General features: G+C 47.8%; 4 protein-coding genes across 4 annotated transcripts; 1 reads left to right on the top strand and 3 right to left on the bottom strand.

Moving 5' to 3' along the window:
- Window positions 1-33,640: 33,640 nt before the first annotated feature.
- On the bottom strand, window positions 33,641-34,009 carry LOC147663892 (histone H4). Its single transcript, XM_086950081.1, has one exon. It carries the CDS (start codon window positions 33,990-33,992, stop codon window positions 33,681-33,683), a length of 312 nt encoding a protein of 103 aa, XP_086806207.1. The 5' UTR covers window positions 33,993-34,009; the 3' UTR covers window positions 33,641-33,680.
- Window positions 34,010-35,988: 1,979 nt separating this feature from the next.
- LOC147663891 (histone H2B 1.2-like) lies at window positions 35,989-36,475 on the top strand. Its single transcript, XM_086950059.1, has 2 exons — window positions 35,989-36,224; window positions 36,278-36,475. Exons 1-2 carry the CDS (start codon window positions 35,989-35,991, stop codon window positions 36,420-36,422), a joined length of 381 nt encoding a protein of 126 aa, XP_086806185.1. The 3' UTR covers window positions 36,423-36,475.
- An 869-nt stretch (window positions 36,476-37,344) lies between these two features.
- On the bottom strand, window positions 37,345-37,770 carry LOC147663890 (histone H3). The gene has a single exon (XM_086950082.1). It carries the CDS (start codon window positions 37,753-37,755, stop codon window positions 37,345-37,347), a length of 411 nt encoding a protein of 136 aa, XP_086806208.1. The 5' UTR covers window positions 37,756-37,770.
- Window positions 37,771-38,567: 797 nt separating this feature from the next.
- Window positions 38,568-39,329, bottom strand: LOC147663889 (histone H1.01-like). The gene has a single exon (XM_086950062.1). It carries the CDS (start codon window positions 39,301-39,303, stop codon window positions 38,656-38,658), a length of 648 nt encoding a protein of 215 aa, XP_086806188.1. The 5' UTR covers window positions 39,304-39,329; the 3' UTR covers window positions 38,568-38,655.
- Between the last annotated feature and the right edge of the window lie 31,380 nt (window positions 39,330-70,709).

Raw genomic sequence — 70,709 nt, 5'->3', positions numbered from 1 at the left:
ATTGCAGACCTTTCCTTGTAACTGTAAAGGGGTTAAATACACTTTGTGGTGTCAGGAATGTGTTGGTTATTCACACATCCAGCTAGGGGTGACATCTGAAATCTTACCCTGCGCGGAGCTCCATAACCCTGGGTAGAAGGGACAACTTCATCCCCTTGAAGCTTAACACCTCCAAATGTCACAAGATTCATCAAAACTGGTGCCTGGATGCTGGAAGTAGGCCCAAGGCCTTGCAGGCCTTTTCCTGGACCTGCAAAGGAGATAAATACACTGTGCTGAGTATGTAAAGTGCTTTATTTTCAAACGTGCAGCTAAGGGTAAAATCTGGAATCTTACCCGGTGCGGAGCTCCATAACTCTGGGTAGAAGGTACAACTTCATCCCCTTGAAGCTTAACACCTCCAAATGTCACAAGATTCATTAAAACTGCTGCCTGGAGGCTTGAGGTAGGCCCAAGGCCTTGCAGACCTTTCCCTCTAACTGTAAAGGGGTTAAATAAACTTTGTGTTGTCTGAGATGTGTTGGTTATTCACACATCCAGGCAGGGGTGATACCTAAAATCTTACCCTGCGCGGAGCTCCATAACCCTGGGTAGAAGGTACAACTTCATACCCTTTGAAGGTTAACACCTCCAAATGTCACAAGTATCAGTACAACTGGTGCCTGGATGCTGGAAGTAGGCCCAAGGCCTTGCAGGCCTTTTCCTGTTACTCTAAATGAGTTAAATACACTTTGCTGAGTATGTAAAGTTCTTTCTTTTCAAACGTGCAGCTAGGGGTGAAATCTGGAATCTTACCCTGCGCGGAGCTCCATAACCCTGGGTAGAAGGTACAACTTCATCCCCTTGAAGCTTAACACCTCCAAATGTCACAAGATTCATTAAAACTGCTGCCTGGAGGCTGGGGGTAGGCCCAAGGCCTTGCAGACCTTTCCCTGTAACTGTAAAGGGGTTAAATACACTTTGTGGTGTCTGTAATGTGTTGGTTATTCACAAATCCAGCTAGGGGTGACATCTGAAATCTTACCCTGCGCGGAGCTCCATAACCCTGGGTAGAAGGTACAACTTCATCCCCTTGATGCTTAACACCTCCAAATGTCACAAGATTCATCAAAACTGGTGCCTGGATGCTGGAAGTAGGCCCAAGGCCTTGCAGGCCTTTTCCTGGAACCGCAAAAGAGAAAAATACACTGTGCTGAGTATGTAAAGTGCTATCTTTTCAAACGTGCAGTAGGGGGGAAATCTGGAATCTTACCCGGCGCGGAGCTCCATAACTCTGGGTAGAAGGTACAACTTCATACCCTTTGAAAGTTAACACCTCCAAATGTCACAAGTATCAGTAAAACTGGTGCCTGGATGCTGTAAGTAGGCCCAAGGCCTTGCAGGCCTTTTCCAGGAACTGCAGAGGAGTTAAATACACTTTGCTGAGTATATGAAGTGCTTTGTTTTCAAACCTCCAGCTAGGGGTGTAATCTGGAATCTTACCCTGCGCGGAGCTCCACAACCCTGGGTAGAAGGTACAACTTCATCCCCTTGAAGCTTAACACCTCCAAATGTCACAAGATTCATTAAAACTGCTGCCTGGAGGCTGGAGGTAGGCCCAAGGCCTTGCAGACCTTTCCCTGTAACTGTAAAGGGGTTAAATACACTTTGTGGTGTCTGTAATGTGTTGGTTATTCACACATCCAGCTAGGGGTGACATCTGAAATCTTACCCTGCGCGGAGCTCCATAACCCTGGGTAGAAGGTACAACTTCATCCCCTTGAAGCTTAACACCTCCAAATGTCACAAGATTCATCAAAACTGGTGCCTGGATGCTGTAAGTAGGCCCAAGGCCTGGCAGGCCTTTTCCTGTAACTGCAAAGTAGTTAAATACACTTTGCTGAGTGTGTGAAGTGCTTTGTTTTCAAACCTCCAGCTAGGGGTGTAATCTAGAATCTTACCCTGCGCGGAGCTCCATAACCCTGGGTAGAAGGTACAACTTCATCCCCTTGAAGCTTAACACCTCCAAATGTCACAAGATTCATCAAAACTGGTGCCTGGTTGCTGGAAGTAGGCCCAAGGCCTTGCAGGCCTTTTCCTGTAACTGCAAAGTAGTTAAATACACTTTGCTGAGTGTGTGAAGTGCTTTGTTTTCAAACATCCAGCTAGGGGTGAAATCTGGAATCTTACCCTGCGCGGAGCTCCAAAACCCTGGGTAGAAGGGACAACTTCATCCCCTTGAAGCTTAACACCTCCAAATGTCACAAGATTCATCAAAACTGGTGCCTGGTTGCTGGAAGTAGGCCCAAGGCCTTGCAGGCCTTTTCCTGTAACTGCAAAGTAGTTAAATACACTTTGCTGAGTGTGTGAAGTGCTTTGTTTTCAAACATCCAGCTATGGGTGAAATCTGGAATCTTACCCTGCGCAGAGCTCCATAACCCTGGGTAGAAGGTACAACTTTATCCCCTTGAAGCTTAACATCTCCAAATGTCACAAGATTCATTAAAACTGCTGCCTGGAGGCTGGAGGTAGGCCCAAGGCCTTGTAGACCTTTCCCTGTAACTGTACAGGGGTTAAATACACCTTGTGGTGTCTGTAATGTGTTGGTTATTCACGCATCCAGCTAGGGGTGACATCTGAAATCTTACCCTGCGCGGAGCTCCATAACTCTGGGTAGAAGGGACAACTTTATCCCCTTGAAGCTTAACTCCTCCAAATGTCACAAGATTCATCAAAACTGGTGCCTGGTTGCTGGAAGTAGGCCCAAGGCCTTGCAGGCCTTTTCCTGTAACTGCAAAGTAGTTAAATACACTTTGCTGAGTATGTGAAGTGCTTTGTTTTCAAACATCCAGCTAGGGGTGAAATCTGGAATCTTACCCTGCGCGGAGCTCCATAACCCTGGGTAGAAGGTACAACCTCATCCCCTTGAAGCTTAACACCTCCAAATGTCACAAGATTCATTAAAACTGCTGCCTGGAGGCTGGAGGTATGCCCAGGGCCTTGCAGACCTTTCCCTGTAACTGTAAAGGGGTTAAATACACTTTGTGGTGTCTGTAATGTGTTGGTTATTCACACATCCAGCTAGGGGTGACATCTGAAATCTTACCCTGCGCGGAGCTCCATAACCCTGGGTAGAAGGGACAACTTCATCCCCTTGAAGCTTAACACCTCCAAATGTCACAAGATTCATCAAAACTGGTGCCTGGATGCTGTAAGTAGGCCCAAGGCCTGGCAGGCCTTTTCCTGGGACTGCAAAGGAGTTCAATACACTTTGCCGAGTTTGTTAAGTGTTTTGTTTCAACACCTCCAGCTAGGGGTGACATCTGAAATCTTACCCTGCGCGGAGCTCCATAACCCTGGGTAGAAGGTACAACTTCATACCCTTTGAAGGTTAACACCTCCTAATGTCACAAGTATCAGTAAAACTGGTGCCTGGATGCTGGAGGTGGGCCCAAGGCCTTGCAGGCCTTTTCCTGGAACTGCAAAGGAGTTAAATACACTTTGTGGTGTCTGTAATGTGTTGGTTATTCACACATCCAGCTAGGGGTGACATCTGAAATCTTACCCTGCGCGGAGCTCCATAACCCTGGGTAGAAGGTACAACTTCATCCCCTTGAAGCTTAACACCTCCAAATGTCACAAGATTCATCAAAACTGGTGCCTGGTTGCTGGAAGTAGGCCCAAGGCCTTGCAGGACTTTTCCTGTAACTGCAAAGTAGTTAAATACACTTTGCTGAGTATTTGAAGTGCTTTGTTTTCAAACATCCAGCTATGGGTGAAATCTGGAATCTTACCCTGCGCAGAGCTCCATAACCCTGGGCAAAAGGTACAACTTCATCCCCTTGAAGCTTAACACCTCCAAATGTCACAAGATTCATTAAAACTGCTGCCTGGAGGCTAGAGGTAAGCCCAAGGCCTTGCAGACCTTTCCCTGTAACTGTAAAGGGGATAAATACACTTTGTGGTGTCAGTAATGTGTTGGTTATTCACACATCCAGCTAGAGGTGACATCTGAAATCTTACCCTGCGCGGAGCTCCATAACCCTGGGTAGAAGGTACAACTTCATCCCCTTGAAGCTTAACACCTCCAAATGTCACAAGATTCATCAAAACTGGTGCCTGGATGCTGGAAGTAGTCCCAATGCCTTGCAGGACTTTTCCTGTAACTGCAAAGTAGTTAAATACACTTTGCTGAGTATATGAAGTGCTTTGTTTTCAAACCTCCAGCTAGGGGTGTAATCTGGAATCTTACCCTGCGCGGAGCTCCACAACCCTGGGTAGAAGGTACAACTTCATCCCCTTGAAGCTTAACACCTCCAAATGTCGCAAGATTCACTAAAACTGCTGCCTGGAGACTAGAGGTAGGCCCAAGGCCTTGCAGACCTTTCCCTGTAACTGTAAAGGGGTTAAATACACTCTGTGGTGTCTGAGATGTGTTGGTTATTCACACATCCAGGCAGGGGTGATACCTGAAATCTTACCCTGCGCGGAGCTCCATAACCCTGGGTAGAAGGTACAACTTCATACCCTTTGAAAGTTAACACCTCCAAATGTCACAAGTATCAGTAAAACTGGTGCCTGGATGCTGTAAGTAGGCCCAAGGCCTTGCAGGCCTTTTCCTGGAACTGCAGATGAGTTAATTACACTTTGCTGAGTATATGAAGTGCTTGGTTTTCAAACCTCCAGCTAGGGGTGTAATCTGGAATCTTACCCTGCGCGGAGCTCCACAACCCTGGGTAGAAGGTACAACTTCATCCCCTTGAAGCTTAACACCTCCAAATGTCTCAAGATTCATCAAAACTGGTGCCTGGATGCTGGAAGTAGTCCCAATGCCTTGCAGGACTTTTCCTGTAACTGTAAAGGGGTTAAATACACTTTGTGGTGTCTGTAATGTGTTGGTTATTCACACATCCAGCTAGGAGTGACATCTGAAATCTTACCCTGCGCGGAGCTCCATAACCCTGGGTAGAAGGTACAACTTCATCCCCTTGAAGCTTAACACCTCCAAATGTCACAAGATTCATCAAAACTGGTGCCTGGATGCTGTAAGTAGGCCCAAGGCCTGGCAGGCCTTTTCCTGGGACTGCAAAGGAGTTCAATACACTTTGCCGAGTTTGTTAAGTGTTTTGTTTCAACACCTCCAGCTAGGGGTGACATCTGAAATCTTACCCTGCGCGGAGCTCCATAACCCTGGGTAGAAGGTACAACTTCATACCCTTTGAAGGTTAACACCTCCAAATGTCACAAGTATCAGTAAAACTGGTGCCTGGATGCTGGAGGTGGGCCCAAGGCCTTGCAGGCCTTTTCCTGGAACTGCAAAGGAGTTAAATACACTTTGTGGTGTCTGTAATGTGTTGGTTATTCACACATCCAGCTAGGGGTGACATCTGAAATCTTACCCTGCGCGGAGCTCCATAACCCTGGGTAGAAGGGACAACTTCATCCCCTTGAAGCTAATCACCTCCAAATGTCACAAGATTCATCAAAACTGGTGCCTGGATGCTGGAAGTAGGCCCAAGGCCTTGCAGGCCTTTTCCTGTAACTGCAAAGTAGTTAAATACACTTTGCTGAGTATTTGAGGTGCTTTGTTTTCAAACCTCCAGCTAGGGGTGTAATCTGGAATCTTACCCTGCGCGGAGCTCCATAACCCTGGGTAGAAGGTACAACTTCATCCCCTTGAAGCTTAACACCTCCAAATGTCACAAGATCCATCAAAACTGGAGCCTGGATGCTGGAAGTAGTCCCAATACCTTGCAGGACTTTTCCTGTAACTGTAAAGGGGTTAAATACACTTTGTGGTGTCTGTAATGTGTTGGTTATTCACACATCCAGCTAGGGGTGACATCTGAAATCTTACCCTGCGCGGAGCTCCAAAACCCTGGGTAGAAGGGACAACTTCATCCCCTTGAAGCTTAACACCTCCAAATGTCACAAGATTCATCAAAACTGGTGCCTGGTTGCTGGAAGTAGGCCCAAGGCCTTGCAGGCCTTTTCCTGTAACTGCAAAGTAGTTAAATACACTTTGCTGAGTGTGTGAAGTGCTTTGTTTTCAAACATCCAGCTATGGGTGAAATCTGAAATCTTACCCTGCGCGGAGCTCCACAACCCTGGGTAGAAGGTACAACTTCATCCCCTTGAAGCTTAACACCTCCAAATGTCACAAGATTCATTAAAACTGCTGCCTGGAGGCTGGAGGTAGGCCCAAGGCCTCGTAGACCTTTCCCTGTAACTGTACAGGGGTTAAATACACTTTGTGGTGTCTGTAATGTGTTGGTTATTCACACATCCAGCTAGGGGTGACATCTGAAATCTTACCCTGCGCGGAGCTCCATAACCCTGGGTAGAAGGGACAACTTCATCCCCTTGAAGATTAACACCTCCAAATGTCACAAGATTCATTAAAACTGCTGCCTGGAGGCTGGAGGTAGGCCCAAGGCCTTGCAGACCTTTCCCTGTAACTGTAAAGGGGTTAAATACACTCTGTGGTGTCTGAGATGTGTTGGTTATTCACACATCCAGGCAGGGGTGATACCTGAAATCTTACCCTGCGCGGAGCTCCATAACCCTGGGTAGAAGGGACAACTTCATCCCCTTGTAGCTTAACACCTCCAAATGTCACAAGATTCATCAAAACTGGTGCCTGGTTGCTGGAAGTAGGCCCAAGGCCTTGCAGGACTTTTCCTGTAACTGCAAAGTAGTTAAATACACTTTGCTGAGTATTTGAAGTGCTTTGTTTTCAGACCTCCAGCTAGGGGGTGTAATCTGGAATCTTACCCTGCGCGGAGCTCCACAACCCTGGGTAGAAGGTACAACTTCTTCCCCTTGAAGCTTAACACCTCCAAATGTCGCAAGATTCACTAAAACTGCTGCCTGGAGACTAGAGGTAGGCCCAAGGCCTTGCAGACCTTTCCCTGTAACTGTAAAGGGGTTAAATACACTCTGTGGTGTCTGAGATGTGTTGGTTATTCACACATCCAGGCAGGGGTGATACCTGAAATCTTACCCTGCGCGGAGATCCATAACCCTGGGTAGAAGGTACAACTTCATCCCCTTGAAGCTTAACACCTCCAAATGTCACAAGATTCATCAGAACTGGTGCCTGGATGCTGTAAGTAGGCCCAAAGCCTCGCAGACCTTTTCCTGAAACTGCAGAGGAGTTAAATACACTTTGCTGAGTATATGAAGTGCTTTGTTTTCAAACCTCCAGCTAGGGGTGTAATCTGGAATCTTACCCTGCGCGGAGCTCCACAACCCTGGGTAGAAGGTACAACTTCATCCCCTTGAAGCTTAACACCTCCAAATGTCACAAGATTCATTAAAACTGCTGCCTGGAGGCTGGAGGTAGGCCCAAGGCCTCGTAGACCTTTCCCTGTAACTGTACAGGGGTTAAATACACTTTGTGGTGTCTGTAATGTGTTGGTTATTCACACATCCAGCTAGGGGTGACATCTGAAATCTTACCCTGCGCGGAGCTCCATAACCCTGGGTAGAAGGGACAACTTCATCCCCTTGAAGATTAACACCTCCAAATGTCACAAGATTCATTAAAACTGCTGCCTGGAGGCTGGAGGTAGGCCCAAGGCCTTGCAGACCTTTCCCTGTAACTGTAAAGGGGTTAAATACACTCTGTGGTGTCTGAGATGTGTTGGTTATTCACACATCCAGGCAGGGGTGATACCTGAAATCTTACTCTGCGCGGAGCTCCATAACCCTGGGTAGAAGGGACAACTTCATCCCCTTGAAGCTTAACACCTCCAAATGTCACAAGATTCATTAAAACTGCTGCCTGGAGGCTGGGGGTAGGCCCAAGGCCTTGCAGACCTTTCCCTGTAACTGTAAAGGGGTTAAATACACTTTGTGGTGTCTGTAATGTGTTGGTTATTCACACATCCAGCTAGGGGTGACATCTGAAATCTTACCCTGCGCGGAGCTCCATAACCCTGGGTAGAAGGGACAACTTCATCCCCTTGAAGCTTAACACCTCCAAATGTCACAAGATTCATCAAAACTGGTGCCTGGATGCTGGAAGTAGGCCCAAGGCCTTGCAGGCCTTTTCCTGGACCTGCAAAGGAGATAAATACACTGTGCTGAGTATGTAAAGTGCTTTATTTTCAAACGTGCAGCTAAGGGTAAAATCTGGAATCTTACCCGGTGCGGAGCTCCATAACTCTGGGTAGAAGGTACAACTTCATCCCCTTGAAGCTTAACACCTCCAAATGTCACAAGATTCATTAAAACTGCTGCCTGGAGGCTTGAGGTAGGCCCAAGGCCTTGCAGACCTTTCCCTCTAACTGTAAAGGGGTTAAATAAACTTTGTGTTGTCTGAGATGTGTTGGTTATTCACACATCCAGGCAGGGGTGATACCTAAAATCTTACCCTGCGCGGAGCTCCACAACCCTGGGTAGAAGGTACAACTTCATCCCCTTGAAGCTTAACACCTCCAAATGTCACAAGATTCATTAAAACTGCTGCCTGGAGGCTGGAGGTAGGCCCAAGGCCTTGCAGACCTTTCCCTGTAACTGTAAAGGGGTTAAATACACTTTGTGGTGTCTGTAATGTGTTGGTTATTCACACATCCAGCTAGGGGTGACATCTGAAATCTTACCCTGCGCGGAGCTCCATAACCCTGGGTAGAAGGGACAACTTCATCCCCTTGAAGCTTAACATCTCCAAATGTCACAAGATTCATCAAAACTGGTGCCTGGTTGCTGGAAGTAGGCCCAAGGCCTTGCAGGCCTTTTCCTGTAACTGCAAAGTAGTTAAATACACTTTGCTGAGTGTGTGAAGTGCTTTGTTTTCAAACCTCCAGCTAGGGGTGTAATCTAGAATCTTACCCTGCGTGGAGCTCCATAACCCTGGGTAGAAGGTACAACTTCATCCCCTTGAAGCTTAACACCTCCAAATGTCACAAGATTCATCAAAACTGGTGCCTGGATGCTGGAAGTAGTCCCAATGCCTTGCAGGACTTTTCCTGTAACTGCAAAGTAGTTAAATACACTTTGCTGAGTATATGAAGTGCTTTGTTTTCAAACCTCCAGCTAGGGGTGTAATATGGAATCTTAATCTGCGCGGAGCTCCATAACCCTGGGTAGAAGGTACAACTTCATCCCCTTGAAGCTTAACACCTCCAAATGTCCCAAGTTTCAGTAAAACTGGTGCCTGGATGCTGTAAGTAGGCCCAAGGCCTTGCAGGCCTTTTCCTGGAACTGCAGAGGAGTTAAATACACTTTGTTGAGTATATGAAGTGCTTTGTTTTCAAACCTCCAGCTAGGGGTGTAATCTGGAATCTTACCCTGCGCGGAGCTCCACAACCCTGGGTAGAAGGTACAACTTCATCCCCTTGAAGCTTAACACCTCAAAATGTCACAAGATTCATTAAAACTGCTGCTTGGAGGTAGGCCCATGGCCTTGTAGACCTTTCCCTGTAACTGTACAGGGGTTAAATACACTTTGTGGTGTCTGTAATGTGTTGGTTATTCACACATCCAGCTAGGGGTGACATCTGAAATCTTACCCTGCGCGGAGCTCCATAACCCTGGGTAGAAGGTACAACTTCATCCCCTTGATGCTTAACACCTCCAAATGTCACAAGATTCATCAAAACTGGTGCCTGGATGCTGGAAGTAGGCCCAAGGCCTTGCAGGCCTTTTCCTGGAACTGCAGAGGAGTTAAATACACTTTGTTGAGTATATGAAGTGCTTTGTTTTCAAACCTCCAGCTAGGGGTGTAATCTGGAATCTTACCCTGCGCGGAGCTCCACAACCCTGGGTAGAAGGTACAACTTCATCCCCTTGATGCTTAACACCTCCAAATGTCACAAGATTCATCAAAACTGGTGCCTGGATGCTGGAAGTAGGCCCAAGGCCTTGCAGGCCTTTTCCTGGACCTGCAAAGGAGATAAATACACTGTGCTGAGTATGTAAAGTGCTTTATTTTCAAACGTGCAGCTAAGGGTAAAATCTGGAATCTTACCCGGTGCGGAGCTCCATAACTCTGGGTAGAAGGTACAACTTCATCCCCTTGAAGCTTAACACCTCCAAATGTCACAAGATTCATTAAAACTGCTGCCTGGAGGCTTGAGGTAGGCCCAAGGCCTTGCAGACCTTTCCCTCTAACTGTAAAGGGGTTAAATAAACTTTGTGTTGTCTGAGATGTGTTGGTTATTCACACATCCAGGCAGGGGTGATACCTAAAATCTTACCCTGCGCGGAGCTCCATAACCCTGGGTAGAAGGTACAACTTCATACCCTTTGAAGGTTAACACCTCCAAATGTCACAAGTATCAGTACAACTGGTGCCTGGATGCTGGAAGTAGGCCCAAGGCCTTGCAGGCCTTTTCCTGTTACTCTAAATGAGTTAAATACACTTTGCTGAGTATGTAAAGTTCTTTCTTTTCAAACGTGCAGCTAGGGGTGAAATCTGGAATCTTACCCTGCGCGGAGCTCCATAACCCTGGGTAGAAGGTACAACTTCATCCCCTTGAAGCTTAACACCTCCAAATGTCACAAGATTCATTAAAACTGCTGCCTGGAGGCTGGGGGTAGGCCCAAGGCCTTGCAGACCTTTCCCTGTAACTGTAAAGGGGTTAAATACACTTTGTGGTGTCTGTAATGTGTTGGTTATTCACAAATCCAGCTAGGGGTGACATCTGAAATCTTACCCTGCGCGGAGCTCCATAACCCTGGGTAGAAGGTACAACTTCATCCCCTTGATGCTTAACACCTCCAAATGTCACAAGATTCATCAAAACTGGTGCCTGGATGCTGGAAGTAGGCCCAAGGCCTTGCAGGCCTTTTCCTGGAACCGCAAAAGAGAAAAATACACTGTGCTGAGTATGTAAAGTGCTTTCTTTTCAAACGTGCAGTAGGGGGGAAATCTGGAATCTTACCCGGCGCGGAGCTCCATAACTCTGGGTAGAAGGTACAACTTCATACCCTTTGAAAGTTAACACCTCCAAATGTCACAAGTATCAGTAAAACTGGTGCCTGGATGCTGTAAGTAGGCCCAAGGCCTTGCAGGCCTTTTCCAGGAACTGCAGAGGAGTTAAATACACTTTGCTGAGTATATGAAGTGCTTTGTTTTCAAACCTCCAGCTAGGGGTGTAATCTGGAATCTTACCCTGCGCGGAGCTCCACAACCCTGGGTAGAAGGTACAACTTCATCCCCTTGAAGCTTAACACCTCCAAATGTCACAAGATTCATTAAAACTGCTGCCTGGAGGCTGGAGGTAGGCCCAAGGCCTTGCAGACCTTTCCCTGTAACTGTAAAGGGGTTAAATACACTTTGTGGTGTCTGTAATGTGTTGGTTATTCACACATCCAGCTAGGGGTGACATCTGAAATCTTACCCTGCGCGGAGCTCCATAACCCTGGGTAGAAGGGACAACTTCATCCCCTTGAAGCTTAACATCTCCAAATGTCACAAGATTCATCAAAACTGGTGCCTGGTTGCTGGAAGTAGGCCCAAGGCCTTGCAGGCCTTTTCCTGTAACTGCAAAGTAGTTAAATACACTTTGCTGAGTGTGTGAAGTGCTTTGTTTTCAAACCTCCAGCTAGGGGTGTAATCTAGAATCTTACCCTGCGCGGAGCTCCATAACCCTGGGTAGAAGGTACAACTTCATCCCCTTGAAGCTTAACACCTCCAAATGTCACAAGATTCATCAAAACTGGTGCCTGGATGCTGGAAGTAGTCCCAATGCCTTGCAGGACTTTTCCTGTAACTGCAAAGTAGTTAAATACACTTTGCTGAGTATATGAAGTGCTTTGTTTTCAAACCTCCAGCTAGGGGTGTAATATGGAATCTTAATCTGCGCGGAGCTCCATAACCCTGGGTAGAAGGTACAACTTCATCCCCTTGAAGCTTAACACCTCCAAATGTCCCAAGTTTCAGTAAAACTGGTGCCTGGATGCTGTAAGTAGGCCCAAGGCCTTGCAGGCCTTTTCCTGGAACTGCAGAGGAGTTAAATACACTTTGTTGAGTATATGAAGTGCTTTGTTTTCAAACCTCCAGCTAGGGGTGTAATCTGGAATCTTACCCTGCGCGGAGCTCCACAACCCTGGGTAGAAGGTACAACTTCTTCCCCTTGAAGCTTAACACCTCCAAATGTCGCAAGATTCACTAAAACTGCTGCCTGGAGACTAGAGGTAGGCCCAAGGCCTTGCAGACCTTTCCCTGTAACTGTAAAGGGGTTAAATACACTCTGTGGTGTCTGAGATGTGTTGGTTATTCACACATCCAGGCAGGGGTGATACCTGAAATCTTACCCTGCGCGGAGATCCATAACCCTGGGTAGAAGGTACAACTTCATCCCCTTGAAGCTTAACACCTCCAAATGTCACAAGATTCATCAGAACTGGTGCCTGGATGCTGTAAGTAGGCCCACAGCCTTGCAGACCTTTTCCTGAAACTGCAGAGGAGTTAAATACACTTTGCTGAGTATATGAAGTGCTTTGTTTTCAAACCTCCAGCTAGGGGTGTAATCTGGAATCTTACCCTGCGCGGAGCTCCACAACCCTGGGTAGAAGGTACAACTTCATCCCCTTGAAGCTTAACACCTCCAAATGTCACAAGATTCATTAAAACTGCTGCCTGGAGGCTGGAGGTAGGCCCAAGGCCTCGTAGACCTTTCCCTGTAACTGTACAGGGGTTAAATACACTTTGTGGTGTCTGTAATGTGTTGGTTATTCACACATCCAGCTAGGGGTGACATCTGAAATCTTACCCTGCGCGGAGCTCCATAACCCTGGGTAGAAGGGACAACTTCATCCCCTTGAAGATTAACACCTCCAAATGTCACAAGATTCATTAAAACTGCTGCCTGGAGGCTGGGGGTAGGCCCAAGGCCTTGCAGACCTTTCCCTGTAACTGTAAAGGGGTTAAATACACTTTGTGGTGTCTGTAATGTGTTGGTTATTCACACATCCAGCTAGGGGTGACATCTGAAATCTTACCCTGCGCGGAGCTCCATAACCCTGGGTAGAAGGGACAACTTCATCCCCTTGAAGCTTAACACCTCCAAATGTCACAAGATTCATCAAAACTGGTGCCTGGATGCTGGAAGTAGGCCCAAGGCCTTGCAGGCCTTTTCCTGGACCTGCAAAGGAGATAAATACACTGTGCTGAGTATGTAAAGTGCTTTATTTTCAAACGTGCAGCTAAGGGTAAAATCTGGAATCTTACCCGGTGCGGAGCTCCATAACTCTGGGTAGAAGGTACAACTTCATCCCCTTGAAGCTTAACACCTCCAAATGTCACAAGATTCATTAAAACTGCTGCCTGGAGGCTTGAGGTAGGCCCAAGGCCTTGCAGAGCTTTCCCTCTAACTGTAAAGGGGTTAAATAAACTTTGTGTTGTCTGAGATGTGTTGGTTATTCACACATCCAGGCAGGGGTGATACCTAAAATCTTACCCTGCGCGGAGCTCCACAACCCTGGGTAGAAGGTACAACTTCATCCCCTTGAAGCTTAACACCTCCAAATGTCACAAGATTCATTAAAACTGCTGCCTGGAGGCTGGAGGTAGGCCCAAGGCCTTGCAGACCTTTCCCTGTAACTGTAAAGGGGTTAAATACACTTTGGTGTCTGTAATGTGTTGGTTATTCACACATCCAGCTAGGGGTGACATCTGAAATCTTACCCTGCGCGGAGCTCCATAACCCTGGGTAGAAGGGACAACTTCATCCCCTTGAAGCTTAACATCTCCAAATGTCACAAGATTCATCAAAACTGGTGCCTGGTTGCTGGAAGTAGGCCCAAGGCCTTGCAGGCCTTTTCCTGTAACTGCAAAGTAGTTAAATACACTTTGCTGAGTGTGTGAAGTGCTTTGTTTTCAAACCTCCAGCTAGGGGTGTAATCTAGAATCTTACCCTGCGTGGAGCTCCATAACCCTGGGTAGAAGGTACAACTTCATCCCCTTGAAGCTTAACACCTCCAAATGTCACAAGATTCATCAAAACTGGTGCCTGGATGCTGGAAGTAGTCCCAATGCCTTGCAGGACTTTTCCTGTAACTGCAAAGTAGTTAAATACACTTTGCTGAGTATATGAAGTGCTTTGTTTTCAAACCTCCAGCTAGGGGTGTAATATGGAATCTTAATCTGCGCGGAGCTCCATAACCCTGGGTAGAAGGTACAACTTCATCCCCTTGAAGCTTAACACCTCCAAATGTCCCAAGTTTCAGTAAAACTGGTGCCTGGATGCTGTAAGTAGGCCCAAGGCCTTGCAGGCCTTTTCCTGGAACTGCAGAGGAGTTAAATACACTTTGTTGAGTATATGAAGTGCTTTGTTTTCAAACCTCCAGCTAGGGGTGTAATCTGGAATCTTACCCTGCGCGGAGCTCCACAACCCTGGGTAGAAGGTACAACTTCATCCCCTTGAAGCTTAACACCTCAAAATGTCACAAGATTCATTAAAACTGCTGCTTGGAGGTAGGCCCATGGCCTTGTAGACCTTTCCCTGTAACTGTACAGGGGTTAAATACACTTTTTGGTGTCTGTAATGTGTTGGTTATTCACACATCCAGCTAGGGGTGACATCTGAAATCTTACCCTGCGCGGAGCTCCATAACCCTGGGTAGAAGGTACAACTTCATCCCCTTGATGCTTAACACCTCCAAATGTCACAAGATTCATCAAAACTGGTGCCTGGATGCTGGAAGTAGGCCCAAGGCCTTGCAGGCCTTTTCCTGGAACTGCAGAGGAGTTAAATACACTTTGTTGAGTATATGAAGTGCTTTGTTTTCAAACCTCCAGCTAGGGGTGTAATCTGGAATCTTACCCTGCGCGGAGCTCCACAACCCTGGGTAGAAGGTACAACTTCTTCCCCTTGAAGCTTAACACCTCCAAATGTCGCAAGATTCACTAAAACTGCTGCCTGGAGACTAGAGGTAGGCCCAAGGCCTTGCAGACCTTTCCCTGTAACTGTAAAGGGGTTAAATACACTCTGTGGTGTCTGAGATGTGTTGGTTATTCACACATCCAGGCAGGGGTGATACCTGAACTCTTACCCTGCGCGGAGCTCCATAACCCTGGGTAGAAGGTACAACTTCATACCCTTTGAAAGTTAACACCTCCAAATGTCACAAGTATCAGTAAAACTGGTGCCTGGATGCTGTAAGTAGGCCCAAGGCCTTGCAGGCCTTTTCCTGGAACTGCAGAGGAGTTAAATACACTTTGCTGAGTATATGAAGTGCTTTGTTTTCAAACCTCCAGCTAGGGGTGTAATCTGGAATCTTACCCTGCGCGGAGCTCCATAACCCTGGGTAGAAGGTACAACTTCATCCCCTTGAAGCTTAACACCTCAAAATGTCACAAGATTCATTAAAACTGCTGCCTGGAGGCTAGCGGTAGGCCCAAGGCATTGCAGACCTTTCCTTGTAACTGTAAAGGGGTTAAATACACTTTGTGGTGTCAGGAATGTGTTGGTTATTCACACATCCAGCTAGGGGTGACATCTGAAATCTTACCCTGCGCGGAGCTCCATAACCCTGGGTAGAAGGGACAACTTCATCCCCTTGAAGCTTAACACCTCCAAATGTCACAAGATTCATCAAAACTGGTGCCTGGATGCTGGAAGTAGGCCCAAGGCCTTGCAGGCCTTTTCCTGGACCTGCAAAGGAGATAAATACACTGTGCTGAGTATGTAAAGTGCTTTATTTTCAAACGTGCAGCTAAGGGTAAAATCTGGAATCTTACCCGGTGCGGAGCTCCATAACTCTGGGTAGAAGGTACAACTTCATCCCCTTGAAGCTTAACACCTCCAAATGTCACAAGATTCATTAAAACTGCTGCCTGGAGGCTTGAGGTAGGCCCAAGGCCTTGCAGACCTTTCCCTCTAACTGTAAAGGGGTTAAATAAACTTTGTGTTGTCTGAGATGTGTTGGTTATTCACACATCCAGGCAGGGGTGATACCTAAAATCTTACCCTGCGCGGAGCTCCATAACCCTGGGTAGAAGGTACAACTTCATACCCTTTGAAGGTTAACACCTCCAAATGTCACAAGTATCAGTACAACTGGTGCCTGGATGCTGGAAGTAGGCCCAAGGCCTTGCAGGCCTTTTCCTGTTACTCTAAATGAGTTAAATACACTTTGCTGAGTATGTAAAGTTCTTTCTTTTCAAACGTGCAGCTAGGGGTGAAATCTGGAATCTTACCCTGCGCGGAGCTCCATAACCCTGGGTAGAAGGTACAACTTCATCCCCTTGAAGCTTAACACCTCCAAATGTCACAAGATTCATTAAAACTGCTGCCTGGAGGCTGGGGGTAGGCCCAAGGCCTTGCAGACCTTTCCCTGTAACTGTAAAGGGGTTAAATACACTTTGTGGTGTCTGTAATGTGTTGGTTATTCACAAATCCAGCTAGGGGTGACATCTGAAATCTTACCCTGCGCGGAGCTCCATAACCCTGGGTAGAAGGTACAACTTCATCCCCTTGATGCTTAACACCTCCAAATGTCACAAGATTCATCAAAACTGGTGCCTGGATGCTGGAAGTAGGCCCAAGGCCTTGCAGGCCTTTTCCTGGAACCGCAAAAGAGAAAAATACACTGTGCTGAGTATGTAAAGTGCTTTCTTTTCAAACGTGCAGTAGGGGGGAAATCTGGAATCTTACCCGGCGCGGAGCTCCATAACTCTGGGTAGAAGGTACAACTTCATACCCTTTGAAAGTTAACACCTCCAAATGTCACAAGTATCAGTAAAACTGGTGCCTGGATGCTGTAAGTAGGCCCAAGGCCTTGCAGGCCTTTTCCAGGAACTGCAGAGGAGTTAAATACACTTTGCTGAGTATATGAAGTGCTTTGTTTTCAAACCTCCAGCTAGGGGTGTAATCTGGAATCTTACCCTGCGCGGAGCTCCACAACCCTGGGTAGAAGGTACAACTTCATCCCCTTGAAGCTTAACACCTCCAAATGTCACAAGATTCATTAAAACTGCTGCCTGGAGGCTGGAGGTAGGCCCAAGGCCTTGCAGACCTTTCCCTGTAACTGTAAAGGGGTTAAATACACTTTGTGGTGTCTGTAATGTGTTGGTTATTCACACATCCAGCTAGGGGTGACATCTGAAATCTTACCCTGCGCGGAGCTCCATAACCCTGGGTAGAAGGGACAACTTCATCCCCTTGAAGCTTAACATCTCCAAATGTCACAAGATTCATCAAAACTGGTGCCTGGTTGCTGGAAGTAGGCCCAAGGCCTTGCAGGCCTTTTCCTGTAACTGCAAAGTAGTTAAATACACTTTGCTGAGTGTGTGAAGTGCTTTGTTTTCAAACCTCCAGCTAGGGGTGTAATCTAGAATCTTACCCTGCGCGGAGCTCCATAACCCTGGGTAGAAGGTACAACTTCATCCCCTTGAAGCTTAACACCTCCAAATGTCACAAGATTCATCAAAACTGGTGCCTGGATGCTGGAAGTAGTCCCAATGCCTTGCAGGACTTTTCCTGTAACTGCAAAGTAGTTAAATACACTTTGCTGAGTATATGAAGTGCTTTGTTTTCAAACCTCCAGCTAGGGGTGTAATATGGAATCTTAATCTGCGCGGAGCTCCATAACCCTGGGTAGAAGGTACAACTTCATCCCCTTGAAGCTTAACACCTCCAAATGTCCCAAGTTTCAGTAAAACTGGTGCCTGGATGCTGTAAGTAGGCCCAAGGCCTTGCAGGCCTTTTCCTGGAACTGCAGAGGAGTTAAATACACTTTGTTGAGTATATGAAGTGCTTTGTTTTCAAACCTCCAGCTAGGGGTGTAATCTGGAATCTTACCCTGCGCGGAGCTCCACAACCCTGGGTAGAAGGTACAACTTCATCCCCTTGAAGCTTAACACCTCAAAATGTCACAAGATTCATTAAAACTGCTGCTTGGAGGTAGGCCCATGGCCTTGTAGACCTTTCCCTGTAACTGTACAGGGGTTAAATACACTTTGTGGTGTCTGTAATGTGTTGGTTATTCACACATCCAGCTAGGGGTGACATCTGAAATCTTACCCTGCGCGGAGCTCCATAACCCTGGGTAGAAGGTACAACTTCATACCCTTTGAAGGTTAACAGCTCCAAATGTCACAAGTATCAGTACAGCTGGTGCCTGGATGCTGGAAGTAGGCCCAAGGCCTTGCAGGCCTTTTCCTGTTACTCTAAATGAGTTAAATACACTTTGCTGAGTATGTAAAGTGCTTTCTTTTCAAACGTGCAGCTAGGGGTGAAATCTGGAATCTTACCCTGCGCGGAGCTCCATAACCCTGGGTAGAAGGTACAACTTCATCCCCTTGCAGCTTAACACCTCCAAATGTCACAAGATTCATTAAAACTGCTGCCTGGAGGCTGGGGGTAGGCCCAAGGCCTTGCAGACCTTTCCCTGTAACTGTAAAGGGGTTAAATACACTTTGTGGTGTCTGTAATGTGTTGGTTATTCACACATCCAGCTAGGGGTGACATCTGAAATCTTACCATGCGCGGAGCTCCATAACCCTGGGTAGAAGGTACAACTTCATCCCCTTAAGGCTTAACACCTCCAAATGTCCCAAGTTTCAGTAAAACTGGTGCCTGGATGCTGTAAGTAGGCCCAAGGCCTTGCAGGCCTTTTCCTGGAACTGCAGAGGAGTTAAATACACTTTGTTGAGTATATGAAGTGCTTTGTTTTCAAACCTCCAGCTAGGGGTGAAATCTGGAATCTTACCCTGCGCGGAGCTCCATAACCCTGGGTAGAAGGTACAACTTCATACCCTTTGAAAGTTAACACCTCCAAATGTCACAAGTATCAGTAAAACTGGTGCCTGGATGCTGTAAGTAGGCCCAAGGCCTTGCAGGCCTTTTCCTGGAACTGCAGAGGAGTTAAATACACTTTGCTGAGTATATGAAGTGCTTTGTTTTCAAACCTCCAGCTAGGGGTGTAATCTCGAATCTTACCCTGCGCGGAGCTCCATAACCCTGGGTAGAAGGTAGAACTTCATCCCCTTGAAGCTTAACACCTCCAAATGTCACAAGATTCATTAAAACTGCTGCCTGGAGGCTGGAGGTAGGCCCAAGGCCTTGCAAACCTTTCCCTGTAACTGTAAAAGGGTTAAATACACTTTGTGGTGTCTGTAATGTGTTGGTTATTCACACATCCAGCTAGGGGTGACATCTGAAATCTTACCCTGCGCGGAGCTCCATAACCCTGCTTAGAAGGTACAACTTCATCCCCTTGATGCTTAACACCTCCAATTGTCACAAGATTCATTAAAACTGCTGCCTGGAGGCTGGAGGTAGACCCAAGGCCTTGCAGGCCTTTTCCTGGAACTGCAAAGGATATAAATACACTGTGCTGAGTATGTAAAGTGTTTTCTTTTCAAACGTGCAGCTAGGGGTGAAATCTGAAATCTTACCAGGTGCGGAGCTCCATAACTCTGGGAAGAAGGGACAACTTCATCCCCTTGAAGCTTAACACCTCCAAATGTCACAAGATTCATTAAAACTGCTGCCTGGATGCTGGAAGTAGTCCCAATGCCTTGCAGGACTTTTCCTGTAACTGCAAAGTAGTTAAATACACTTTGCTGAGTATGTGAAGTGCTTTGTTTTCAAACATCCAGCTATGGGTGAAATCTGGAATCTTACCCTGCGCGGAGCTCCATAACCCTGGGTAGAAGGTACAACTTCATCCCCTTGAAGCTTAACACCTCCAAATGTCACAAGATTCATTAAAACTGCTGCCTGGAGGCTAGCGGTAGGCAAAAGGCCTTGCAGACCTTTCCTTGTAACTGTAAAAGGGGTTAAATACACTTTGTGGTGTCAGGAATGTGTTGGTTATTCACACATCCAGCTAGGGGTGACATCTGAAATCTTACCCTGCGCGGAGCTCCATAACCCTGGGTAGAAGGGACAACTTCATCCCCTTGAAGCTTAACACCTCCAAATGTCACAAGATTCATCAAAACTGGTGCCTGGATGCTGGAAGTAGGCCCAAGGCCTTGCAGGCCTTTTCCTGGACCTGCAAAGGAGATAAATACACTGTGCTGAGTATGTAAAGTGCTTTATTTTCAAACGTGCAGCTAAGGGTAAAATCTGGAATCTTACCCGGTGCGGAGCTCCATAACTCTGGGTAGAAGGTACAACTTCATCCCCTTGAAGCTTAACACCTCCAAATGTCACAAGATTCATTAAAACTGCTGCCTGGAGGCTTGAGGTAGGCCCAAGGCCTTGCAGACCTTTCCCTCTAACTGTAAAGGGGTTAAATAAACTTTGTGTTGTCTGAGATGTGTTGGTTATTCACACATCCAGGCAGGGGTGATACCTAAAATCTTACCCTGCGCGGAGCTCCATAACCCTGGGTAGAAGGTACAACTTCATACCCTTTGAAGGTTAACACCTCCAAATGTCACAAGTATCAGTACAGCTGGTGCCTGGATGCTGGAAGTAGGCCCAAGGCCTTGCCGGCCTTTTCCTGTTACTCTAAATGAGTTAAATACACTTTGCTGAGTATGTAAAGTGCTTTCTTTTCAAACGTGCAGCTAGGGGTGAAATCTGGAATCTTACCCTGCGCGGAGCTCCATAACCCTGGGTAGAAGGTACAACTTCATCCCCTTGAAGCTTAACACCTCCAAATGTCACAAGATTCATTAAAACTGCTGCCTGGAGGCTGGGGGTAGGCCCAAGGCCTTGCAGACCTTTCCCTGTAACTGTAAAGGGGTTAAATACACTTTGTGGTGTCTGTAATGTGTTGGTTATTCACACATCCAGCTAGGGGTGACATCTGAAATCTTACCCTGCGCGGAGCTCCATAACCCTGGGTAGAAGGTACAACTTCATCCCCTTGAAGCTTAACACCTCCAAATGTCCCAAGTTTCAGTAAAACTGGTGCCTGGATGCTGTAAGTAGGCCCAAGGCCTTGCAGGCCTTTTCCTGGAACTGCAGAGGAGTTAAATACACTTTGTTGAGTATATGAAGTGCTTTGTTTTCAAACCTCCAGCTAGGGGTGTAATCTGGAATCTTACCCTGCGCGGAGCTCCACAACCCTGGGTAGAAGGTACAACTTCTTCCCCTTGAAGCTTAACACCTCCAAATGTCTCAAGATTCATCAAAACTGGTGCCTGGATGCTGGAAGTAGTCCCAATGCCTTGCAGGACTTTTCCTGTAACTGCAAAGTAGTTAAATACACTTTGCTGAGTATATGAAGTGCTTTGTTTTCAAACCTCCAGCTAGGGGTGTAATCTCGAATCTTACCCTGCGCGGAGCTCCATAACCCTGGGTAGAAGGTACAACTTCATCCCCTTGAAGCTTAACACCTCCAAATGTCACAAGATTCATTAAGACTGCTGCCTGGAGGCTGGAGGTAGGCCCAAGGCCTTGCAGACCTTTCCCTGTAACTGTAAAGGGGTTAAATACACTTTGTGGTGTCTGAGATGGGTTGGTTATTCACACATGCAGGCAGGGGTGATACCTGAAATCTTACCCTGCGCGGAGCTCCATAACCCTGGGTAGAAGGTACAACTTCATCCCCTTGAAGCTTAACACCTCCAAATGTCCCAAGTTTCAGTAAAACTGGTGCCTGGATGCTGTAAGTAGGCCCAAGGCCTTGCAGGCCTTTTCCTGGAATTGCAGAGGAGTTAAATACACTTTGTTGAGTATATGAAGTGCTTTGTTTTCAAACCTCCAGCTAGGGGTGTAATCTGGAATCTTACCCTGCGCGGAGCTCCACAACCCTGGGTAGAAGGTACAACTTCTTCCCCTTGAAGCTTAACACCTCCAAATGTCGCAAGATTCACTAAAACTGCTGCCTGGAGACTAGAGGTAGGCCCAAGGCCTTGCAGACCTTTCCCTGTAACTGTAAAGGGGTTAAATACACTTTGTGGTGTCTGAGATGGGTTGGTTATTCACACATGCAGGCAGGGGTGATACCTGAAATCTTACCCTGCGCGGAGCTCCATAACCCTGGGTAGAAGGTACAACTTCATACCCTTTGAAAGTTAACACCTCCAAATGTCACAAGAATCAGTAAAACTGGTGCCTGGATGCTGTAAGTAGGCCCAAGGCCTTGCAGGCCTTTTCCTGGAACTGCAGAGGAGTTAAATACACTTTGCTGAGTATATGAAGTGCTTTGTTTTCAAACCTCCAGCTAGGGGTGTAATCTGGAATCTTACCCTGCGCGGAGCTCCACAACCCTGGGTAGAAGGTACAACTTCATCCCCTTGAAGCTTAACACCTCCAAATGTCACAAGATTCATTAAAACTGCTGCCTGGAGGCTGGAGGTAGGCCCAAGGCCTTGCAGACCTTTCCCTGTAACTGTAAAGGGGTTAAATACACTTTGTGGTGTCTGTAATGTGTTGGTTATTCACACATCCAGCTAGGGGTGACATCTGAAATCTTACCCTGCGCGGAGCTCCATAACCCTGGGTAGAAGGGACAACTTCATCCCCTTGAAGCTTAACATCTCCAAATGTCACAAGATTCATCAAAACTGGTGCCTGGTTGCTAGAAGTAGGCCCAAGGCCTTGCAGGCCTTTTCCTGTAACTGCAAAGTAGTTAAATACACTTTGCTGAGTGTGTGAAGTGCTTTGTTTTCAAACCTCCAGCTAGGGGTGTAATCTAGAATCTTACCCTGCGCGGAGCTCCATAACCCTGGGTAGAAGGTACAACTTCATCCCCTTGAAGCTTAACACCTCCAAATGTCACAAGATTCATCAAAACTGGTGCCTGGATGCTGTAAGTAGGCCCAAGGCCTTGCAGGCCTTTTCCTGGAACTGCAGAGGAGTTAAATACACTTTGTTGAGTATATGAAGTGCTTTGTTTTCAAACCTCCAGCTAGGGGTGTAATCTGGAATCTTACCCTGCGCGGAGCTCCACAACCCTGGGTAGAAGGTACAACTTCTTCCCCTTGAAGCTTAACACCTCCAAATGTCGCAAGATTCACTAAAACTGCTGCCTGGAGACTAGAGGTAGGCCCAAGGCCTTGCAGACCTTTCCCTGTAACTGTAAAGGGGTTAAATACACTCTGTGGTGTCTGAGATGTGTTGGTTATTCACACATCCAGGCAGGGGTGATACCTGAACTCTTACCCTGCGCGGAGCTCCATAACCCTGGGTAGAAGGTACAACTTCATACCCTTTGAAAGTTAACACCTCCAAATGTCACAAGTATCAGTAAAACTGGTGCCTGGATGCTGTAAGTAGGCCCAAGGCCTTGCAGGCCTTTTCCTGGAACTGCAGAGGAGTTAAATACACTTTGATGAGTATATGAAGTGCTTTGTTTTCAAACCTCCAGCTAGGTGTGTAATCTGGAATCTTACCCTGCGCGGAGCTCCATAACCCTGGGTAGAAGGTACAACTTCATCCCCTTGAAGCTTAACACCTCAAAATGTCACAAGATTCATTAAAACTGCTGCCTGGAGGCTAGCGGTAGGCCCAAGGCATTGCAGACCTTTCCTTGTAACTGTAAAGGGGTTAAATACACTTTGTGGTGTCAGGAATGTGTTGGTTATTCACACATCCAGCTAGGGGTGACATCTGAAATCTTACCCTGCGCGGAGCTCCATAACCCTGGGTAGAAGGGACAACTTCATCCCCTTGAAGCTTAACACCTCCAAATGTCACAAGATTCATCAAAACTGGTGCCTGGATGCTGGAAGTAGGCCCAAGGCCTTGCAGGCCTTTTCCTGGACCTGCAAAGGAGATAAATACACTGTGCTGAGTATGTAAAGTGCTTTATTTTCAAACGTGCAGCTAAGGGTAAAATCTGGAATCTTACCCGGTGCGGAGCTCCATAACTCTGGGTAGAAGGTACAACTTCATCCCCTTGAAGCTTAACACCTCCAAATGTCACAAGATTCATTAAAACTGCTGCCTGGAGGCTTGAGGTAGGCCCAAGGCCTTGCAGACCTTTCCCTCTAACTGTAAAGGTGTTAAATAAACTTTGTGTTGTCTGAGATGTGTTGGTTATTCACACATCCAGGCAGGGGTGATACCTAAAATCTTACCCTGCGCGGAGCTCCATAACCCTGGGTAGAAGGTACAACTTCATACCCTTTGAAGGTTAACACCTCCAAATGTCACAAGTATCAGTACAACTGGTGCCTGGATGCTGGAAGTAGGCCCAAGGCCTTGCAGGCCTTTTCCTGTTACTCTAAATGAGTTAAATACACTTTGCTGAGTATGTAAAGTGCTTTCTTTTCAAACGTGCAGCTAGGGGTGAAATCTGGAATCTTACCCTGCGCGGAGCTCCATAACCCTGGGTAGAAGGTACAACTTCATCCCCTTGAAGCTTAACACCTCCAAATGTCACAAGATTCATTAAAACTGCTGCCTGGAGGCTGGGGGTAGGCCCAAGGCCTTGCAGACCTTTCCCTGTAACTGTAAAGGGGTTAAATACACTTTGTGGTGTCTGTAATGTGTTGGTTATTCACACATCCAGCTAGGGGTGACATCTGAAATCTTACCCTGCGCGGAGCTCCATAACCCTGGGTAGAAGGTACAACTTCATCCCCTTGATGCTTAACACCTCCAAATGTCACAAGATTCATCAAAACTGGTGCCTGGATGCTGGAAGTAGGCCCAAGGCCTTGCAGGCCTTTTCCTGGAACCGCAAAAGAGAAAAATACACTGTGCTGAGTATGTAAAGTGCTTTCTTTTCAAACGTGCAGTAGGGGGGAAATCTGGAATCTTACCCGGCGCGGAGCTCCATAACTCTGGGTAGAAGGTACAACTTCATCCCCTTGAAGCTTAACACCTCCAAATGTCCCAAGTTTCAGTAAAACTGGTGCCTGGATGCTGTAAGTAGGCCCAAGGCCTTGCAGGCCTTTTCCTGGAACTGCAGAGGAGTTAAATACACTTTGTTGAGTATATGAAGTGCTTTGTTTTCAAACCTCCAGCTAGGGGTGTAATCTGGAATCTTACCCTGCGCGGAGCTCCACAACCCTGGGTAGAAGGTACAACTTCTTCCCCTTGAAGCTTAACACCTCCAAATGTCGCAAGATTCACTAAAACTGCTGCCTGGAGACTAGAGGTAGGCCCAAGGCCTTGCAGACCTTTCCCTGTAACTGTAAAGGGGTTAAATACACTCTGTGGTGTCTGAGATGTGTTGGTTATTCACACATCCAGGCAGGGGTGATACCTGAAATCTTACCCTGCGCGGAGCTCCATAACCCTGGGTAGAAGGTACAACTTCATACCCTTTGAAAGTTAACACCTCCAAATGTCACAAGTATCAGTAAAACTGGTGCCTGGGTGCTGTAAGTAGGCCCAAGGCCTTGCAGGCCTTTTCCTGGAACTGCAGAGGAGTTAAATACACTTTGCTGAGTATATGAAGTGCTTTGTTTTCAAACCTCCAGCTAGGGGTGTAATCTGGAATCTTACCCTGCGCGGAGCTCCATAACCCTGGGTAGAATGTAAAACTTCATCCCCTTGAAGCTTAACACCTCCAAATGTCTCAAGATTCATCAAAACTGGTGCCTGGATGCTGGAAGTAGTCCCAATGCCTTGCAGGACTTTTCCTGTAACTGCATACTAGTTAAATACACTTTGCTGAGTATATGAAGTGCTTTGTTTTCAAACCTCCAGCTAGGGGTGTAATCTCGAATCTTACCCTGCGCGGAGCTCCATAACCCTGGGTAGAAGGTACAACTTCATCCCCTTGAAGCTTAACACCTCCAAATGTCACAAGATTCATTAAAACTGCTGCCTGGAGGCTGGAGGTAGGCCCAAGGCCTTGCAGACCTTTCCCTGTAACTGTAAAGGGGTTAAATACACTTTGTGGTGTCTGAGATGGGTTGGTTATTCACACATGCAGGCAGGGGTGATACCTGAAATCTTACCCTGCGCGGAGCTCCATAACCCTGGGTAGAAGGTACAACTTCATACCCTTTGAAAGTTAACACCTCCAAATGTCACAAGAATCAGTAAAACTGGTGCCTGGATGCTGTAAGTAGTCCCAATGCCTTGCAGGACTTTTCCTGTAACTGCAAAGCAGTTAAATACACTTTGCTGAGTATATGAAGTGCTTTGTTTTCAAACCTCCAGCTAGGGGTGTAATATGGAATCTTAATCTGCGCGGAGCTCCATAACCCTGGGTAGAAGGTACAACTTCATCCCCTTGAAGCTTAACACCTCCAAATGTCCCAAGTTTCAGTAAAACTGGTGCCTGGATGCTGTAAGTAGGCCCAAGGCCTTGCAGGCCTTTTCCTGGAACTGCAGAGGAGTTAAATACACTTTGTTGAGTATATGAAGTGCTTTGTTTTCAAACCTCCAGCTAGGGGTGTAATCTGGAATCTTACCCTGCGCGGAGCTCCACAACCCTGGGTAGAAGGTACAACTTCTTCCCCTTGAAGCTTAACACCTCCAAATGTCGCAAGATTCACTAAAACTGCTGCCTGGAGACTAGAGGTAGGCCCAAGGCCTTGCAGACCTTTCCCTGTAACTGTAAAGGGGTTAAATACACTCTGTGGTGTCTGAGATGTGTTGGTTATTCACACATCCAGGCAGGGGTGATACCTGAAATCTTACCCTGCGCGGAGCTCCATAACCCTGGGTAGAAGGTACAACTTCATCCCCTTTGAAAGTTAACACCTCCAAATGTCACAAGTATCAGTAAAACTGGTGCCTGGATGCTGTAAGTAGGCCCAAGGCCTTGCAGGCCTTTTCCAGGAACTGCAGAGGAGTTAAATACACTTTGCTGAGTATATGAAGTGCTTTGTTTTCAAACCTCCAGCTAGGGGTGTAATCTGGAATCTTACCCTGCGCGGAGCTCCACAACCCTGGGTAGAAGGTACAACTTCATCCCCTTGAAGCTTAACACCTCCAAATGTCACAAGATTCATTAAAACTGCTGCCTGGAGGCTGGAGGTAGGCCCAAGGCCTTGCAGACCTTTCCCTGTAACTGTAAAGGGGTTAAATACACTTTGTGGTGTCTGTAATGTGTTGGTTATTCACACATCCAGCTAGGGGTGACATCTGAAATCTTACCCTGCGCGGAGCTCCATAACCCTGGGTAGAAGGGACAACTTCATCCCCTTGAAGCTTAACATCTCCAAATGTCACAAGATTCATCAAAACTGGTGCCTGGTTGCTGGAAGTAGGCCCAAGTCCTTGCAGGCCTTTTCCTGTAACTGCAAAGTAGTTAAATACACTTTGCTGAGTGTGTGAAGTGCTTTGTTTTCAAACCTCCAGCTAGGGGTGTAATCTAGAATCTTACCCTGCGCGGAGCTCCATAACCCTGGGTAGAAGGTACAACTTCATCCCCTTGAAGCTTAACACCTCCAAATGTCACAAGATTCATCAAAACTGGTGCCTGGATGCTGTAAGTAGGCCCAAGGCCTTGCAGGCCTTTTCCTGGAACTGCAGAGGAGTTAAATACACTTTGTTGAGTATATGAAGTGCTTTGTTTTCAAACCTCCAGCTAGGGGTGTAATCTGGAATCTTACCCTGCGCGGAGCTCCACAACCCTGGGTAGAAGGTACAACTTCTTCCCCTTGAAGCTTAACACCTCCAAATGTCGCAAGATTCACTAAAACTGCTGCCTGGAGACTAGAGGTAGGCCCAAGGCCTTGCAGACCTTTCCCTGTAACTGTAAAGGGGTTAAATACACTCTGTGGTGTCTGAGATGTGTTGGTTATTCACACATCCAGGCAGGGGTGATACCTGAACTCTTACCCTGCGCGGAGCTCCATAACCCTGGGTAGAAGGTACAACTTCATACCCTTTGAAAGTTAACACCTCCAAATGTCACAAGTATCAGTAAAACTGGTGCCTGGATGCTGTAAGTAGGCCCAAGGCCTTGCAGGCCTTTTCCTGGAACTGCAGAGGAGTTAAATACACTTTGATGAGTATATGAAGTGCTTTGTTTTCAAACCTCCAGCTAGGGGTGTAATTTGGAATCTTACCCTGCGCGGAGCTCCATAACCCTGGGTAGAAGGTACAACTTCATCCCCTTGAAGCTTAACACCTCAAAATGTCACAAGATTCATTAAAACTGCTGCCTGGAGGCTAGCGGTAGGCCCAAGGCATTGCAGACCTTTCCTTGTAACTGTAAAGGGGTTAAATACACTTTGTGGTGTCAGGAATGTGTTGGTTATTCACACATCCAGCTAGGGGTGACATCTGAAATCTTACCCTGCGCGGAGCTCCATAACCCTGGGTAGAAGGGACAACTTCATCCCCTTGAAGCTTAACACCTCCAAATGTCACAAGATTCATCAAAACTGGTGCCTGGATACTGGAAGTAGGCCCAAGGCCTTGCAGGCCTTTTCCTGGACCTGCAAAGGAGATAAATACACTGTGCTGAGTATGTAAAGTGCTTTATTTTCAAACGTGCAGCTAAGGGTAAAATCTGGAATCTTACCCGGTGCGGAGCTCCATAACTCTGGGTAGAAGGTACAACTTCATCCCCTTGAAGCTTAACACCTCCAAATGTCACAAGATTCATTAAAACTGCTGCCTGGAGGCTTGAGGTAGGCCCAAGGCCTTGCAGACCTTTCCCTCTAACTGTAAAGGTGTTAAATAAACTTTGTGTTGTCTGAGATGTGTTGGTTATTCACACATCCAGGCAGGGGTGATACCTAAAATCTTACCCTGCGCGGAGCTCCATAACCCTGGGTAGAAGGTACAACTTCATACCCTTTGAAGGTTAACACCTCCAAATGTCACAAGTATCAGTACAACTGGTGCCTGGATGCTGGAAGTAGGCCCAAGGCCTTGCAGGCCTTTTCCTGTTACTCTAAATGAGTTAAATACACTTTGCTGAGTATGTAAAGTGCTTTCTTTTCAAACGTGCAGCTAGGGGTGAAATCTGGAATCTTACCCTGCGCGGAGCTCCATAACCCTGGGTAGAAGGTACAACTTCATCCCCTTGAAGCTTAACACCTCCAAATGTCACAAGATTCATTAAAACTGCTGCCTGGAGGCTGGGGGTAGGCCCAAGGCCTTGCAGACCTTTCCCTGTAACTGTAAAGGGGTTAAATACACTTTGTGGTGTCTGTAATGTGTTGGTTATTCACACATCCAGCTAGGGGTGACATCTGAAATCTTACCCTGCGCGGAGCTCCATAACCCTGGGTAGAAGGTACAACTTCATCCCCTTGATGCTTAACACCTCCAAATGTCACAAGATTCATCAAAACTGGTGCCTGGATGCTGGAAGTAGGCCCAAGGCCTTGCAGGCCTTTTCCTGGAACTGCAGAGGAGTTAAATACACTTTGCTGAGTATATGAAGTGCTTTGTTTTCAAACCTCCAGCTAGGGGTGTAATCTGGAATCTTACCCTGCGCGGAGCTCCATAACCCTGGGTAGAAGGTACAACTTCATCCCCTTGAAGCTTAACACCTCAAAATGTCACAAGATTCATTAAAACTGCTGCCTGGAGGCTAGCGGTAGGCCCAAGGCATTGCAGACCTTTCCTTGTAACTGTAAAGGGGTTAAATACACTTTGTGGTGTCAGGAATGTGTTGGTTATTCACACATCCAGCTAGGGGTGACATCTGAAATCTTACCCTGCGCGGAGCTCCATAACCCTGGGTAGAAGGGACAACTTCATCCCCTTGAAGCTTAACACCTCCAAATGTCACAAGATTCATCAAAACTGGTGCCTGGATGCTGGAAGTAGGCCCAAGGCCTTGCAGGCCTTTTCCTGGACCTGCAAAGGAGATAAATACACTGTGCTGAGTATGTAAAGTGCTTTATTTTCAAACGTGCAGCTAAGGGTAAAATCTGGAATCTTACCCGGTGCGGAGCTCCATAACTCTGGGTAGAAGGTACAACTTCATCCCCTTGAAGCTTAACACCTCCAAATGTCACAAGATTCATTAAAACTGCTGCCTGGAGGCTTGAGGTAGGCCCAAGGCCTTGCAGACCTTTCCCTCTAACTGTAAAGGTGTTAAATAAACTTTGTGTTGTCTGAGATGTGTTGGTTATTCACACATCCAGGCAGGGGTGATACCTAAAATCTTACCCTGCGCGGAGCTCCATAACCCTGGGTAGAAGGTACAACTTCATACCCTTTGAAGGTTAACACCTCCAAATGTCACAAGTATCAGTACAACTGGTGCCTGGATGCTGGAAGTAGGCCCAAGGCCTTGCAGGCCTTTTCCTGTTACTCTAAATGAGTTAAATACACTTTGCTGAGTATGTAAAGTGCTTTCTTTTCAAACGTGCAGCTAGGGGTGAAATCTGGAATCTTACCCTGCGCGGAGCTCCATAACCCTGGGTAGAAGGTACAACTTCATCCCCTTGAAGCTTAACACCTCCAAATGTCACAAGATTCATTAAAACTGCTGCCTGGAGGCTGGGGGTAGGCCCAAGGCCTTGCAGACCTTTCCCTGTAACTGTAAAGGGGTTAAATACACTTTGTGGTGTCTGTAATGTGTTGGTTATTCACACATCCAGCTAGGGGTGACATCTGAAATCTTACCCTGCGCGGAGCTCCATAACCCTGGGTAGAAGGTACAACTTCATCCCCTTGATGCTTAACACCTCCAAATGTCACAAGATTCATCAAAACTGGTGCCTGGATGCTGGAAGTAGGCCCAAGGCCTTGCAGGCCTTTTCCTGGAACTGCAGAGGAGTTAAATACACTTTGCTGAGTATATGAAGTGCTTTGTTTTCAAACCTCCAGCTAGGGGTGTAATCTGGAATCTTACCCTGCGCGGAGCTCCATAACCCTGGGTAGAAGGTACAACTTCATCCCCTTGAAGCTTAACACCTCAAAATGTCACAAGATTCATTAAAACTGCTGCCTGGAGGCTAGCGGTAGGCCCAAGGCATTGCAGACCTTTCCTTGTAACTGTAAAGGGGTTAAATACACTTTGTGGTGTCAGGAATGTGTTGGTTATTCACACATCCAGCTAGGGGTGACATCTGAAATCTTACCCTGCGCGGAGCTCCATAACCCTGGGTAGAAGGGACAACTTCATCCCCTTGAAGCTTAACACCTCAAAATGTCACAAGATTCATTAAAACTGCTGCCTGGAGGCTAGCGGTAGGCCCAAGGCATTGCAGACCTTTCCTTGTAACTGTAAAGGGGTTAAATACACTTTGTGGTGTCTGAGATGTGTTGGTTATTCACACATCCAGGCAGGGGTGATACCTGAAATCTTACCCTGCGCGGAGCTCCATAACCCTGGGTAGAAGGTACAACTTCATACCCTTTGAAAGTTAACACCTCCAAATGTCACAAGTATCAGTAAAACTGGTGCCTGGATGCTGTAAGTAGGCCCAAGGCCTTGCAGGCCTTTTCCTGGAACTGCAGAGGAGTTAAATACACTTTGCTGAGTATATGAAGTGCTTTGTTTTCAAACCTCCAGCTAGGGGTGTAATCTGGAATCTTACCCTGTGCGGAGCTCCACAACCCTGGGTAGAATGTAAAACTTCATCCCCTTGAAGCTTAACACCTCCAAATGTCTCAAGATTCATCAAAACTGGTGCCTGGATGCTGGAAGTAGTCCCAATGCCTTGCAGACCTTTCCCTGTAACTGTACAGGGGTTAAATACACTCTGTTGTGTATGTGATTTGTTGGGTTTTCACACATCTAGGCAGGCAAGCATCACAAAAACAGGTGGCTGGAGACAGGCCCAAGGCCTTGTCCTGATGCTATAAAGGGGTGAAATACACTTTATTGACCATGTAAAGTGTTTTCTTATCAAACCTCCAGCCAGGGGTATAACCCGAAATCTTACCCTGCGCGGAGCTCCATAGCCAAGGTTAGTAGGAGCAACTGTATCCCTTTGAAGATGAACTCAACCAAATGTTACAATTATCACTAAACAGGCCCACAGCCTTGTGCTGATACTGTAACAGGGGTGAATCTCACCCTGCGCGGAGCTCCATAGCCCTGTGTAGAAATAGCCACTTTGTGCCTGCAGGCTAGAAATGGGCTTGGGACACTGAAGGCTAGAATCTGATAATGTAAAATACCTTTTGAATGAAGTTATTTTTTTTTGGCAGACCTCCAGCTAAGGGGGAAAACCGGAAATGTTACCCGAATCGGAGCTCACCAGCCCTGGGTAGGAAAAGTGACTTTGTCCCCTTGAACCTAAAGAGTTGGTATAAAATCAATTTAAAAAAAAAAGTGTATATATAGTTTTTTTTTTGCTTACCTCCAGCTAAGGGGGAAAACCGGAAATGTTACCCGAATCGGAGCTCCATAGCCTCGGGTAGAAACAGTGACTTTGTCCCCTTGAACCTAGAGTTAAAAAAAAAAAAAAATGTTTATATATAGTAAAAAAAAAAAAAAAGCAATACAATAAAAATGTGTATATGTAGTTTTTTTGTTTTTTTTTTTGGGCCGACCTCCAGCTAAGGGGGAAAGCCGGAAATTTTACCCGAATCGGAGCTCACCAGCCCTGGGTAGGAAAAGTGACTTTGTCCCCTTGAACCTGAAGAGTTAGTATACAATGAATTAAACAAAAAAAATTGTATATATCGTTTTTTTTTCTGTTTTGCTTACCTCCAGCAAGGGGGAAAACCGAAAATTTTACCCGAATCGGAGCTCCCCAGCCCTGGGTAGAAGTAGTGCCATTGTCCCCTTGAACCAAACTGTCCACACAGAAAAAAAAAAAACTGAAACGGGTGCTTAAAGACCCACAGGGACCCGTAAACGGTCATGCTGGTTCGCCGCAAGAATCAGGATGCCACAGCCTCTTCCTATGGGCCTGCATGGGAACTCGACTTCATCGACCATTAAGCCCCCACGCAGTGGGGGCTTACAGATCCTGGGCAGGAGACAAAGTTGGAGTTAGCGCGGCCGTTCCGCCGCCCGGCCATCTGGTCGCCAGGCTCACTGGGCCATCTGGTCACTGCACAACGGTGCGACCAGATGGCCCACTGAGCCATGCGACCAGATGGCCGAGCGGCGGAACCGCCGCGTTAACCCCAACTTTGTCTCCCGCTCTGGTGCTGTAACCCCCCACTACGTGGGGGCTTAATAGTCGGCATAGGTCCCCCAGTCCAGGCCTCTAAGACGGCGGGCCCCTGGGCAGGGCTAAACCTGCCTTATCTCCCGAGTTTCGTCGCCCCAGGATAACGGGACCCTGGGGCGGTCTACACACGCCTTAGGTCCCCAGTCCAGGGCTCCATGACGGTGGGCCCCTGAACCGGGCTGAACCCGCCTTAGGTTACCAGTTCAGGGCTCCATGGTGGCGGTCCCCGGGGCCGGGCTAAGCACGCCTTATCTCTCCGGTTTCGGGGCCAAGAACAACGGGACCCTGGGGCGGGCTACACACGCCTTCGGTCCCCAATCCAGGCATCCATGATGGCGGGCCCCTGGGCAGGGCTAAACACGCCTTATGGTCCCCAGTCCAGGGCTCCATGATGGCGGGCCCCTGGGCAGGGATAAACACGCCTTAGGTCCCCAGTCCAGGGCTCCATGATGGCGGAGCCCTGTGCCGTGCTAAACCTGCCTTATCTACCCAGTTTCGGGCCTCAGGATAAAGAGACCCTGGGGCGGGCTACACACGCCTTAGGTCCCCAGTCCATGGCTCCATGATGTAGGTCCCCTGAACCCGCCTTAGGTTACCAGTTTAGGGCTCTACGGTGGCGGACCCTGGGCCGGGCTGAACCCGCCTTCCCGAGCAGAGTGGCTGCGGAGCAAATCCCCGGGTTCCCCCCATCCTCCCTTCCCGACCGAGCGGGGGCCTAGATAGGAGCCCTGCGCTGCGGGAATAATAGTTCATAGACCCAGCTCTCACAAGACATGGTGGTCGGCTCTTAAAAGAGCCTTTGGGTTGTTTTGTCTTTTTTTTCCGTGGGCAAGTCGAGTGTTTAACCGCCGAATCCGTAGAGGGTGCGGCCCTGGCGCTTCAGGGCATAGACCACATCCATGGCGGTGACGGTCTTCCTCTTGGCGTGCTCGGTGTAGGTGACGGCATCCCGGATCACGTTCTCCAGGAAAACCTTCAGCACTCCGCGGGTCTCCTCGTAGATGAGGCCGGAGATGCGCTTGACTCCGCCACGGCGCGCCAGGCGGCGAATGGCCGGCTTGGTGATGCCCTGGATGTTGTCCCGGAGCACCTTGCGGTGCCTCTTGGCGCCGCCTTTGCCGAGCCCCTTCCCTCCTTTGCCGCGTCCAGACATGTTCTCCTCTCGGTGCTGTGAGCAGAAATGATAGCTCAAGCCCCGCACCGGCGGATTATATGGAGGAGCTGCGGACCTGCGAGGGAGTCCAAGCGCCCGCCCTGTGAGGCGGGAGAGCCCGGCCCCGGCCCGCCCTCTGCAGGGAGCGGGGGCTGGAGAGGCCGTTGCCGTTTGAAAAAGAGCGGGCTCCCAGCCCGCCTTTGTTATGGCGGGCTGGCTCAGCAGCTGCCGCCAGTGCACAGATCACAGTGAAACACACGCACACGCCTCCCTTCCCGGCCCCCACTTGTGACCGCAGCCCGCCTAAACCTCTCGTTCCGTGCCCCTGCCAAGATGAACCGAAGCCTCGGACATGTTTCAATGGAGCCCACACCGGCTCCACCCCGCTGTGTGACACCGCCTGCAACCCCGTAACACCGTCCACGTCTCGCGCCCAAGGCACCTCCCTTCCCGGCCCCCACTTGTGACCGCAGCCCGCCTAACCCTCTCGTTCGGTGCCCCCTCCCAATATGAACCGAAGCCTCGGACTTGTTTCAATGGAGCCCTACACCGGCACCACCCCGCTGTGTGACACCGCCTGCAACCCCGTAACACTGTCCAAGTCTCGCGCCCAAGGCACCTCTTTTCCCGGCCCCCACTTGTGACCGCGGCCCGCCTAACCCTCTCGTTCCGTGCCCCTCCCAATATGAACAGATGCTTAGGACATGTTTCAATGGAGCCCACACCGGCTCCTCCCCGCTGTGTGTGACTGCCTGCAACCCCGTAACACTGTCCACGTCTCGAGCCCAAGGCACCTCTCTTCCCGGCCCCTACTTTTGACCGCGGCCCGCCTAACCCTCTCTTTCGGCGCCCCCTCCCAATATGAACAGAAGCCTCGGACATGTTTAATGGAGCCCAACACACGTTAAAGGCCTCACCGGCACCACCCCGCTGTGTCTGGCCGCCTGCAATCCCGTAACGGTCCCCATCTCGCGCCCGGTTGTATCGTCTGCCCCAAAAAGATGCCAAATAAATATAGGATTTTTATTAGAAAAAACATTATGGATATCGGACTCGAAGCTGGGCTTTGGGGACGGGGGCAACAATTATATGCAGGGCCGAGGGCTTGGACTGTGTCCCACCTATGAAGCGACGGCGCGGGCGCTGCCGCATCTATGAAGCCGCCAGAGTAACACCTCGGCACGGATACGCTCTTTGATGGAGTCTGTGGATGGCCCTGAAAAGAGCCTTTGTGTTTAGGGTGTATTTCCACGGGGGTCTGCGGGCCTTTACTTGCTTGCTTTGCCCTGTGCCTTGTGGCTCTCGGTTTTCTTGGGCAGCAGCACGGCCTGGATGTTGGGCAGGACTCCTCCCTGGGCGATGGTGACTCGGCCCAGCAGCTTGTTCAGCTCCTCGTCGTTGCGGATGGCCAGCTGGAGGTGTCTGGGGATGATGCGGGTCTTCTTGTTGTCCCGGGCGGCGTTGCCAGCCAGCTCCAGGATCTCGGCGGTCAGGTACTCCAGCACTACAGCCAGATAGACGGGGGCACCGGCGCCCACCCTCTCGGCGTAGCTTCCCTTACGGAGCAGTCTGTGCACACGGCCCACGGGGAACTGGAGCCCGGCTCTGGAAGAGCGTGTCTTGGCCTTGGCGCGGGCCTTTCCTCCCTGCTTTCCGCGTCCAGACATGGCGATCGATGTAAAGTCTCAGTCACACAACAGCGAGAATGATACTGCTCTTTTTGCTGGACTCGGTAATATAAAGACTTCGGGTGCGTCTGATTGGTTGACAGCTAGTCGTTGATAGTACTTCTCATTGGAGGAAGGCGTGCTATGGTTTAGCCAATCAGTGTCCCAGAACCGCATTACAATAGGAAGTGGGGGCCCGGCCTATACCTGCCAATGAGAAGGGAGAGCCGGTAAGAAGCTGCTTTGCACGCCCAGGCTATAAATACAAGTGCGGCCGCCCAAACATGATTACTCTCGGCTCCACAGCACGCGGTGAAAGATCCTCGACCATGCCTGAACCAGCAAAGTCCGCGCCGGCTCCCAAGAAGGGCTCCAAGAAAGCGCTCTCCAAGCCGCCCAAGAAGGACGGTAAGAAGCGCAAGAGGAGCAGGAAGGAAAGCTATGCCATCTACATTTACAAAGTGATGAAGCAGGTGCACCCGGACACCGGCATCTCTTCCAAGGCCATGGGCATCATGAACTCCTTCGTGAACGACATCTTTGAGCGCATCGCTGCAGAGTCTTCCAAACTGGCCCTCTACAACTCGCGGCGCACCATCACCTCACGGGAGATCCAGACAAACTGGCCCTCTACAACTCGCGGCGCACCATCACCTCACGGGAGATCCAGACCGCAGTCCGCCTTCTGCTGCCCGGAGAGCTGGCCAAGCACGCCGTGTCGGAGGGCACCAAGGCCGTCACCAAGTACACCAGCGCCAAGTAAGGCTTCCAGGCGCACCCCAACGAACACAACGGCTCTTTTAAGGGCCAACCACTTCCTCCCCTAAGAGCTAATGTAACCCTAGTATGACAGAAGAATATGTGTTTTTATAAGGGTAATGTTGAGCGCAGATAGCGCCGCTCTCCCGGGGTTTGCTGCACACCGAGGGACGATGGAGCAGGCAGCCCGTTTTGCCTCTTTCAATAAACATGTCTATATGAATGAGCCCTCCCTGGGACCAAGTGCCACCTATGCACTGTAATGTAACGATGACGTTATATAAACCGGCTGGCAATTCACACAGCTACTCCCGGGCAATTTGCTTTCCATGTTATGGGCGAGCAGCTTTAATGTGTGCCGGTTTAATTAGCGTTGTGTTTGTATTTCCAGACCCAGGGGAACGGCTACAATCCGCCCCGGGGCAAACGCTACCGAAATCAGACACATGAACCCCATGTACCGGGAGCCCAGATGCCTCATAGCGCTGGCTTGTGACCAGCGGATCCCTGCCGCCATTAAATGATGGGCACATTGACGAGGTGTTTGTGCACTGTGAAGACGGAAGGCTCTGGTCACCCCCAGAGCCTGTATAAGTTGCCCAGTACTCGTGGTACTCTCAGAACCCGATGTACCGGGAGCACAGATGCCCAAAAGCGGTGGCTTGTGACCCGCGGATCCCTACCACAACCCTCTACCCAAACAACGCTTCAAATGAAGGGCACGTGGAAGAGGTGTTTGTGCACTGTGGACACCGAGTGCTCTGGTTTCCCCAGAAGCGGTATAAGTTGCCCGGTGCTCGTGGTATTCACAGCCCCTCCTCCCTAACCTGTAGGCCATGCCATGGCAGATAAGAGAAGCTCAAAGGTGACAGGGTGGTGACCCTTAAAAGAGCCGTTGTGGTGGTTGTTCGGGTCGGTCTGTCTCCTTAGGCCCTCTCGCCTCGGATGCGACGGGCCAGCTGGATGTCCTTGGGCATGATGGTCACCCTCTTGGCGTGGATGGCGCACAGGTTGGTGTCCTCGAAGAGCCCGACCAGGTAGGCCTCGCTTGCCTCCTGCAGGGCCATGACGGCGGAGCTCTGGAAGCGCAGATCGGTCTTGAAGTCCTGGGCGATCTCCCTCACCAAGCGCTGGAAGGGCAGCTTGCGGATGAGGAGCTCGGTGGACTTCTGGTAGCGGCGGATCTCGCGGAGAGCCACGGTGCCGGGCCGGTAGCGGTGAGGCTTCTTGACTCCCCCGGTGGCAGGCGCGCTCTTGCGAGCTGCCTTGGTGGCCAGCTGCTTGCGGGGCGCTTTGCCGCCGGTGGACTTGCGGGCTGTCTGCTTGGTGCGGGCCATGGCGGGAGCGGTCTCTCTCAGCGACGAGCGAGGAAGAATGGCGTCTACCGGGGAAAGAGCTCTATTTATGCCCTCACAGACGGAGGGCTGCTCTGGTTGGCTGAAGAGACCGCCCTACGTTCGAAAATAGCCCGCGGTGTACAACGATTGGTTACTGAACGGGAGGCTGCAGCCTAGCTGTCCAATGAGCTGTGGATAAAAGAGAAGCCTCCGGTTGAATGACGTGAGTTGGAGCCGGAGCCCGCGCCTCGGCCAGCCTTTGTCTCCGTGTCCGTCCATCCACTACTAGTCACGCCGACGACTCGACCCCGGTCCCCCGGGAGAGGAGCCCGAGATGTCATAAGCACACTGCCCTTATCACCCTGGAACACTCCCCCGTTACCTGCGCTCGAGTCTGCCCGGGTACAGTGAAAGCACCAACACACACACACACACACACACACGTTTATAATAAACCCCGGTCTTATGACTCCCAGACCCCCTTCTTACCCGCCCCTGCTCACCCTGGAACACTCCCCCATTACCTGCTGCTCGATTGAAAGAGCACAATCCTCTGCTTTATGCAGACACTACATCGAGTCTGCCCGGGTACAGTGAAAGCACCGAGACACACACGTTATTGCACATGCATTATAAACGGAGGTCTTATAACTCCCAGACCCCCTTATTGTCTATGTTATACCGATTTCAATCCACGCAGCCCCGAAAGAGCCGTTTATATGGCCAAGATCACACGCGGCACTCGCGCGTGGAAAGGTGCGCTATGGATGCATTGTGCTGTTTATTCTTGAGAAGTGGGGCAGTGGGTGGGTGCAAAGGTGGGGATGAACACGCTCTCTTCTAGACAGGGTGGTGGCCCTTAAAAGAGCCGTTGTGTTTGCAGTGTCTCGGTGCAAGCCCTTACTTCTTCTTGGGCGCTGCCTTTTTGGGCTTCGCTGCTTTGGGCTTGGCTGCCTTGGGTTTGACTACCTTGGCAGGGCTTTTCTTGGCTACTTTGGGCTTCGCCGCCTTGGCTTTCGCTGGGCTCTTGGCTGCCTTCTTGGCGGGGGCAGCCTTGGGCTTCTTGGGGCTCTTGGCTGCCGCTGGCTTCTTGACCTTCTTCGGGCTCTTCTTGACCCCCGCGGGAGCCTTTTTGGGCTTCTTGGCGGCAGGGGCTGCTTTCTTGGCCGCTGGCTTCTTGGTCTTGGAGGCTGACTTCTTGGCCGCCTTCTTACCTTCCAGCTGCTTCTTATTCACCTTGAAGGATCCGGAGGCCCCGGTGCCCTTCAGCTGAGCTAGGGCGCCTTTGCTGACCAGGCTCTTTAGGGAGACCTTGACGCGGCTCTTGTTCTTGTCCGCATCGTAGCCGGCGGCGGTCAGCGCCTTCTTCAGGGCCACCAGGGAGACTCCCTTCCTCTCGGCCGAGGCGGTCACGCACTTCAGGATGAGATCGGACACGCTGGGACCGGAAGGCTTCTTGGCCTTGGAGGCCCCCGCTGCTTTCTTCTGCTTCTTCTTGGGGGCGACCTCAGCGGGAGGAGCCGCGGCGGCTGGAGCGGTTTCTGCCATTGCTATGCAAGTCTCGACGCTGACGCTGTCACAGAACGGAAATGTACCTCGGCCCGAGCCCCGTGCATATATAGGGAGGAGCCAGCCCCTGATTGGTCCCGAGGAGAGAGGGCTGTGCGAGGCGCACTCGGCTCTCTGCTCCGAGCTGACATTTGTGTTTCCTAGCATCGGAGTTTCTAAGTTTTCAAACACAATCCGTTAAACACACGCTCCCATGCACACATGAAAAGAAGCCCAGCTTCAGCCCCTTCCCGTGCCCGCCCCCGTTTCAGCCGACCCCGTCCTCAAAGGCTTGCAATCCGCCGTGAATCTCTGCCCTCCCCCGGTGGCTGACGCCTCCGTGACCGGAATCCCGGGCTCCGGGACCCTTTTCCCCGGTCCACCCTCGCGCTCTGAGGCCGGGAGCGGCGGCCCGCGGGCGGGAGGGGCCTCCTGCAGGGAGCGGGCCAAGTGGCGTCACCATGGGGCTCCGGGGGCCGCGGGGAGCGCCTCCTGCACCGGGCCGAAGTAACACAGGGCTCCGCCGGCCGAGCGCGGGGAGCGGAGACAACGCCAGAGAGACCCGCCCCCCCGGGGGCCAGGGGGGCCCTCGCCGCGCGCCTGCACCCTCGGCTGTGGCACCCAAGGCTCGGGGGCAGCCGGGGGGACTTTCACAAGCAGCGGGGCACGGTCCGGCATCAAGACTCACGGGCATCACAAGGCGGCTGCGCGCTGGTAGCTTCACATGCAGGCCGAGGGCATTCACTGCCAAGCACCGAGCTGGACGAGACGGGGGCACAGTAAACATAGTAAACACACAGTGACACCATAGAGGCAGGCGGCCGAGTCAGACCTACATGCTTAATGGCACCCAGAGTGAGAGCAGAGGGTGTGAATGCACCTGAAACGGTGACCCCAGTACCTGCACGGAGGCCCTCTGCTGAGCTGATTTTCACAGCTGGAGTTAGGTTTACATCTCAGGTGACATCTTTGGACTGGACCCGACCATAACAACGCGGTCAAAACACCGCTGTACATTTCGATCGCTGCATTTACAACGCAAGTCTTCTCCACGACTTGCACGGGAGGGCGCACTAGACTAAGGAATAGTGCGATTTGCAATTCCAACACCTTCCCTACCTTACTTAGGCTGGAGTTGGAATAGTAAATCATACTATTCCTGAGTGTAGAGCGCCCTCCCGCGCAAGTCGTGGAAAGCCCCTAAAACAGCAATGTAATGTACCGCAATCTAATTGTTACAACATACATCCCACACTACAGAGTGAGGTCTTTGACTATCACTGTTGTATTGAGCTCGATTGCTCGGGTGGGGACCACTCCTGAATCAAATGGGATGTCAAGAGTGCGACCTGTGCCCACAAATCAGATTCTGCGCATGGCAGCCTGATTGAGGTCCAATTACAGGGTTTCGCCTTATATGTAGGTAGAAGGAAACACAAAGAAAACACTTCACATAGTCCAAAACGTACATGAACACCATTCACAGTTTCAGATCTTACCCTTCAGGTACCCAGGCCCATCCCTAGCTTCCAGGAACCTGTTTAAGTAATATATCTGACACTATGAGGTTTCCAGAATCAAGGGGACAAAGTCAGTCCTTCTACCCCGAGATATGGAGCTCCGCACAGGAAAAGATTTCACGTCTTTCCCTGGGATGGAGGTGTAAGAATAAAATACTTCACATGGGCCAAAACGGCACAAAAAAAACAGTCACCATATCAGAATAGAGCCTTCAGGGCACTGGGGCATTTCTAGCCTCCAGGGACCTGCTTTAGTGATATTTGTGACATATTGGGGTTTTCCGATTCAAGGGCACTAAGTCACTCTTTCTACCCAGGGATTTGGAGCTCCACGCAGGGCAAGATTCAACATTTCCCTCACGGGTGGAGGTGAAGAAATGAAAACACTTCACCTAGCCTAAAAGGTACATGCACCCATTTGAAATATCATGCCTTGGCCTGTAGAGACGTGGGCACATTTCTATTCACCAAACACACGTTTTAGTGATAATTGTGAAATTATGATGTGCTCAGCTGCAAGGGGACAATGGCACTCCTTCTACCCAGAACTACAGAGCTCGGCATAGGGTAAGATTTCAGCCTTTCCCCTTGGATTTGAGGGAAGCGTTTTACTTCTCCGCCTGCATCCAAGGGGAAAACCTGCAATCTCCCCCTGCGCGTAGTTCCATAGCCCTGGGTAGAAGGAGCAACTGTATCCCTTTGAAGATTAACATCTCCAAATGTTACATGTGTCACAAAAAATGGTGCCTGGAGGTTAGAAATAGGCCAAAGGCATTGCATGCCTTTCCTGATAATGCAAAGGGGTGAAATACACTTCATTGGGCATGTGAAGTGTTTTGTTTTCACACCTCCAGCCAGGGGTGAAACCTGAAATCTTACCCTGCGCTGAGCTCCATATCCCTGGGTAGTAGGTGCCAGTTCATCCCCTTGAAGTTGAAAACCTGCATATGTCACAAGCATCAGTAAAACTGGTGCCCGGAGCCAGGAAACAAGCACAAGGCCTTGCAGGCCTTGTCCTGATACTGTAAAGGGGTGCACTTCACTTTATTGACCATGTGAAGGGTTTTCTTTTCACACCTCTAGCCAGGGGAATAACCAGGAATCTTACCCTGCGCGGAGCTCCTTAACCCTGGGTAGAAGGTGTGACTTACTCCCCTTGAAGCTTAACACCACCAAATGTCACAGATATCAGTAAAATTGGTGCCTGGAGGCTGGAGGTAGGCCCAAGGCCTTGCAGGCCTTTTCCTGTTACTGCAAAGGAGTTAAATACACTTTGCTGAGTATGTAAAGTGCTTTCTTTTCAAACGTGCAGCTAGGGGTGAAATCTGTAATCTTACCCTGTGCTGAGCTCCATAACCCTGGGTAGAAGGTGCGTCTTCATCCCCTTGAAGTTGAACACCTACAAATGTCACAACTATCAGTACAACTGATGCCTGGAGGCTGGAAGTAGGCCCAAGGCCTTGCAGGCCTTTCCTTATACTGTGAAGGAGTGAAATACACTGTATTGGGCATGTGAAGTGTTTTGCTTTAACACCTCCAGCAGGGGTGAAACCTGAAATCTTACCCTGCGCTGAGCTCCATGACCCTGGGTAGACAGTGTGACTTCATACCCTTGTAGCCTAACAACCCCAAATGACTTAGGTATCGGTAAAACTGGTGCCAGAAGGCTGGAAACACCCCCAGGGCCTTGCAGGCCTTGCTCCGACACTGTAAAGGAGTTAAATGCACTTTGTTGTGTATGGTAAGTGTTCTATTTTCACACCTCCAGCCTGGGGTGAAACCTGAAACCTTACCCTGCGCGGAGCTCCATAACACTGGGTAGAATGTGCGACTACAACCCCTTGAAGCTTAACACCTCCAAATGTCACAAGTTTTACAAAAACAGGTGCCTGGAGGCTGGAAACAGGCACAAGGCCTTGTCTTGATACTGTAAAGGAGTGAAGTACACTTTATTGAGCATGGGAAGTGTTGTGCTTTATCAGCTCCAGCAAGGGGAATAACCTGAAATCTTACCCTGCGCTGAGCTCCTTAACCCTGGGTAGAAGGTGTGACTACTTCCCCTTGAAGCTTAACACCACTAAATGTCACAGGTATCAGTACAATTGGTGCCTGCAGCCTGGAAGTAGGCCCAAGGCCTTGCAGACCTTTCCTGATACTGTAAAGGGGTTAAATACACTTTGTTGTGTATGTGATGTGTTGGGTTTTCACACATCCAGGCAGGGGTGATACCTGAAATCTTACCCTGCGCGGAGCTCCATAACCCTGGGTAGGAGGTACAACTTCAACCCCTTGAAGCTGAACACCTCCAAATGTCACAATTATCACAAAAACAGGTGCCTGGAGACTGGAAACAGGCACAAGGTCATGCAGGCCTTGTCCTGATACTGTAAAGGAGTGAAATACACTTTGTTGGGTATGGTCTGTGTTTTATTTTCACATCTCCATCCTGGGGTGCAACCTGAAATCTTACCCTGCGCGGAGCTCCGTAACCCTGGGTAGAAGGTGCGACTTCATCCCCTTGAAGCTGAACACCTCCAAATGTCTTAAGTATCACAAAAACAGGTGCCTGGAGGATGGAAACAGGCACAAGGCCATGCAGGCCTTGTCCTGATACTGTAAAGGAGTGAAATACACTTTGTCGTGTATGGCTAGTGTTCTATTTTCACACCGCCAGCTTGGGGTTAAACCTGAAATCTTACCCTGCGCGGAGCTCCATAACCCTGGGTAGAAGGTGCGACTTCATCCCCTTGAAGCTGAACACACTCCAAATGTCTCAAGTATCACAAAAACAGGTGCCTGGAGGCTGGAAACAGGCACAAGGCCTTGCAGGCCTTTCCTGATACTGTGATGGGGTGAAATACACTATATTGGGCTTGTGAAGTGTTTTGCTTTAAAACATCCAGCTAGGGGTGAAACTTTAAATCTAACCCTGCGCTGAGCTCCATAACCCTGGGTAGAAGGTGCGACCTCATCCCCTTGAAGTTGAAAACCACCAAATGTCACAGGTATCAGTAAAACTGGTGTTTGGAGGCTGGAAGTCGGCCCAAGACCTTGCAGGCCTTTCCTGATACTGTGAAGGGGTGAAATGCACTTTATTGGGCATGTGAAGTCTTTTGCTTTAACACCTCCAGCCAGGGGTGAAACCTGAAATCTTACCCTGCGCTGAGCTCCATAACCCTGGGTAGAAGGGACAACTTCATCCCCTTGAAGCTCAACACCTCCAAATGTCACAAGTCTCAGTAAAACTGGTGCCTGGATGCTGGAAGTAGGCCCAAGGCCTTGCAGGACTACCCCGATACTGTGAAGGGGTCAAATACACGTTATTGGGCATGTGAAGTCTTTTGCTTTAACACCTCCAGCCAGGGGTGAAACTTGAAAACTTACCCTGCACTGAGCTCCATAAGCCTGGGTAGAAGGTGTGACTTCCTCCCCTTGAAGCTTAACACCTCCAAATGTCCCAAGATTCATTATAACTTCTGCCTGGAGGCAGGCCCAAGGCCTTTCAGACCTTTCCCTGTAACAGTAAAGGGGTTAAATACACTTTGTGGGGTCTGAGATGTGTTGGGTTTTCACACATCCAGGCAGGGGTGATACCTAAAATCTTACCCTGCGCGAAGCTCCATAACCCTGGGTAGAAGGTACGACTTGATCCCCTTGAAGCTTAACACCTCCAAATGTCACAAGATTCATTAAAACTGCTGCCTGGAGGTTGGAGGTAGGCCCAAGTCCTTGCAGACCTTTCCCTGTAACTGTAAAGGGGTTAAATACACTTTGTGGTGTCTGTAATGTGTTGGTTATTCACACATCCAGCTAGGGGTGACATCTGAAATCTTACCCTGCGCGGAGCTCCATAACCCTGGGTAGAAGGTACAACTTCATCCCCTTGAAGCTTAACACCTCCAAATGTCACAAGATTCATCAAAACTGGTGCCAGGATGCTGTAAGTAGGCCCAAGGCCTGGCAGGCCTTTTCCTGGGACTGCAAAGGAGTTCAATACACTTTGCTGAGTCTGTGAAGTGTTTTGTTTCAACACCTCCAGCTAGGGGTGACATCTGAAATCTTACCCTGCGCGGAGCTCCATAACCCTGGGTAGAAGGGACAACTTCATCCCCTTGAAGCTTAACACCTCCTAATGCCACAAGATTCATCAAAACTGGTGACTGGATGCTGGAAGTAGGCCCAAGGCCTTTCAGGCCTTTTCCTGTAACCGCAAAGTAGTTAAATACACTTTGCTGAGTATGTGAAGTGCTTTGTTTTCAAACATCCAGCTATGGGTGAAATCTGGAATCTTACCCTGCGGGGAGCTCCATAACCCTGGGTAGAAGGTGTGACTTCTTCCCCTTAAAGCTTGACACCACCAAATGTCACAGGTATCAGTAAAACTTGTGCCTGGAGGGTGGAAGTAGGCCCAAGGCCTTGCAGGCCTTTCCTGATACTGCGAATGGGTGGAATACACTTTACTGGACATGTGACGTGTTTTGCTTTAACATCTCCAGCCAGGGGTGAAACCTAAAATCTTACCCTGCGCGGAGCTCCATAACCCTGGGTAGAAGGTAGAACTTCATCCCCTTGAAGCTTAACACCTCCAAATGTCACAAGATTCATTAAAACTGCTGCCTGGAGGCTGGAGGTAGGCCCAAGGCCTTGCAGACCCTTCCCTGTAACTGTAAAGGGGTTAAATACACTTTGTGGTGTCTGAGATGTGTTGGTTATTCACACATCCAGCTAGGGGTGACATCTGAAATCTTACCCTGCGCGGAGCTCCATAACCCTGGGTAGAAGGTACAACTTCATCCCCTTGAAGCTTAACACCTCCAAATGTCACAAGATTCATCAAAACTGGTGCCTGGATGCTGGAAGTAGGCCCAAGGCCTTGCAGGCCTTTTCCTGGAACCGCAAAAGAGAAAAATACACTGTGCTGAGTATGTAAAGTGCTTTCTTTTCAAACGTGCAGCTAGGGGTGAAATCTGGAATCTTACCCGGCGTGGAGCTCCATGACTCTGGGTAGAAGGTACAACTTCATCCCCTTGAAGCTTAACACCTCCAAATGTCACAAGATTCATTAAAACTGCTGCCTGGAGGCTGGAGGTAGGCCCAAGGCCTTGCAGACCTTTCCCTGTAACTGTAAAGGGGTTAAATACACTTTGTGGTGTTTGAGATGTGTTGGTTATTCACACATCCAGGCAGGGGTGATACCTGAAATCTTACCCTGCGCGGAGCTCCATAACCCTGGGTAGAAGGGACAACTTCATCCCCTTGAAGCTTAACACCTCCAAATGTCATAAGATTAATCAAAACTGGTGCCTGGATGCTGGAAGTAGGCCCAAGGCCTTGCAGGCCTTTTCCTTGAACTGCAAAGGAGATAAATACACGTTGCTGAGTTTGTGAAGTGTTTTGTTTTAACACCTCCAGCTAGGGGTGAAATCTGGAATCTTACCCTGCGCAGAGCTCCATAACCCTGGGTAGAAGGCACAACTTCATCCCCTTGAAGCTTAACACCTCCAAATGTTACAAGTATCAGTAAAACCGGTGCCTGGATGCTGGAAGTAGGCCCAATGCCTTGCAGGCCTTTTCCTGTTCCTGCAAAGGAGTTAAATACACTTTGCTGAGTATGTGAAGTGCTTTGATTTCAAACATCCAGCTAGCGGTGAAATCTGGAATCTTACCCTGCGCGGAGCTCCATAACCCTGGGTAGAATGTACACCTTCATCCCCTTGTAGCTTAACACCTCCAAATGTCACAAGATTCATTTAAACTGCTGCCTGGAGGCAGGCCCAAGTCCTTGCAGACCTTTCCCTGTAACTGTAAAGGGGTTAAATACACTGTGTGGTGTCTGTAATGTGTTGGTTATTCACACATCCAGCTAGGGGTGACATCTGAAATCTTACCCTGCGCGGAGCTCCCTAACCCTGGGTAGAAGCAACAACTTCATCCCCTTGAAGCTTAACACCTCCAATTGTCACGAGATTCATCAAAACTGGTGCCTTGATGCTGGAAGTAGGCCCAAGGCCTTGCAGGCCTTTTCCAGAAACCGCAAAAGAGAGAAATACACTGTGCTGAGTATGTAAAGTGCTTTCTTTTCAAACGTGCAGCTTGGGGTGAAAGCTGGAATCTTACCCGGTGCGGAGCTCCATAACCCTGCGTAGAAGGTACAACCTCATCCCCTTGAAGCTTAACACCTCCAAATGACACAAGATTCATTAAAACTGCTGCCTGGAGGCTGGAGGTAGGCCCAAGGCCTTGCAGACATTTCCCTGTAACTGTAAATGGGTTAAATACACTTTGTGGTGTCTGTAATGTGTTGGTTATTCACACATCCAGCTATGGGTGAAATCTGGAATCTTACCCTGCGCAGAGCTCCATAACCCTGGGTAAAAGGTACAACTTCATCCCCTTGAAGCTTAACACCTCCAACTGTCACAAGATTCATTAAAACTGCTGCCTGGAGGTAGGCCCAAGGCCTTGCAGACCTTTCCCTGTAACTGTAAAGGGGTTAAATACACTCTGTGGTGTCTGAGATGTGTTGGTTATTCACACATCCAGGCAGGGGTGAAACCTGAAATCTTACCCTGCGCGGAGCTCCATAACCCTGGGTAGAAGGTACAACTTCATCCCCTTGAAGATTAACACCTCCAAATGTCACAAGATTCATCAAAACTGGTGCCTGGATGCTGTAAGTAGGCCCAAGGCCTGGCAGGCCTTTTCCTGGGACTGCAAAGGAGTTCAATACACTTTGCTGAGTTTGTGAAGTGTTTTGTTTCAACGCCTCCTGCTAGGGGTGACATCTGAAATCTTACCCTGCGCGGAGCTCCATAACCCTGGGTAGAAGGTACAACTTCATACCCTTTGAAAGTTAACACCTCAAAATGTCACAAGTATCAGTAAAACTGGTGCCTGGATTCTGTAAGTAGGCCCAAGGCCTTGCAGGCCTTTTCCTGTAACTGCAGAGGAGTTAAATACACTTTGCTGAGTATATGAAGTGCTTTGTTTTCAAACCTCCAGCTAGGGGTGTAATCTGGAATCTTACCCTGCGCGGAGCTCCACAACCCTGGGTAGAAGGTACAACTTCCTCCCCTTGAAGCTTAACACCTCCAAATGTCACAAGATTCATTAAAACTGCTGCCTGGAGGCTGGAGGTAGGCCCAAGGCCTTGTAGACCTTTCCCTGTAACTGTACAGGGGTTAAATACACTTTGTGGTGTCTGTAATGTGTTGGTTATTCACACATCCAGCTAGGGGTGACATCTGAAATCTTACCCTGCGCGGAGCTCCATAACCCTGGGTAGAAGGGACAACTTCATCCCCTTGAAGCTTAACACCTCCAAATGTCACAAGATTCATTAAAACTGCTGCCTGGAGGCTGGAGGTAGGCCCAAGGCCTTGCAGACCTTTCCCTGTAACTGTAAAGGGGTTAAATACACTCTGTGGTGTCTGAGATGTGTTGGTTATTCACACATCCAGGCAGGGGTGATACCTGAAATCTTACCCTGCGCGGAGCTCCATAACCCTGGGTAGAAGGGACAACTTCATCCCCTTGAAGCTTAACACCTCCAAATGTCACAAGATTCATCAAAACTGGTGCCTGGTTGCTGGAAGTAGGCCCAAGGCCTTGCAGGACTTTTCCTGTAACTGCAAAGTAGTTAAATACACTTTGCTGAGTATTTGAAGTGCTTTGTTTTCAAACATCCAGCTATGGGTGAAATCTGGAATCTTACCCTGCGCAGAGCTCCATAACCCTGGGTAAAAGGGACAACTTCATCCCCTTGAAGCTTAACACCTCCAAATATCACAAGATTCATTAAAACTGCTGCCTGGAGGCTAGAGGTAGGCCCAAGCCCTTGCAGACCTTTCCCTGTAACTGTAAAGGGGTTAAATACACTCTGTGGTGTCTGAGATGTGTTGGTTATTCACACATCCAGGCAGGGGTGATACCTGAAATCTTACCCTGCGCGGAGCTCCATAACCCTGGGTAGAAGGTACAACTTCATACCCTTTGAAAGTTAACACCTCCAAATGTCACAAGTATCAGTAAAACTGGTGCCTGGATGCTGTAAGTAGGCCCAAGGCCTTGCAGGCCTTTTCCTGGAACTGCAGAGGAGTTAAATACACTTTGCTGAGTATATGAAGTGCTTTGTTTTCAAACCTCCAGCTAGGGGTGTAATCTGGAATCTTACCCTGCGCGGAGCTCCACAACCCTGGGTAGAAGGTACAACTTCATCCCCTTGAAGCTTAACACCTCCAAATGTCACAAGATTCATTAAAACTGCTGCCTGGAGGCTGGAGGTAGGCCCAAGGCCTTGTAGACCTTTCCCTGTAACTGTACAGGGGTTAAATACACTTTGTGGTGTCTGTAATGTGTTGGTTATTCACACATCCAGCTAGGGGTGACATCTGAAATCTTACCCTGCGCGGAGCTCCATAACCCTGCGTAGAAGGGACAACTTCATCCCCTTAAAGCTTAACACCTCCAAATGTCACAAGATTCATTAAAACTGCTGCCTGGAGACTAGAGTTGGCCCAAGGCCTTGCAGACCTTTCCCTGTAACTGTAAAGGGGTTAAATACACTCTGTGGTGTCTGAGATGTGTTGGTTATTCACACATCCAGGCAGGGGTGATACCTGAAATCTTACCCTGCGCGGAGCTCCATAACCCTGGGTAGAAGGTACAACTTCATACCCTTTGAAAGTTAACACCTCCAAAATGTCACAAGTATCAGTAAATCTGGTGCCTGGATGCTGTAAGTAGGCCCAAGGCCTTGCAGGCCTTTTCCTGGAACTGCAGAGGAGTTAAATACACTTTGCTGAGTATATGAAGTGCTTTGTTTTCAAACCTCCAGCTAGGGGTTTAATCTCGAATCTTACCCGGCGCGGAGCTCCATAACCCTGGGTAGAAGGTACAACTTCATCCCCTTGAAGCTTAACACCTCCAAATGTCACAAGATTCACTAAAACTGCTGCCTGGAGGCTGGAGGTAGGCCCAAGGCCATGCAGACCTTTCCCTGTAACTGTACAGGGGTTAAATACACTTTGTGGTGTCTGAGATGTGTTGGTTATTCACACATCCAGGCAGGGGTGATACCTGAAATCTTACCCTGCGCGGAGCTCCATAACCCTGGGTAGAAGGTACACCTTCATACCCTTTGAAAGTTAACACCTCCAAATGTCACAAGTATCAGTAAAACTGGTGCCTGGATGCTGTAAGTAGGCCCAAGGCCTTGCAGGCCTTTTCCTGGAACTGCAGAGGAGTTAAATACACTTTGCTGAGTATATGAAGTGCTTTGTTTTCAAACCTCCAGCTAGGAGTGTAATCTGGAATCTTACCCTGCGCGGAGCTCCACAACCCTGGGTAGAATGTACAACTTCATCCCCTTGAAGCATAACACCTCCAAATGTCTCAAGATTCATCAAAACTGGTGCCTGGATGCTGGAAGTAGTCCCAATGCCTTGCAGGACTTTTCCTGTAACTGCAAAGTAGTTAAATACACTTTGCTGAGTATATGAAGTGCTTTGTTTTCAAACCTCCAGCTAGGGGTGTAATCTCGAATCTTACCCTGCGCGGAGCTCCATAACCCTGGGTAGAAGGTACAACTTCATCCCCTTGAAGCTTAACACCTCCAAATGTCACAAGATTCATCAAAACTGGTGCCTGGATGCTGGAAGTAGTCCCAATGCCTTGCAGGACTTTTCCTGTAACTGCAAAGTAGTTAAATACACTTTGCTGAGTATATGAAGTGCTTTGTTTTCAAACCTCCAGCTAGGGGTGTAATCTCGAATCTTACCCTGCGCGGAGCTCCATAACCCTGGGTAGAAGGTACAACTTCATCCCCTTGAAGCTTAACACCTCCAAATGTCACAAGATTCATCTAAACTGGTGCCTGGATGCTGGAAGTAGTCCCAATGCCTTGCAGGACTTTTCCTGTAACTGCAAAGTAGTTAAATACACTTTGCTGAGTATATGAAGTGCTTTGTTTTCAAACCTCCAGCTAGGGGTGTAATATGGAATCTTAATCTGCGCGGAGCTCCATAACCCTGGGTAGAAGGTACAACTTCATCCCCTTGAAGCTTAACACCTCCAAATGTCCCAAGTTTCAGTAAAACTGGTGCCTGGATGCTGTAAGTAGGCCCAAGGCCTTGCAGGCCTTTTCCTGGAACTGCAGAGGAGTTAAATACACTTTGTTGAGTATATGAAGTGCTTTGTTTTCAAACCTCCAGCTAGGGGTGTAATCTGGAATCTTACCCTGCGCGGAGCTCCACACCCCTGGGTAGAAGGTACAACTTCATCCCCTTGAAGCTTAACACCTCCAAATGTCACAGGAATCATTAAAACTGCTGCCTGGAGCTTGGAGGTAGGCCCATGGCCTTGTAGACCTTTCCCTGTAACCGTACAGGGGTTAAATACACTTTGTGGTGTCTGTAATGTGTTGGTTATTCACACATCCAGCTAGGGGTGACATCTGAAATCTTACCCTGGGTAGAAGGGACAACTTCATCCCCTTGAAGCTTAACACCTCCAAATGTCACAAGATTCATTAAAACTGCTGCCTGGAGACTGGAGGTAGGCCCAAGGCCTTGCAGACCTTTCCCTGTAACTGTAAAGGGGATAAATACACTTTGTGGTGTCAGTAATGTGTTGGTTATTCACACATCCAGCTAGGGGTGACATCTGAAATCTTACCCTGCGCGGAGCTCCATAACCCTGGGTAGAAGGTACAACTTCATCCCCTTGAAGCTTAACACCTCCAAATGTCACAAGATTCATCAAAACTGGTGCCTGGATGCTGGAAGTAGGCCTAAGGCCATGCAGGACTTTTCCTGTAACTGCAAAGTAGTTAAATACACTTTGCTGAGTATATGAAGTGCTTTGTTTTCCAACCTCCAGCTAGGGGTGTAATCTCGAATCTTACCCTGCGCGGAGCTCCATAACCCTGGGTAGAAGGTACAACTTCATCCCCTTGAAGCTTAACACCTCCTAATGTCACAAGATTCATTAAAACTGCTGCCTGGAGGCTGGAGGTAGGCCCAAGGCCTTGCAGACCTTTCCCTGTAACTGTACAGGGGTTAAATACACTCTGTTGTGTATGTGATTTGTTGGGTTTTCACACATCTAGGCAGGCAAGCATCACAAAAACAGGTGGCTGGAGACAGGCCCAAGGCCTTGTCCTGATGCTATAAAGGGGTGAAATACACTTTATTGACCATGTAAAGTGTTTTCTTATCAAACCTCCAGCCAGGGGTATAACCCGAAATCTTACCCTGCGCGGAGCTCCATAGCCAAGGTTAGTAGGAGCAACTGTATCCCTTTGAAGATTAACATCTCCAAATGTTACATGTGTCACAAAAAATGGTGCCTGGAGGTTAGAAATAGGCCAAAGGCATTGCATGCCTTTCCTGATAATGCAAAGGGGTGAAATACACTTCATTGGGTGTGTCAAGTGTTTTGTTTTCACACCTCCAGCCAGGGGTGAAACCTGAAATCTTACCCTGCGCTGAGCTCCATATCCCTGGGTAGTAGGTGCCAGTTCATCCCCTTGAAGTTTAAAACCTGCATATGTCACAAGCATCAGTAAAACTGGTGCCCGGAGCCTGGAAACAAGCACAATGCCTTGCAGGCCTTGTCCTGATACTGTAAGGGGTGCAATTCACTTTATTGACCATGTGAAGGGTTTTCTTTTCACACCTCTAGCCAGGGGAATAACCAGAAATCTTACCCAGCGCGGAGCTCCTTAACCCTGGGTAGAAGGTGTGACTTACTCCCCTTGAAGCTTAACACCACCAAATGTCACAGATATCAGTAAAATTGGTGCCTGAAGGCTGGAAGTAGGCCCAAGGCCTTGCAGGCCTTTTCCTGTTACTGCAAAGGAGTTACATACACTTTGCTGAGTATGTAAAGTGCTTTCTTTTCAAACGTGCAGCTAGGGGTGAAATCTGTAATCTTACCCTGCGCTGAGCTCCATAACCCTGGGTAGAAGGTGCGTCTTCATCCCCTTGAAGTTGAACACCTACAAATGTCACAACTATCAGTACAACTGATGCCTGGAGGCTGGAAGTAGGCCCAAGGCCTTGCAGGCCTTTCCTGATACTGTGAAGGAGTGAAATGCACTGTATTGGGCATGTGAAGTGTTTTGCTTTAACACCTCCAGCAGGGGTGAAACCTGAAATCTTACCCTGCGCTGAGCTCCATGACCCTGGGTAGACAGTGTGACTTCATACCCTTGTAGCCTAACAACCCCAAATGGTAAAACTGGTGCCAGAAGGCTGGAAACACACCCAGGGCCTTGCAGGGCTTGCTCCGGCACTGTAATGGAGTTAAATGCACTTTGGTGTGTATGGTAAGTGTTCTATTTTCACACCTCCAGCCTGGGGTGAAACCTGAAATCTTACCCTGCGCGGAGCTCCATAACACTGGGTAGAAGGTGCGACTACAACCCCTTGAAGCTGAACACCTCCAAATGTCACAAGTTTTAAAAAAACAGGTGCCTGGAGGCTGGAAACAGGCAAAAGGCCATGTTTTGATAAAGTACACTTTATTGAGCATGTGAAGTGTTGTGCTTTATCAGCTCCAGCCAGGGGAATAACCTGAAATCCTACCCTGCGCTGAGCTCCTTAACCCTGGGTAGAAGGTGTGACTTCTTCCCCTTGAAGCTTAACACCACTAAATGTCACAGGTATCAGTACAATTGGTGCCTGCAGCCTGGAAGTAGGCCCAAGGCCTTGCAGACCTTTCCTGATACTGTAAAGGGGTTAAATACACTTTGTTGTGTATGTGATGTGTTGGGTTTTCACACATCCAGGCAGGGGTGATACCTGAAATCTTACCCTGCGCGGAGCTCCATAACACTGGGTAGGAGGTACAACTTCAACCCCTTGAAGCTGAACACCTCCAAATGTCACAATTATCACAAAAACAGGTGCCTGGAGGCGGGAAACAGGCCCAAGGTCATGCAGGCCTTGTCCTGATACTGTAAAGGAGTGAAATACACTTTGTTGGGTATGGTACGTGTTTTATTTTCACATCTCCATCCTGGGGTGCAACCTGAAATCTTACCCTGCGCGGAGCTCCGTAACCCTGGGTAGAAGGTGCGACTTCATCCCCTTGAAGCTGAACACCTCCAAATGTCTCAAGTATCACAAAAACAGGTGCCTGGAGGATGGAAACAGGCACAAGGCCATGCAGGCCTTGTCCTGATACTGTAAAGGAGTGAAATACACTTTGTCGTGTATGGCTAGTGTTCTATTTTCACACCTCCAGCTTGGGGTTAAACCTGAAATCTTACCCTGCGCGGAGCTCCATAACCCTGGGTAGAAGGTGCGACTTCATCCCCTTGAAGCTGAACACACCCCAAATGTCTCAAGTATCACAAAAACAGGTGCCTGGAGGCTGGAAACAGGCACATGGCCTTGCAGGCCTTTCCTGATACTGTGATGGGGTGAAATACACTATATTGGGCTTGTGAAGTGTTTTGCTTTAAAACATCCAGCTAGGGGTGAAACTTTAAATCTTACCCTGCGCTGAGCTCCATAACCCTGGGTAGAAGGTGCGACTTCATTCCCTTGAAGTTGAAAACCACCAACATGTCCATAACCCTGGGTAGAAGGTACAACTTCATCCCCTTGAAGCTTAACACCTCCAAATGTCACAAGATTCATTAAAACTGCTGCTTGGGGGCTGGAGGTAGGCCCAAGGCCTTGCAGACCTTTCCCTGTAACTGTAAAGGGGTTAAATACACTTTGAGGTGTCTGAGATGTGATGGGTATTCACAAATCCAGGCGGGGGTGATACCTGAAATCTGACCCTGCGCGGAGCTCCATAACCCTGGGTAGAAGGAACAACTTCATCCCCTTGAAGCTTAACACCTCCCAATGTCACAAGTATCAGTAAAACTGGTGCTTGCAGGCTGGAAGTTGGCCCAAGGCATTGCAGGCCTTTTCCTGTAACTACAAAGGAGTTAAATACACTTTGCTGAGAATGTGAAGTGCTTTGTTTTCAAACCTCCAGCTAGGGGTGTAATCTGGAATCTTACCCTGCGCAGGGCTCCATAACCCTGGGTAGAAGGTACAACTTCATCCCATTGAAGCTTAACACCTCCAAATGTCACACGATTCATTAAAACTGCTTTCCTGGAGGCTGGAGGTAGGCCCAAGGCCTTGCAGACCTTTCACTGTAACTGTAAAGGGGTTAAATACACTTTGTAGTGTCTGAGATGTAATGGTTATTCACACATCCAGGCAGGGGTGATACCTGAAATCTGACCCTGCGCGGAGCTCCATAACCCTGGGTAGAAGGTACAACTTCATCCCCTTGAAGCTTAACACGTCCAAATGTCACAAGATTAATCAAAACTGGTGCCTGGATGCTGGAAGTAGGCCCAAGGCATTGCAGGCCTTTTCCTGGAACTGCAAATGAGTTAAATACACTTTGTGGTGTCTGTAATGTGTTGGTTATTCACACATCCAGCTAGGGGTGACATCTGAAATCTTACCCTGCGCGGAGCTCCATAACCCTGGGTAGAAGGGACAACTTCATCCCCTTGAAGCTAAACACCTCCAAATGTCACAGGATTCATCAGAACTGGTGCCTGGATGCTGGAAGTAGTCCCAATGCCTTGCAGGCCTTTTCCTGGAACTGCAAAGGAGTTAAATACATTTTGCTGAGTATATGAAGTGCTTTGTTTTCAAACATCCAGCTAGGGGTGTAATCTGGAATCTTACCCTGCGCGGAGCTCCATAACCCTGGGTAGAAGGGACAACTTCATCCCCTTGAAGCTTAACACCTCCAAATGTCACAAGATTCATCAAAACTGGTGCCTGGATGCTGGAAGTAGTCCCAATGCCTTGCAGGACTTTTCCTGTAACTGCAAAGTAGTTAAATTCAATTTGCTGAGTATGTGAAGTGCTTTGTTTTCAAACATCCAGCTAGGGGTGTAATCTGGAATCTTACCCTGCGCGGAGCTACATATCCCTGGGTAGAAGGTACAACTTCATCCCCTTGAAGCTTAACACCTCCAAATGTCACAAGATTCACTAAAACTGCTGCCTGGAGACTAGAGGTAGGCCCATGGGCTTGAAGACCTTTCCCTGTAACTGTAAAGGGGTTAAATACACTCTGTGGTGTCTGAGATGTGTTGGTTATTCACACATCCAGGCAGGGGTGATACCTGAAATCTTACCCTGCGCGGAGCTCCATAACCCTGGGTAGAAGGTACAACTTCATACCCTTTGAAAGTTAACACCTCCAAATATCACAAGTATCAGTAAAACTGGTGCCTGGATGCTGTAAGTAGGCCCAAGGCCTTGCAGGCCTTTTCCTGGAACTGCAAAGTAGTTAAATACACTTTGCTGAGTATATGAAGTGCTTTGTTTTCAAACCTCCAGCTAGGGGTGTAATCTGGAATCTTACCCTGCGCGGAGCTCCATAACCCTGGGTAGAAGGTACAACTTCATCCCCTTGAAGCTTAACACCTCCAAATGTCACAAGATTCATTAAAACTGCTTCCTGGAGGCTGGAGGTAGGCCCAAGGCCTTGCAGACCTTTCCCTGTAACTGGAAATGCAAAGGAGTTAAATACACTTTGTGGTGTCTGTAATGTGTTGGTTATTCACACATCCAGCTAGGGGTGACATCTGAAATCTTACCCTGCGCGGAGCTCCATAACCCTGGGTAGAAGGTACAACTTCATCCCCTTGAAGCTTAACACCTCCAAATTTCACAAGATTCACTAAAACTGCTGCCTGGAGACTAGAGGTAGGCCCATGGGCTTGAAGACCTTTCCCTGTAACTGTAAAGGGGTTAAATACACTCTGTGGTGTCTGAGATGTGTTGGTTATTCACACATCCAGGCAGGGGTGATACCTGAAATCTTACCCTGCGCGGAGCTCCATAACCCTGGGTAGAAGGTACAACTTCATACCCTTTGAAAGTTAACACCTCCAAATATCACAAGTATCAGTAAAACTGGTGCCTGGATGCTGTAAGTAGGCCCAAGGCCTTGCAGGCCTTTTCCTGGAACTGCAGAGGAGTTAAATACACTTTGTTGAGTATATGAAGTGCTTTGTTTTCAAACCTCCAGCTAGGGGTGTAATCTCGAATCTTACCCTGCGCGGAGCTCACTAACCCTGGGTAGAAGGTACAACTTCATCCCCTTGAAGCTTAACACCTCCAAATGTCTCAAGATTCATTAAAACTGCTGCCTGGAGGCTGGAGGTAGGCCCAAGGGCTTGTAGACCTTTCCCTGTAACTGTGCAGCGGTTAAATACACTTTGTGGTGTCTGTAATGTGTTGGTTATTCACACATCCAGCTAGGGGTGACATCTGAAATCTTACCCTGCGCGGCGCTCCATAACCCTGGGTAGAAGGTACAACTTCATACCCTTTGAAAGTTAACACCTCCAAATGTCACAAGAATCAGTAAAACTGGTGCCTGGATGCTGTAAGTAGGCCCAAGGCCTTGCAGGCCTTTTCCTGGAACTGCAGAGGAGTTAAATACACTTTGTTGAGTATATGAAGTGCTTTGTTTTCAAACCTCCAGCTAGGGGTGTAATCTGGAATCTTACCCTGCGCGGAGCTCAACAACCCTGGGTAGAAGGTACAACTTCATCCCTTGAAGCTTAACACCTCCAAATGTCGCAAGATTCACTAAAACTGCTGCCAGGAGACTAGAGGTAGGCCCAAGGCCTTGCAGACCTTTCCCTGTAACTGTAAAGGGGTTAAATACACTCTGTGGTGTCTGAGATGTGTTGGTTATTCACACATCCAGGCAGGGGTGATACCTGAAATCTTACCCTGCGCGGAGCTCCATAACCCTGGGTAGAAGGGACAACTTCATCCCCTTGAAGCTTAACACCTCCAAATGTCACAGGAATCATTAAAACTGCTGCCTGGAGCTTGGAGGTAGGCCCATGGCCTTGTAGACCTTTCCCTGTAACCGTACAGGGGTTAAATACACTTTGTGGTGTCTGTAATGTGTTGGTTATTCACACATCCAGCTAGGGGTGACATCTGAAATCTTACCCTGGGTAGAAGGGACAACTTCATCCCCTTGAAGCTTAACACCTCCAACTGTCACAAGATTCATTAAAACTGCTGCCTGGAGGTAGGCCCAAGGCCTTGCAGACCTTTCCCTGTAACTGTAAAGGGGTTAAATACACTCTGTGGTGTCTGAGATGTGTTGGTTATTCACACATCCAGGCAGGGGTGAAACCTGAAATCTTACCCTGCGCGGAGCTCCATAACCCTGGGTAGAAGGTACAACTTCATCCCCTTGAAGATTAACACCTCCAAATGTCACAAGATTCATCAAAACTGGTGCCTGGATGCTGTAAGTAGGCCCAAGGCCTGGCAGGCCTTTTCCTGGGACTGCAAAGGAGTTCAATACACTTTGCTGAGTTTGTGAAGTGTTTTGTTTCAACGCCTCCTGCTAGGGGTGACATCTGAAATCTTACCCTGCGCGGAGCTCCATAACCCTGGGTAGAAGGTACAACTTCATACCCTTTGAAAGTTAACACCTCAAAATGTCACAAGTATCAGTAAAACTGGTGCCTGGATTCTGTAAGTAGGCCCAAGGCCTTGCAGGCCTTTTCCTGTAACTGCAGAGGAGTTAAATACACTTTGCTGAGTATATGAAGTGCTTTGTTTTCAAACCTCCAGCTAGGGGTGTAATCTGGAATCTTACCCTGCGCGGAGCTCCACAACCCTGGGTAGAAGGTACAACTTCCTCCCCTTGAAGCTTAACACCTCCAAATGTCACAAGGTTCATTAAAACTGCTGCCTGGAGGCTGGAGGTAGGCCCAAGGCCTTGTAGACCTTTCCCTGTAACTGTACAGGGGTTAAATACACTTTGTGGTGTCTGTAATGTGTTGGTTATTCACACATCCAGCTAGGGGTGACATCTGAAATCTTACCCTGCGCGGAGCTCCATAACCCTGGGTAGAAGGGACAACTTCATCCCCTTGAAGCTTAACACCTCCAAATGTCACAAGATTCATTAAAACTGCTGCCTGGAGGCTGGAGGTAGGCCCAAGGCCTTGCAGACCTTTCCCTGTAACTGTAAAGGGGTTAAATACACTCTGTGGTGTCTGAGATGTGTTGGTTATTCACACATCCAGGCAGGGGTGATACCTGAAATCTTACCCTGCGCGGAGCTCCATAACCCTGGGTAGAAGGGACAACTTCATCCCCTTGAAGCTTAACACCTCCAAATGTCACAAGATTCATCAAAACTGGTGCCTGGTTGCTGGAAGTAGGCCCAAGGCCTTGCAGGACTTTTCCTGTAACTGCAAAGTAGTTAAATACACTTTGCTGAGTATTTGAAGTGCTTTGTTTTCAAACATCCAGCTATGGGTGAAATCTGGAATCTTACCCTGCGCAGAGCTCCATAACCCTGGGTAAAAGGGACGACTTCATCCCCTTGAAGCTTAACACCTCCAAATGTCACAAGATTCATTAAAACTGCTGCCTGGAGGCTAGAGGTAGGCCCAAGCCCTTGCAGACCTTTCCCTGTAACTGTAAAGGGGTTAAATACACTCTGTGGTGTCTGAGATGTGTTGGTTATTCACACATCCAGGCAGGGGTGATACCTGAAATCTTACCCTGCGCGGAGCTCCATAACCCTGGGTAGAAGGTACAACTTCATACCCTTTGAAAGTTAACACCTCCAAATGTCACAAGTATCAGTAAAACTGGTGCCTGGATGCTGTAAGTAGGCCCAAGGCCTTGCAGGCCTTTTCCTGGAACTGCAGAGGAGTTAAATACACTTTGCTGAGTATATGAAGTGCTTTGTTTTCAAACCTCCAGCTAGGGGTGTAATCTGGAATCTTACCCTGCGCGGAGCTCCACAACCCTGGGTAGAAGGTACAACTTCATCCCCTTGAAGCTTAACACCTCCAAATGTCACAAGATTCATTAAAACTGCTGCCTGGAGGCTGGAGGTAGGCCCAAGGCCTTGTAGACCTTTCCCTGTAACTGTACAGGGGTTAAATACACTTTGTGGTGTCTGTAATGTGTTGGTTATTCACACATCCAGCTAGGGGTGACATCTGAAATCTTACCCTGCGCGGAGCTCCATAACCCTGCGTAGAAGGGACAACTTCATCCCCTTGAAGCTTAACACCTCCAAATGTCACAAGATTCATTAAAACTGCTGCCTGGAGACTAGAGGTAGGCCCAAGGCCTTGCAGACCTTTCCCTGTAACTGTAAAGGGGTTAAATACACTCTGTGGTGTCTGAGATGTGTTGGTTATTCACACATCCAGGCAGGGGTGATACCTGAAATCTTACCCTGCGCGGAGCTCCATAACCCTGGGTAGAAGGTACAACTTCATACCCTTTGAAAGTTAACACCTCCAAAATGTCACAAGTATCAGTAAATCTGGTGCCTGGATGCTGTAAGTAGGCCCAAGGCCTTGCAGGCCTTTTCCTGGAACTGCAGAGGAGTTAAATACACTTTGCTGAGTATATGAAGTGCTTTGTTTTCAAACCTCCAGCTAGGGGTTTAATCTCGAATCTTACCCGGCGCGGAGCTCCATAACCCTGGGTAGAAGGTACAACTTCATCCCCTTGAAGCTTAACACCTCCAAATGTCACAAGATTCACTAAAACTGCTGCCTGGAGGCTGGAGGTAGGCCCAAGGCCATGCAGACCTTTCCCTGTAACTGTACAGGGGTTAAATACACTTTGTGGTGTCTGAGATGTGTTGGTTATTCACACATCCAGGCAGGGGTGATACCTGAAATCTTACCCTGCGCGGAGCTCCATAACCCTGGGTAGAAGGTACAACTTCATACCCTTTGAAAGTTAACACCTCCAAATGTCACAAGATTCATCAAAACTGGTGCCTGGATGCTGGAAGTAGTCCCAATGCCTTGCAGGACTTTTCCTGTAACTGCAAAGTAGTTAAATACACTTTGCTGAGTATATGAAGTGCTTTGTTTTCAAACCTCCAGCTAGGGGTGTAATATGGAATCTTAATCTGCGCGGAGCTCAGGCCTTTTCCTGGAACTGCAGAGGAGTTAAATACACTTTGTTGAGTATGGTACACAGTCAAAATATCGAGTTGGAAATATCGACCTACCATAATATCGAGTCTGAAATATCGAAGGAGCATAATATCGAAGGCAAGAATATCGTAGGACAGAATATCGACCCAAGGTAAGTAATATCGAAATACTTAATATCGATGTAAGTAATATCGAAGTCAGTAATATCGATAGCATATATATCGATGTTACTAATTTCGATGACACTAATATCGATATTTGTATTATTTTATAGTTTTTTATTATGTATGTGTTATATGTTTAATTTAAGTATTTAAAATAATTACTATTATATGTGTATACATTTTATATAATAATAAATTAATTTATAAGAAAATTGTATGTTTTAGTACCGGAGCGGGTTGTGGGTTTATAGGGGAATAGGGTGGGAAGTAATTTAATTATGGTAAATTGATTATTATTCAGTAGGATTTATTAACAAATTATAATTAATTGGTAATTATTTGAAAATAATAGGAAAATAATTTTAATTAATTTATTAATTAATATATATGTTCTGTAGCGGGTTGTGGGTTTATAGGGGAATAGGGTGGGAAGTAATTTAATTATGGTAAGTTGATTAATAATTAGTAGGATTAATTAATTATTTATAATTAATTGCTAATTAATATTAATTAATTTGAAGAAAAAAAATAATTCATTAATTGATATATATTTTCTGTAGCGGGATGTGGGTTTATAGGGGAATAGGGTGGGGAGTAATTTAATAATAAGTAATTAATAATATATAATTTTAAATATTTTTATTTAATAATTAATTGGTAATTAATTAATATTAATTAGTTAATTAATTAATATAATTTTGTACATATTTTTAATTAGTAATTAATTGGTAATTAAATCATATTAATTATTTAATTACATTAATTAGAGTAATTTTTTTATATATATAATTTTTAGTTATTGTTAATTAATTAATTGGGAAAAAATGATATTCATTATTAAATTAAATTATTTACAGCTAATGTGCTAATATATTTACTTTATTGTTATTGTTAATTAATAATTAATTGCTAATTAAATAATATTAATTATTTTTGAGTAAAGGAGTATTTTTAGGGTTCAGGGTCAGTTTAGGGTTTTTGGGTAAAGGGGTATTTTTAGTGTTCAGGGTCAGTTTTGGGTTTTTGGGTAAAGGGGTATTTTTAGGGTTCAGGGTCAGTTTTCAGTTCTTGGGTAAAGGGGTATTTTTAGGGTTCAGGGTCAGTTTTCAGTTTTTGGGTAAAGGGGTATTTTTAGGGTTCAGGGTCAGTTTTCAGTTCTTGGGTAAAGGGGTATTTTTAGGGTTCAGGGTCAGTTTTGGGTTTTTGGGTAAAGGGGTATTTTTAGGGTTCAGGGTCAGTTTTCAGTCCTTGGGTAAAGGGGTATTTTTAGGGTTCAGGGTCAGTTTTCAGTTTTTGGGTAAAGGGGTATTTTTAGGGTTCAGGGTCAGTTTTCAGTTCTTGGGTAAAGGGGTATTTTTAGGGTTCAGGGTCAGTTTTCAGTTTTTGGGTAAAGGGGTATTTTTAGGGTTTAGGGTCAGTTTTCAGTTTTTGGGTAAAGGGGTATTTTTAGGGTTCAGGGTCAGTTTTCAGTTTTTGGGTAAAGGGGTATTTTTAGGGTTCAGGGTCAGTTTTCAGTTTTTGGGTAAAGGAGTATTTTTAGGGTTCAGGGTCAGTTTTGGTTTTTTGGGTAAAGGGGTATTTTTAGGGTTCAGGGTCAGTTTTCAGTTCTTGGGTAAAGGGGTATTTTTTGGGTTCAGGGTCAGTTTTCCCTACTGTTGCACCCACTGGAGTGGGAATAGTAATTTGTACCCTTACGCTATCCAACTTTTTATATAAGTAATTGTAAAAAAATCCAATGTTTATTTTAATTTTTATATTACTTACATTTTATTTATGTTATTGTTTTATGTTTGTAAATGTATTAGTAAATTAGAATATATTTCATGAATTTATAAATTAGTAAAATAGTTATTAATACTTATTGTTCAGTACATATATATTATATATTTACTGCATATATTTAATTAATGTATTATTAATATATATGTATTATTTATTAATTTTAAACATTATTAGATACTTTTAAATATCTATATTTTATTTATTAGTGTTATATACTTAATTTTACATTTATATATTAAAAAAAAAATCGATATTTTTAACATCGATATTTTTTACATCTATATTATTTTTTCGATATTTTTGTACTTACCATGTTGTAGATAGGATGTCGATATTTTTGCCCTCGATATTATGGACTCGATATTTTGTAGGTCGATATTTTTGAGGTCGAAATTCTGTCAGTGATTCGTTGAGTATATGAAGTGCTTTGTTTTCAAACCTCCAGCTAGGGGTGTAATCTGGAATCTTACCCTGCGCGGAGCTCCACACCCCTGGGTAGAAGGTACAACTTCATCCCCTTGAAGCTTAACACCTCCAAATGTCACAGGAATCATTAAAACTGCTGCCTGGAGCTTGGAGGTAGGCCCATGGCCTTGTAGACCTTTCCCTGTAACCGTACAGGGGTTAAATACACTTTGTGGTGTCTGTAATGTGTTGGTTATTCACACATCCAGCTAGGGGTGACATCTGAAATCTTACCCTGGGTAGAAGGGACAACTTCATCCCCTTGAAGCTTAACACCTCCAAATGTCACAAGATTCATTAAAACTGCTGCCTGGAGGCTGGAGGTAGGCCCAAGGCCTTGCAGACCTTTCCCTGTAACTGTAAAGGGGATAAATACACTTTGTGGTGTCAGTAATGTGTTGGTTATTCACACATCCAGCTAGGGGTGACATCTGAAATCTTACCCTGCGCGGAGCTCCATAACCCTGGGTAGAAGGTACAACTTCATCCCCTTGAAGCTTAACACCTCCAAATGTCACAAGATTCATCAAAACTGGTGCCTGGATGCTGGAAGTAGGCCTAAGGCCATGCAGGACTTTTCCTGTAACTGCAAAGTAGTTAAATACACTTTGCTGAGTATATGAAGTGCTTTGTTTTCCAACCTCCAGCTAGGGGTGTAATCTCGAATCTTACCCTGCGCGGAGCTCCATAACCCTGGGTAGAAGGTACAACTTCATCCCCTTGAAGCATAACACCTCCTAATGTCACAAGATTCATTAAAACTGCTGCCTGGAGGCTGGAGGTAGGCCCAAGGCCTTGCAGACCTTTCCCTGTAACTGTACAGGGGTTAAATACACTCTGTTGTGTATGTGATTTGTTGGGTTTTCACACATCTAGGCAGGCAAGCATCACAAAAACAGGTGGCTGGAGACAGGCCCAAGGCCTTGTCCTGGTGCTATAAAGGGGTGAAATACACTTTATTGACCATGTAAAGTGTTTTCTTATCAAACCTCCAGCCAGGGGTATAACCCGAAATCTTACCCTGCGCGGAGCTCCATAGCCAAGGTTAGTAGGAGCAACTGTATCCCTTTGAAGATTAACATCTCCAAATGTTACATGTGTCACAAAAAATGGTGCCTGGAGGTTAGAAATAGGCCAAAGGCATTGCATGCCTTTCCTGATAATGCAAAGGGGTGAAATACACTTCATTGGGTGTGTCAAGTGTTTTGTTTTCACACCTCCAGCCAGGGGTGAAACCTGAAATCTTACCCTGCGCTGAGCTCCATATCCCTGGGTAGTAGGTGCCAGTTCATCCCCTTGAAGTTTAAAACCTGCATATGTCACAAGCATCAGTAAAACTGGTGCCCGGAGCCTGGAAACAAGCACAAGGCCTTGCAGGCCTTGTCCTGATACTGTAAGGGGTGCACTTCACTTTATTGACCATGTGAAGGGTTTTCTTTTCACACCTCTAGCCAGGGGAATAACCAGAAATCTTACCCTGCGCGGAGCTCCTTAACCCTGGGTAGAAGGTGTGACTTACTCCCCTTGAAGCTTAACACCACCAAATGTCACAGATATCAGTAAAATTGGTGCCTGGATGCTGTAAGTAGGCCCAAGGCCTTGCAGGCCTTTTCCTGGAACTGCAGAGGTGTTAAATACACTTTGTTGAGTATATGAAGTGCTTTGTTTTCAAACCTCCAGCTAGGAGTGTAATCTGGAATCTTACCCTGCGCGGAGCTCCACAACCCTGGGTAGAAGGTACAACTTCATTCCCTTGAAGCTTAACACCTCCAAATGTCGCAAGTATCAGTAAAACTGGTGCCTGGATGCTGGAAGTAGGCCCAAGGCCTTGCAGACCTTTCCCTGTAACTGTAAAGGGGTTAAATACACTCTGTGGTGTCTGAGATGTGTTGGTTATTCACACATCCAGGCAGGGGTGATACCTGAAATCTTACCCTGCGCGGAGCTCCATAACCCTGGGTAGAAGGTACAACTTCATACCCTTTGAAAGTTAACACCTCCAAAATGTCACAAGTATCAGTAAATCTGGTGCCTGGATGCTGTAAGTAGGCCCAAGGCCTTGCAGGCCTTTTCCTGGAACTGCAGAGGAGTTAAATACACTTTGCTGAGTATATGAAGTGCTTTGTTTTCAAACCTCCAGCTAGGGGTTTAATCTCGAATCTTACCCGGCGCGGAGCTCCATAACCCTGGGTAGAAGGTACAACTTCATCCCCTTGAAGCTTAACACCTCCAAATGTCACAAGATTCACTAAAACTGCTGCCTGGAGGCTGGAGGTAGGCCCAAGGCCATGCAGACCTTTCCCTGTAACTGTACAGGGGTTAAATACACTTTGTGGTGTCTGAGATGTGTTGGTTATTCACACATCCAGGCAGGGGTGATACCTGAAATCTTACCCTGCGCGGAGCTCCATAACCCTGGGTAGAAGGTACAACTTCATACCCTTTGAAAGTTAACACCTCCAAATGTCACAAGTATCAGTAAAACTGGTGCCTGGATGCTGTAAGTAGGCCCAAGGCCTTGCAGGCCTTTTCCTGGAACTGCAGAGGAGTTAAATACACTTTGCTGAGTATATGAAGTGCTTTGTTTTCAAACCTCCAGCTAGGGGTGTAATCTGGAATCTTACCCTGCGCGGAGCTCCACAACCCTGGGTAGAATGTACAACTTCATCCCCTTGAAGCTTAACACCTCCAAATGTCTCAAGATTCATCAAAACTGGTGCCTGGATGCTGGAAGTAGTCCCAATGCCTTGCAGGACTTTTCCTGTAACTGCAAAGTAGTTAAATACACTTTGCTGAGTATATGAAGTGCTTTGTTTTCAAACCTCCAGCTAGGGGTGTAATCTCGAATCTTACCCTGCGCGGAGCTCCATAACCCTGGGTAGAAGGTACAACTTCATCCCCTTGAAGCTTAACACCTCCAAATGTCACAAGATTCATCAAAACTGGTGCCTGGATGCTGGAAGTAGTCCCAATGCCTTGCAGGACTTTTCCTGTAACTGCAAAGTAGTTAAATACACTTTGCTGAGTATATGAAGTGCTTTGTTTTCAAACCTCCAGCTAGGGGTGTAATCTCGAATCTTACCCTGCGCGGAGCTCCATAACCCTGGGTAGAAGGTACAACTTCATCCCCTTGAAGCTTAACACCTCCAAATGTCACAAGATTCATCAAAACTGGTGCCTGGATGCTGGAAGTAGTCCCAATGCCTTGCAGGACTTTTCCTGTAACTGCAAAGTAGTTAAATACACTTTGCTGAGTATATGAAGTGCTTTGTTTTCAAACCTCCAGCTAGGGGTGTAATATGGAATCTTAATCTGCGCGGAGCTCCATAACCCTGGGTAGAAGGTACAACTTCATCCCCTTGAAGCTTAACACCTCCAAATGTCCCAAGTTTCAGTAAAACTGGTGCCTGGATGCTGTAAGTAGGCCCAAGGCCTTGCAGGCCTTTTCCTGGAACTGCAGAGGAGTTAAATACACTTTGTTGAGTATATGAAGTGCTTTGTTTTCAAACCTCCAGCTAGGGGTGTAATCTGGAATCTTACCCTGCGCGGAGCTCCACACCCCTGGGTAGAAGGTACAACTTCATCCCCTTGAAGCTTAACACCTCCAAATGTCACAGGAATCATTAAAACTGCTGCCTGGAGCTTGGAGGTAGGCCCATGGCCTTGTAGACCTTTCCCTGTAACCGTACAGGGGTTAAATACACTTTGTGGTGTCTGTAATGTGTTGGTTATTCACACATCCAGCTAGGGGTGACATCTGAAATCTTACCCTGGGTAGAAGGGACAACTTCATCCCCTTGAAGCTTAACACCTCCAAATGTCACAAGATTCATTAAAACTGCTGCCTGGAGGCTGGAGGTAGGCCCAAGGCCTTGCAGACCTTTCCCTGTAACTGTAAAGGGGATAAATACACTTTGTGGTGTCAGTAATGTGTTGGTTATTCACACATCCAGCTAGGGGTGACATCTGAAATCTTACCCTGCGCGGAGCTCCATAACCCTGGGTAGAAGGTACAACTTCATCCCCTTGAAGCTTAACACCTCCAAATGTCACAAGATTCATCAAAACTGGTGCCTGGATGCTGGAAGTAGGCCTAAGGCCATGCAGGACTTTTCCTGTAACTGCAAAGTAGTTAAATACACTTTGCTGAGTATATGAAGTGCTTTGTTTTCCAACCTCCAGCTAGGGGTGTAATCTCGAATCTTACCCTGCGCGGAGCTCCATAACCCTGGGTAGAAGGTACAACTTCATCCCCTTGAAGCTTAACACCTCCTAATGTCACAAGATTCATTAAAACTGCTGCCTGGAGGCTGGAGGTAGGCCCAAGGCCTTGCAGACCTTTCCCTGTAACTGTACAGGGGTTAAATACACTCTGTTGTGTATGTGATTTGTTGGGTTTTCACACATCTAGGCAGGCAAGCATCACAAAAACAGGTGGCTGGAGACAGGCCCAAGGCCTTGTCCTAGTGCTATAAAGGGGTGAAATACACTTTATTGACCATGTAAAGTGTTTTCTTATCAAACCTCCAGCCAGGGGTATAACCCGAAATCTTACCCTGCGCGGAGCTCCATAGCCAAGGTTAGTAGGAGCAACTGTATCCCTTTGAAGATTAACATCTCCAAATGTTACATGTGTCACAAAAAATGGTGCCTGGAGGTTAGAAATAGGCCAAAGGCATTGCATGCCTTTCCTGATAATGCAAAGGGGTGAAATACACTTCATTGGGTGTGTCAAGTGTTTTGTTTTCACACCTCCAGCCAGGGGTGAAACCTGAAATCTTACCCTGCGCTGAGCTCCATATCCCTGGGTAGTAGGTGCCAGTTCATCCCCTTGAAGTTTAAAACCTGCATATGTCACAAGCATCAGTAAAACTGGTGCCCGGAGCCTGGAAACAAGCACAAGGCCTTGCAGGCCTTGTCCTGATACTGTAAGGGGTGCACTTCACTTTATTGACCATGTGAAGGGTTTTCTTTTCACACCTCTAGCCAGGGGAATAACCAGAAATCTTACCCTGCGCGGAGCTCCTTAACCCTGGGTAGAAGGTGTGACTTACTCCCCTTGAAGCTTAACACCACCAAATGTCACAGATATCAGTAAAATTGGTGCCTGGAGGCTGGAGGTAGGCCCAAGGCCTTGCAGGCCTTTTCCTGTTACTGCAAAGGAGTTAAATACACTTTGCTGAGTATGTAAAGTGCTTTCTTTTCAAACGTGCAGCTAGGGGTGAAATCTGTAATCTTACCCTGTGCTGAGCTCCATAACCCTGGGTAGAAGGTGCGTCTTCATCCCCTTGAAGCTTAACACCACCAAATGTCACAGATATCAGTACAACTGATGCCTGGAGGCTGGAAGTAGGCCCAAGGCCTTGCAGGCCTTTCCTGATACTGTGAAGGAGTGAAATACACTGTATTGGGCATGTGAAGTGTTTTGCTTTAACACCTCCAGCAGGGGTGAAACCTGAAATCTTACCCTGCGCTGAGCTCCATGACCCTGGGTAGACAGTGTGACTTCATACCCTTGTAGCATAACAACCCCAAATGACTTAGGTATCGGTAAAACTGGTGCCAGAAGGCTGGAAACACACCCAGGGCCTTGCAGGCCTTGCTCCGACACTGTAAAGGAGTTAAATGCACTTTGTTGTGTATGGTAAGTGTTCTATTTTCACACCTCCAGCCTGGGGTGAAACCTGAAACCTTACCCTGCGCGGAGCTCCATAACACTGGGTAGAATGTGCGACTACAACCCCTTGAAGCTTAACACCTCCAAATGTCACAAGTTTTACAAAAACAGGTGCCTGGAGGCTGGAAACAGGCACAAGGCCTTGTCTTGATACTGTAAAGGAGTGAAGTACACTTTATTGAGCATGGGAAGTGTTGTGCTTTATCAGCTCCAGCAAGGGGAATAACCTGAAATCTTACCCTGCGCTGAGCTCCTTAACCCTGGGTAGAAGGTGTGACTACTTCCCCTTGAAGCTTAACACCACTAAATGTCACAGGTATCAGTACAATTGGTGCCTGCAGCCTGGAAGTAGGCCCAAGGCCTTGCAGACCTTTCCTGATACTGTAAAGGGGTTAAATACACTTTGTTGTGTATGTGATGTGTTGGGTTTTCACACATCCAGGCAGGGGTGATACCTGAAATCTTACCCTGCGCGGAGCTCCATAACCCTGGGTAGGAGGTACAACTTCAACCCCTTGAAGCTGAACACCTCCAAATGTCACAATTATCACAAAAACAGGTGCCTGGAGACTGGAAACAGGCACAAGGTCATGCAGGCCTTGTCCTGATACTGTAAAGGAGTGAAATACACTTTGTTGGGTATGGTCTGTGTTTTATTTTCACATCTCCATCCTGGGGTGCAACCTGAAATCTTACCCTGCGCGGAGCTCCGTAACCCTGGGTAGAAGGTGCGACTTCATCCCCTTGAAGCTGAACACCTCCAAATGTCTTAAGTATCACAAAAACAGGTGCCTGGAGGATGGAAACAGGCACAAGGCCATGCAGGCCTTGTCCTGATACTGTAAAGGAGTGAAATACACTTTGTCGTGTATGGCTAGTGTTCTATTTTCACACCGCCAGCTTGGGGTTAAACCTGAAATCTTACCCTGCGCGGAGCTCCATAACCCTGGGTAGAAGGTGCGACTTCATCCCCTTGAAGCTGAACACACTCCAAATGTCTCAAGTATCACAAAAACAGGTGCCTGGAGGCTGGAAACAGGCACAAGGCCTTGCAGGCCTTTCCTGATACTGTGATGGGGTGAAATACACTATATTGGGCTTGTGAAGTGTTTTGCTTTAAAACATCCAGCTAGGGGTGAAACTTTAAATCTAACCCTGCGCTGAGCTCCATAACCCTGGGTAGAAGGGACAACTTCATCCCCTTGAAGCTCAACACCTCCAAATGTCACAAGTCTCAGTAAAACTGGTGCCTGGATGCTGGAAGTAGGCCCAAGGCCTTGCAGGACTACCCCGATACTGTGAAGGGGTCAAATACACGTTATTGGGCATGTGAAGTGTTTTTCTTTAACACCTCCAGCCAGGGGTGAAACTTGAAAACTTACCCTGCACTGAGCTCCATAAGCCTGGGTAGAAGGTGTGACTTCCTCCCCTTGAAGCTTAACACCTCCAAATGTCATAAGATTAATCAAAACTGGTGCCTGGATGCTGGAAGTAGGCCCAAGGCCTTGCAGGCCTTTTCCTTGAACTGCAAAGGAGATAAATACACGTTGCTGAGTTTGTGAAGTGTTTTGTTTCAACACCTCCAGCTAGGGGTGAAATCTGGAATCTTACCCTGCGCGGAGCTCCATAACCCTGGGTAGAAGGCACAACTTCATCCCCTTGAAGCTTAACACCTCCAAATGTTACAAGTATCAGTAAAACCGGTGCCTGGATGCTGGAAGTAGGCCCAATGCCTTGCAGGCCTTTTCCTGTTCCTGCAAAGGAGTTAAATACACTTTGCTGAGTATGTGAAGTGCTTTGATTTCAAA

The sequence above is a fragment of the Lissotriton vulgaris genome, unplaced genomic scaffold (genome assembly GCF_964263255.1).
Source record: "Lissotriton vulgaris unplaced genomic scaffold, aLisVul1.2 SCAFFOLD_728, whole genome shotgun sequence".
NCBI lineage: Eukaryota > Metazoa > Chordata > Amphibia > Caudata > Salamandridae > Lissotriton > Lissotriton vulgaris.
This window is presented reverse-complemented; position numbering and strand designations above follow the sequence as displayed.

Bases quoted from the DNA above. Each gene is read 5' to 3' on its own strand.
- LOC147663892 (XM_086950081.1), bottom strand. From the start codon at position 33,992: ATGTCTGGACGCGGCAAAGGAGGGAAGGGGCTCGGCAAAGGCGGCGCC.
- LOC147663891 (XM_086950059.1), top strand. From the start codon at position 35,989: ATGCCTGAACCAGCAAAGTCCGCGCCGGCTCCCAAGAAGGGCTCCAAG. The intron at 36,225-36,277 runs CAAACTGGCCCT...GGGAGATCCAGA, and splicing joins CGCATCGCTGCAGAGTCTTC to CAAACTGGCCCTCTACAACT.
- LOC147663890 (XM_086950082.1), bottom strand. From the start codon at position 37,755: ATGGCCCGCACCAAGCAGACAGCCCGCAAGTCCACCGGCGGCAAAGCG.
- LOC147663889 (XM_086950062.1), bottom strand. From the start codon at position 39,303: ATGGCAGAAACCGCTCCAGCCGCCGCGGCTCCTCCCGCTGAGGTCGCC.